Source organism: Mytilus galloprovincialis, chromosome 2 (assembly GCF_965363235.1).
Source record: "Mytilus galloprovincialis chromosome 2, xbMytGall1.hap1.1, whole genome shotgun sequence".
Taxonomy (NCBI): domain Eukaryota; kingdom Metazoa; phylum Mollusca; class Bivalvia; order Mytilida; family Mytilidae; genus Mytilus; species Mytilus galloprovincialis.
The window spans coordinates 102,786,212-102,858,300 of record NC_134839.1 but is presented as its reverse complement, the minus strand read 5'-3'; the positions used below and the strand labels follow the sequence as shown (position 1 = coordinate 102,858,300).

Sequence of the window (72,089 nt, the reverse complement as noted above, 5' to 3'; positions counted from 1 at the left end):
GCCAAAAACTGCATTTTACCCCTATGTTCTATTTTAAGCCATGGCGGCCATCTTGGTTGGTTGGCCAGGTCACCGGACACAGTTTTTAAACTAGATACCCCAATGATGATTGTGGCCAAGTTTGGTTAAATTTGGCCCAGTAGTTTCAGAGGAGAAGATTTTTGTAAAAGTTAACGCAGGACGACGACGGACGCCGGATGCCAAGTGATGAGAAAAGCTCACTTGGCCTTTCGGCCAGGTGAGCTAAAAACAGCAAAATTTCATTAAAATTACCAACTCAGGGCAGCAACCTATCAATGGGTTGTCCAATTCATCTCAAAATTTCAGGGCAGATAGATCTTGACCTGATAAACAATTTTACCCGATGTCAGATTTGCTCTAAATGGGGCAATATGCCCAATTGTTTCTCCATAGGCCGTAATGGTAACGTTTTCTTCTGTTGCTCAGCCCATATCGTAAACTTGTATATGTATGATGGCTTGTTTCGAAGCTGAGACATTTTTACATATGTGGTTAAATTTTCGGGGTACGAAGTGTGATTCATTTTCCAGTAATTTAGCAAACCCCGAGTATCCGTTTGCGATGTCGCTCCTCATGGTAAAAAATCCCAATTTTAACACAATAAGTTCTTTGAAATTTTAATACTTTGAACACATTTCATAGCTCCATGGTTTTTACACATTTATTCTGTGTTCCCTTATTTTCTAAATTAACACTAATGGTTCAGCTCAGTCATTTGTTTATCATAGAAATGTGTCAAATATCACTACACAGAGATTTTTTGTTTACACGTGACTTTTGTGTTCCTCATTTCAAGGCGCATTAGGGGTATTGTCCCAAATGCTTTGGTTTTTGAGTGATAAGCCAAAAACTGCATTTTACCCCTATGTTCTATTTTTAGCCATGGCGGCCATCTTGGTTGGTTGGCCGGGTCACCGGACACAATTTTTAAACTAGATACCCTAATAATGATTTTGGCCATGTTTGGTTAAATTTGGCCCAGCAGTTTCAGAGGAGAAGATTTTTGTAAAAGTTAACGCCGGACGCCGGACAACAAGTGATGAGAAAAGCTCACTTGGCCCTTCTGGCCAGGTGAGCTAAAAAAGATGTAGTTTAAATGAAATTTAAAAATAATTTATTAATATACTAACCCAAGTTCTGTGGAATCCAATGGTTCTTTAGATAACAGTATGCTAATAGCTGGTATATCTCTATTCACTTTTAATCTAAATAAAAGACAAAATGTATGAATTCAAAACATAACAAAGTATTTATTGTACTAAACAAGATACATGTTTCATAAAATATTGTCTCCTATAGGCACTTGCAATTGAGACCAAAATATTTGTAAATCAAAAACCGAATACAAATGTTGGAGAGCTGATCAATATCTGTATAACATGTACTGTTGCTCATGGCATTTGTAACAGTAGAAGGGAGACAAATCTTAATCAATTGTATATCTGGGCATGGTGAGCTCAAATAATTCTTTAAACTTTTAGGTGAAGCATTTTACTCCATATGTATTAGCATATTTATATATTTAAACTTTCAAATGAATCATTTAACTCTGAGTCTTAGTGTATTCTGAAATGAATTTGTGAGGAAATGTCCACATGCAGTATACAAGTAGTATAAATTCCTAGAGAGTGTTGATAATTCACTCAGAGGTATCTCTCTTATGATTCACTAGATATATGATAACTGTTGTTATCGCTATTTTACAAAATTTCCCTTTGATCTTACTGACTGATAATTGCCTTTCTCAGCACAGTAGTGTTTTATGAATAATTATCGCTAGAAACTAAGGGTGCATTTGCCGTTGTCAATGTAAACATCATAGGCAAAATAGCGATAAACAGATTATCATTGGTCATATCAAATCGATTGCTTTTATCACTTTGGCCATACCAATTCAAGTGAGAAAATCGATCTCGTTGAGATCACCAACCATAATCTCTAATTATTTGCCTTGAGTCAACAGAAATCCCACTGATTCCCTCAACATCAGTAAGAGTAATGAATGCCATTGCCTGTCCCCAGTGCATGTCATACATTTTGAAATTAATCTAGTCATTAGTATAATCAAAGTGATGGAAATCACTCATGGAAAGATTAGAAGAGTAGTTTGAATTATTTCATATTAAGGTATGGTGGGGAAAAATGAACATTAATAAAGCACTATTGCTCAAAATTGCATTGACAGCAGGTCTTTAGAAGGAAACATGCTTTTCCAGTATGAGGATAAAATGAGCTCACATTAAATAATATGGGTCTCTTAATTTGCACAATTTTATCTAAACTGCAGTTTATATCTTATTGAAATAATGTTGCCTGTTATGAACATGTTTCAAAAAAACCAAAAAATTGCAAATCAAAAATTCTTCTGGTAAATGTTACCAACTATCCCTGTAAGACATAAAATCTAGATCAACAGCTAAAAACTTTAAAGTGTCAACAAAAATAATCTAAAAATATTGTTTTGGGGCATTTTGTAAGTTGAAACAGAGTTTATATGACACTGAAGATTAAAAGTTGCAGATGGCCTTTTGATCAATTTTTAAAGTATTTTTCAACACAGGGCATTGAAAATGTACTTTTTCAATGTAAACAAATTAAAAAAAAATATTTTATTGAAATGTGGATTCTTTCTTGATTGCAAAAATATACATTCACTTCTAATAAAAATTCAAATGACTAAAATGACATAATAATTGATGGGGAATAAACTAATAAACAATGGTTTGTTATAATCAAAAGTTTTAATATTTCAAAACTGTTTCAAGCCAATTCCTTATAAAAAAGTGAACTAATCTAAATTGTTGATTAATTACAGATGATTATTGAAATTTATCAAGTTAATTATAGGCCTTACTTGAATACCTTTTATCATGTTTATATATTTATATTTATATGCATATTTCATTTTTTTTTAAAGATCTTGTTAATCAATTAATCATTTATCTTTCAGATATAGTTTACAGAATCACTTTATGTAATGTAGATCAAAGTAATTGGCAATAAATAAATCTATCATCCTTATATATGCTAGCGGCAATAAGTGAAATTAGGCATTAAGCTTAAATCCTAGGCAATAAGCTAACGCCTAGGCAGTAAGTCTATTGCCTAAATGATGTTAGGCATTAGTCTTAAATCCTAGGATTTAAGCTTAAATCCTGAAAAATATGTGCAGGCATTAAGCTTAATGCCTAAAGTATAAATGTGACTAAATAAAAGACATGTATTTATTTAAATAAAAATATATTTGTTACATAATAACATTATGAGAACTAGGTTTATCGAAATTAAACTGTTCTGTGATTGGTCCTGTAAAATTATATTCTTAGGACAGAAATTAGGATAAAGTAAGGACCGACTTACGACATGTCTCAGCATGCACATCGAAGCTATCTGAGCTTTACCTTTGAGGATTATCTTAGCTAGGATCTAACCGCTGTCCTTTGTTTTGGCGTAAAAGAAAATAGCAAATGAAAAAATTGAAATATTGTATCAAATTTAACCAAGAACTTAAATTTAAAAAGCGATTTATTATTAGAAAATACTTATTTAAAATTTTAAATTTAAGGGTAATAAATAATTTTGATATTATAATTGTACATTTAAACTCTTTGAAACAAAAAAATAAGTAAAAAAAAAATATATAACTACGTTTTATATTAGAATTGAATTGTAAATAGTTAATATAATGATATAATCGTACATCTTTCATATAGATACTGAGTACTTCAAATATTTTATTTTATTACTGCAAAAGAAAAAAATTAATATTGTACTGATCCCAAACTACAGGGCCCAATTTCATCCTAAATATATAAAAAAGAAGATGTGGTATGATTGCCAATGAGACAACTGTCCACAAGAGACCGCAAATAGAAACACTAATGAAATATGTTATTTGTATTTAAACGCTTCAAATAATAATCGAAAAATATGAAAACTTAATAGAAATTTATGTCGAATTCATTTTGATAAGTTCTGGAACTGTGAACAAAGAAAACTTACTTATCCAATAAAAAATTGGAAAATGGTGTGAGCAAACAATCATATCTTAATGTTGCCTACTTTTGTGCAGTTCTAACCAGCTCGACTAGTGAAGTGTACAAATTTTCAAATAAATATTATAATTATTCTATAGAATCTCCCCCCTTTTTTTAATTGGATACAATAGCTTTTTTTTTCATTTTAAATCTTTTTAATATTTTGTTAAACTGTAAAAATAACTAATTAAACAAACTTTTGAAGATCTGTCAAATGAATGTATATTAATACATGTAATATTAGAAATATTATTAAGAAATGACTTTATATCAAGAATAAATCACTAAATATGCATACATTCCAGAGTTTACTTATTGCCTAAAATTATGTTCGGCAATAGGCTGAATAATCATCATCAAATTTCAGGAAATAAGCTTAACCCTTTAACCTGCAATCCCGCCTGTAGGCGTGATGGCGACAACCATTATTTGATGGCCCGTATGACCCTCCATACTTTTTTTGAACTGCCCCAACTGAACTGTCATGATAGCAGGGACTTCAACCAAGCAGTTCATGGTCCATCAACTCTTCTCAGATGTCTGTTCATGAAAATTTTGCACTTTGAAAGCCGTTTGAGAGTTCAAAATCGGAAAAACATGAAAAGTAGCCAAAATCAGGTGGGGGTGGGCATCTTTTGATGGCCACTACGTAACTGGAAGTGACTGTTGGTAAAAACTATTATCATATATGCATGCATAGGTGGTATAGGAACACAACGAGGTATAATATGGCCAATAGGAATCTAGTCTGTAAAATTTAGGTCACCGTTTTGTCAAAAATCCATAAAAACGGACATTTAGGCAGACCTGACTTGACAATAATAATTCCTAAGCAAGACACTGAAGTCCAATATACTCCCAGCTATCATGAATGGACTACTGTAACTATAGGGTAATACTTGAATGACAAAAAAACAGTCTTGTCAGTGTTCACCTCTCAAGGTCGTTTTGAAATCCGATAGACGGAAAATTACCATTTTTCAATGGGGGTGGGTTCAAACCCACGAGAAAATATTCCACCTCCCACCCCACTCCCCCCCCCCCCCCACCCATGCCATCCGCCCCCAAATCCCAATAAGTAGTTTAATAGATGAGCATCAGTTACAGCATCAGGAGTTTGCTCATTTGCATATAATTTGCATATGTTTGCAAATTTTCGAAAATGCCTGATTTTCCAAAAATGTCTTGGGGGCGAATGAGTTAAAGTAAAAATATTTTTTTTCATGATTTTCAACCTCTAAAGAGTGTTTTAGTCAGTTTTACACCCCAAAACGACCCTCAAACCCAACAAAAGCTAAATTAAACAAGAGGCTCTCAAGAGCCTGAATCGCTCACCTTAATTCTTTTGGTTAAATCTCTCATCAATGATTATTTTGGCTATTCAATTTATTTAAATGTTTTTTGGATCGTCCTATTTTCTTCAAAAGCCAAAAAAAATAATCATTTTCTCCTATGTTCTATTTTAGCCATAGGAGCTATGTTTCTTGACATACAAGGAAATAAAATATAAAATTTATACTAGATACTCTGAAACTCATTTAGCCTAAGTTTGGCTGAAATTGATACAGCAGTTTCAAAGGAGAAGATTTTTTAAAGTAAGTCAACATGATGAACAAATTGTGAAAAAAGTCTTTAAAGGGCAATAACTCCTTAAGGGGTCAATTGACAATTTTGGTCAAATTGACTTAATTGAAGATCTTACTTTGCTGAACATTATTGCTGTTTACAGTTTATTTCTATCTATAATTATATTCAAGATAATAAACAAAAACAGCAAAATTTCCTTAAAATTATCAATTCAGGGGCAGCAACCCAACAACAGGTTGTCCGATTCATCTGAAAATTTCAGGGCAGATAGATCTTGACCTGATAAACAATATTACCCACGTCAGATTTGCTCTAAATGCTTTGGTTTTTGAGTTATAAGCCAAAAACTGCATTTGACCCCTATGTTCTATTTTTAGCAATGGCGACCATGTTTGTTGATAGACCATAACTTCGGATACAATTTACAAACTAGATACCCTAAGGAACATTCATTTAAAGTTTGGAAGTATTTGGCCCAGTAGTTTCAGAGGAGAAAATTTTTGTAAAAGATTACTAAGATTTACGAAAAATGGTTAAAAATTGACTATAAAGGGCTATAACTCCTAAAGGGGTCAACTGACCATTTCCGTCATGTTGACTTATTTGTAAATCTTACTTTGCTGAACATTATTGCTGTTTACAGTTTATCTCTATCTATAATAATATTCAAGATAATAACCAAAAACAGCAAAATGTCTTTAAAATTACCAATTCAGGGGCAGTAACCCAACAACAGGTTGTCTGATTCATCTGAAAATTTCAGGGCAGATAGATCTTGACCTGATAAACAATATTATCCACGTCAGATTTGCTCTAAATGCTTTGGTTTTTGAGTTATAAGCCAAAAACTGCATTTGACCCCTATGTTCTATTTTTAGCAATGGCGACCATGTTTGTTGATAGATCACAACTTCTGATACAATTTACAAACTAGATACCCTAAGGAACATTCAGTTAAAGTTTGGAAGTATTTGGCCCAGTAGTTTCAGAGGAGAAGATTTTTGTAAAAGATTACTAAGATTTACGAAAAATGGTTAAAAATTGACTATAAAGGGCAATAACTCCTAAAGGGGTCAACTGACCATTTCCGTCATGTTGACTTATTTGTAAATCTTACTTTGCTGAACATTATTCCTGTTTACAGTTTATCTCTATCTATAATAATATTCAAGATAATAACCAAAAACAGCAAAATTTCCTTAAAATTACCAATTCAGGGGCAGCAACCCAACAACAGGTTGTCTGATTCATCTGAAAATTTCAGGGCAGATAGATCTTGACCTGATAAACAATATTACCCCATGTCAGATTTGCTCTAAATGCTTTGGTTTTTGAGTTATAAGCCAAAAACTGCATTTGACCCCTATGTTCTATTTTTAGCAATGGCGACCATGTTTGTTGATAGATCATAACTTCGGATACAATTTACAAACTAGATACCCTAAGGAACATTCCATTAAAGTTTGGAAGTATTTGGCCCAGTAGTTTCAGAGAAGAAGATTTTTGTAAAAGATTACTAAGATTTACGAAAAATGGTTAAAAATTGACTATAAAGGGCAATAACTCCTAAAGGGGTCAACTGACCATTTCCGTCATGTTGACTTATTTGTAAATCTTACTTTGCTGAACATTATTCCTGTTTACAGTTTATCTCTATCTATAATAATATTCAAGATAATAACCAAAAACAGCTAAATTTCCTTAAAATTACCAATTCAGGGGCAGCAACCCAACAACGGGTTGTCTGATTCATCTGAAAATTTCAGGGCAGATAGATCTTGACCTGATAAACAATATTACCCCCATGTCAGATTTGCTCTAAATGCTTTGGTTTTTGAGTTATAAGCCAAAAACTGCATTTGACCCCTATGTTCTATTTTTAGCAATGGCGACCATGTTTGTTGATAGATCAAAACTTCGGATACAATTTATAAATAAGATACCCTAAGGAACATTCAGTTAAAGTTTGAAAGTATTTGGCCCTGTAGTTTCAGAGGAGAAGATTCTTGAAATAGTTTACGACGACAGACGACGACAGACGACGGACGACAGACGACGGACGACGACGGACGCCAAGTGATGGCATAAGCTCACTTGTCCCTTCGGGACAGGTGAGCTAAAAATTTCGATGAAATAATTTAACCCTTTAACCCCAATCCCGCCTGTAGGCGTGATGGCGACAACCATTATTTGATGGCCCGTATGACCCTCCATACTTTTTTTGAACTGCCCCAACTGAACTGTCATGATAGCAGGGACTTCAACCAAGCAGTTCATGGTCCATCAACTCTTCTCAGATGTCTGTTCATGAAAATTTTGCACTTTGAAAGCCGTTTGAGAGTTCAAAATCGGAAAAACATGAAAAGTAGCCAAAATCAGGTGGGGGTGGGCATCTTTTGATGGCCACTACGTAACTGGAAGTGACTGTTGGTAAAAACTATTATCATATATGCATGCATAGGTGGTATAGGAACACAACGAGGTATAATATGGCCAATAGGAATCTAGTCTGTAAAATCTAGGTCACCGTTTTGTCAAAAATCCATAAAAACGGACATTTAGGCAGACCTGACTTGACAATAATAATTCCTAAGCAAGACACTGAAGTCCAATATACTCCCAGCTAGCATGAATGGACTACTGTAACTATAGGGTAATACTTGAATGACAAAAAAAACACAGTCTTGTCAGTGTTCACCTCTCAAGGTCGTTTTGAAATCGGAAAATAGACGGAAAATTACCATTTTTCAATGGGGGTGGGTTCAAACCCACGAGAAAATATTGCCTAGGATTTAAGCTTAATGCCTAATTTCACTTATTGCCGCTAACATATATATCAAACATCTAATATATATATTTGTGTATTCAATTATGAGGTCAAATATTTGTATATTAAAAGTCTTACATAATTATACAGACCCTGCAATATACAAGACTGAGGTTTATAAGTAATGTGGTCAATTTGATTGACAGTTTAGGAGGTGGGGCATTGTAATTAAAGGTCTACCTTGTCTCTGATTGTTTAGTGATAATGACAGTTGTCAATCATATTAGTAATGTATCAATACCCAATTACCTAATCAAAATGTTTTTTAAAAAAGCCTGCACATCAACACACCTTAATGACATACATTCTTAAATGAACTAATCAAATAATATACCAATTTCTTTCAGTTTGTATGTGTATTATGTGCACATACATGAGAACCATAGGGAACTATATTTCAGTGTGAATACATTTAGTAACAGTAGCTAACCTGTCGTGTTGTTAGGCAGGCTGGTGTCTTAGTAAAGATTTAGAACAAGTTCTAATCTTTCCAAAAAAGTATAAAAAAATAATAAAATAGAGAAATCTCTAAAACCTTTTTATAACTGCTTAGTTCTCAAGATTTTAGCATGGAAATAATTTAATGTTTATACCTTTCAAGTCCTTCTATTTTAGGTTCCCAGTATTCTTCAATCCTGAAAATAACAAGGTGGTTTAACAAAAAACAGATATGTATAAATTGTACTAGAAGTACAAAAACATCTTTATCAATATATCAATATACAATAACAGAAGGAAGTTTCTTAATCAATCGGGGACAATTTGCTCGTTTATGATACGTAATTTCTGAATGACCAAACGCTTAGCAACTGTGTAATGTTATGTGTGTTCGTTTTATAGCTGAAAACACCAGAAGAGGAATGTGCAACCCATCATAAATTATTGTAAATATTGTAATGGATAAGTATTATGAGATCCTGATCATAAGTAACTACGACATTGAAAGAAATTAAAAGTGGCTCATTATTCATCCGTATAAAAGCGGCACAGTATTTTTATTTTATCCTTATATTTTCCATAATGCGGTACAAGATAATTGTGTTGCTGCAGTATAATATACTGACACAACTATTTGAAATTCACAAAACATCTATATAATTCTTTTGACTAAAGATTTGTAAACCAAACAAATCCTTGTTTTTACGTTCGTAGTAACATAGAACATTCCATTGTCAGTCACCTGTGTCAATTCACGTGCACACTACTGTTAATGTTTTTGAATCTTTCGGCCAAGGAAATGAGACGTTACAAGTTGTTTGTTTGTGATACGCCAGAATGTTATCAATAAACTATCAATTGCTAAACTTGACTGCATTTCAGTGTAATCAATGGTATTGTTTTCACCGATTGTTTAAAGTTATGTCAGGTTAACATGTATTTACAGTTATAAATCCAGTTGATATATCTAAATTGTTTGCATGTACAGAAAACTGCATTTGTATTAGCAAAGATATACCTCCTGCGAAATACATGAAAATATATACACTGTGAATAAAGTGCATATACAGCTATAAGCGTATACCAACCTTCTGTAGTAAACCTTGGAAATCTGATGAAGCCCCTTAATGAAAAAAAATATACCAAAATGTAATTAAAATACTTTAATAAAACAGTCAACAATGATATCATAATGTGTTCTACAAATACTTATTTTTATACAATAAGATGGGAGGTAAATTTAAACATTCTGAGCATTTTTTTCCTGCAACAGTTTTAAGATATTTCATGAGTGGTTACATTTAACAGTATTTTCTATTTTTAGCCATGACAGACATATTTTTTTATTTCTATTCGTAATTGACTTCTAAAAGCAAAGTTTGGTCCAGATGATTTCATGTGAAAATTTTAAAAGCTTACAATGACAATGAAGATGGAAGCCAAGAAGCGGTGTTAACTCTTGAACAATAGGTGAGCTAAAAAGTTTAATCAAAGAGCAGATTGCTCTGAGGGATACGATTGCCATTGTTTGCATTGATACATGTATTAGTATTATTTTCAAAAATAATTCATCTGCACGTGTAAAATACTCGTAAAATGTAATTAACGTAATCTGAAAAGTTATTCAACTTTAAAAATAGCCAATCCTCGATACAAGTGTATGGACAATGTACTTATTGTTTTATTTTTGTACTATCAATTCCAAGTTGACTTTCCACAGCAGTAACTGAAATCGAGAGAAGGTATTTCACTTCGTACCTTATCACCTATTTTCCTACTTGAAGTCTAGGTGGAACCCCATTCCTAACTCTTTAAATATTTAATTTCCTTTGGGTCAGTGGGCATGACTCCTTTCCGTACACATTCCTCTGTTTAAATTGCGATCGGTTATAATATAATACGAGGTCTATCTACAGAAAGAGTTAATTTTTCTCGACGTATCGTCGTTTGACGAAAGTTACGTACGGAAGGGAGACAACTCGAAGCAATAATATGGAAGACTCCAATTTGGCTGAAGGGGTGTTCTAGTTACACCTTTATGTTGTAGACTACATCTATTTTTATTTAAATAATGCATATGATTTAAAATTATGCAACAACAATAACCCTCAATAGCAGACAGACATAGAAAGGATCTCTTGAGTTTCAAATTAATCAATGGAGTGGGGAATCCAGAGCAACCATTCAATCTGATACCCCTTCAAGTCAAGAAAACTATATGCATGCGCACAATTACCTTAACAAACCCTAGACTTGTGATTTGTAGCAAGGACGTATATTAAATGTAAATTAAAAGACCTCCATTTCTTTATGGAAGTACAATATCAAATATCAGTTTCATAATGGTGACATATAAGAAAACTCCACTTCAGTTCTTATATGACAGAAATAGATTTTCATTTATTGATCGGAATTCAGAGAACTCTTACATGTTATCAAAACTGGGGAATTCCCTCTGACGTGTTTCTAAATTTATAAAAACACTAAATATAAATACTGCTTAATTCTGATTTTCCGTGTTGTTTAAAACATGCATACAAGTCAAGGGAAATATCGAAACATGAAGATTATGAGAAGAACATTATAAGACAGTTGTTTAAATTCAATCCTTTTGTTTTTATACCATTTAAAGCAAGACAATCTCAAGAATCTGAGATGTTCCTTGATGTTTAGAATAAAACACTTGACGTGAGTGCATGGCCCTGAGTCAATGGTATAAGTCTACAGATTGCTTAAAAACAGTTGTATCCCAAAAACTCTGTATCAACAATTAAAAAGATATCAGATTTCAGAGTCCTTATAAGATTCAAAATTTATGTAATAATTGAAAAAGGTAAATAAAGTTATCTCAAACAATAAATCAAATTGTTGAACTTTTAATGACCAAGTTAAATGCACAAAATATGATTGCTAATCTGTAAATTATCAATACCAAAAGGGATCTTGCCTATTACCTTATTGTTCTTTTCTGGTATAATTATGTTTAATGTCACATTGAAACTCACACATCATTACATTGTACGTACATGATTAATCCTAAATTTATTCTGACCTTTATTTTTCTCTTCATAATTTCTGCACAAGATATAGCTTTATTCATAGCATTCCCAGATCCATTCCAAGTCATCTGTTTTATTGTTGGTTCCTTCAAAAAAGCAAAACAAAACTTAACATGAATAAATCAAATATCAATACATATATTTTAGACTAGTAGTACCAAACACAACACTATTTGTAGGGTCCATTGTACATGTTAACAATTTGACAGGCTGCTTGAAGGATTTAAAATTTGCAATTCTTGATAAAACCACCAGCAGGTTTTCTTTGTCATGTAATACACTAGACAAAATGAATCATCTAATACAGGCTTGATAAACCTTATTGTTTTTTTTAATGTGTGCATCTATTTTTTTGTTAAACTTTTAAATATAAAAAAGAAGATGTGGTATGATTGCCAATAAGACAACTATCCACAAAAGACCAAAATGACACAGACATTAACAACTAAAGGTCACCTTATGGCCTTCAACAATGAGCAAAGCCCATACCGCATAGTCAGCTAAAAAAGGCCCCGATAAGACAATGTAAAACAATTCAAACGAGAAAACTAAAGGCCTTATTTATGTAAAAAAAAATGAACGAAAAACAAATATGTAACACATAAACAAACAACAACCACTGAATTACAGGCTCCTGACTTGGGACAGGCACATACATAAATAATGTGGCGGGGTTAAGACATATACACCATTTTGTTCATCAAAACTAAGTTTACTAACTGTGTTATCATGGAGTACCTTATATTAAATTACCTGTATTTAGAAAATGTTGTATAAATGTAAATAGACTGACACAAACCTTCATTTTTTTCATAGCGAATCCCATGAGATTACGTATTTTACTTCCTGCATTAACTTTCATTTCAATACCAGTTTCATTCAGACTAAAGATAGGAGGTGCTTCCACCATCCTGACTTCTCCTTTATCATACTGTTCCATTTTACATCCCTGAAACATAATGGAATAAAAATAAAGTGGAAAGGTTTTTCACATACAATCTTTAAAATTGCCTTAAAATGTGATTCTTGTATCATTTTATGTTTAGTTCATTTATATGTTTTGGAGTTTAGTATGACAGGGGTTTATCTGGGTATTTTGGGAAAAAGGACCCTGGCCAGTTTTGGGAATTTTTTAGCGCAGTTTTCAATGAAATTGGGAAAAACAACCAATATACCAGATGTTAGTTTTAGTGTGTTTACATTTTTTTTGTAGTTCATTAAATTTTTTTTTATCCATTTTCATTCCAGTAGAACACATTTTTATTTGAGATCCAGTTGAACTTGAAGCCTGCTTCCTAATACAGATTTTTCTTACAGTACTACGTTATAGATGCATGGTGGCCTTTGGTGGTTGTTCACCTCTTTGTTTGGGTTGTTGTCTCTATGACACATTCCCCATTTCCAAGCTCAATTTTATTTTGGGTATATTTTTACTGTATTTTTATTTTGAGTGAAAATGCATGCCAAAATGCAGATAACTTATATTATTATTTCTTAAATAACTGAATGTAGACTAGAAAGGCATCCCCAATGCCCATCAAATTATCATTCATGAAATTGGAAACAATTGGTTTTCACTTGACTGTAACTGTGTTTGTTAACATTTTCATAGAAAAACTGCATGAAAGTACAGCTATAATCAATATCAGAAATGTTTTAACCTTTTTTTACAAAAAGAGTGCACACACCGAAATGTCTCTCCTTCTTTACTTTACCATGATTGAATTTATTTTGAAAGATTTTACAATGTACTACAACTTAGTACAAGTTTCAAATTAACTAAACATTATTAATGATCTATGCAAATGAGGTTAAGGTCAGATGAACCCTGCTGGACAGACATGAACACACTACAATTAATCAATTACACCAATTGTAGTTACCATTGTGCTTATAGTATCTCAGAAACAGACCTATTTATGAATATTGATAATTGCCCAATGGACCATAAAAATGAGATCACGATCAGATGTTCGAACCAAGCCAGACAACAAGTACACCATACAACTACACCAAATGTAGTTGACCTATTACTTATAGCATCTGTCAGATAAACTGACAAGCAATAAAAACTTAACACTGACCAATGAAGCAGGAAATGGTCAGGTAAAAATTGCACGACAGACACACAAGGTCAAGTATTACAGTCAGAGCTATGACATAAGCAAGTTAGAATCTTCTAAGAATAGTGAAAGTCAGACTATGCTTTTATAGAAAAATTTGCATACAAGTGACAAAGTATAAATATATCTATGCCTATGGTCTTCACAGGTAAAGATGATTTGCTGCTCCCAAAAACATGTTAAATCCTGCTTCATTTTGAATATGCCTGTCCCAAGACAGTGACCTGTACATAGCTGAACAACATACATGTGCATTAATCTTAATTTAGTGCCTTGTTCTTGTAGTAAGCTGGTACCCAAGACTAAAGGCCAGTTCCGGGATATGGTTTTCAGACAAATCTGTCATGTGACTTCCATCACCACGTGACAAAAATGTATGCATAGAAATTTCCAACACATGTTGAGCAAAAGATTGAAAAAGTTTTATCTTCTACTGCACTAAATATTTAAGAAATTAAAATCTAAAAGAATGGTTACCCTCCCTCAGTCATATGACAATCACGATTAAGAACTTATGGAACATTAATTATTTCTATACTACCCTACATAATGACGTTTATGAAAAGTGCTGAAAAGTTTCAATAGAGCAGGGATATAGGAGTGTCTTCTATCTGGTAAATGATGGCATAAAGGCGTGCGAAATTGACGATCTTTTCCGGTGAAAGACATGATTCCAGAAATGACCTATTATACTAACAAAAAGTTAGTTTATAATATTAATACACCTTATCACTATTTGTCCACCATTACTGGACAACATACAGGTTGCTGTAAAATTTTGACGTTATAATACAAAATATTTGACGCCACAATAGAACAGTGATAAAATTTGTTGTGACATGTATAAATGAGATTCTAGGGTTAGCCAGGAATAGCAATAAGGTGTATAGTATACACCTATTGACTGGAGCAATAGTTGGTATCTCAGGGACAACAAACTTGCTATTACCCGCACATCCAGTCATTAGGTGTTTTATTATACTGAACAACACAGTCATTAAGTGTTTTTATATACCAAATTAACTTATTTTCTAAAAGTGTACATATATCATCTGAAAGAAAAGAAAAAAAATGTCACATAACTTGACATGCACAAGATGAACTATGTTTTTTTTTTTTATAGTTCTTCTTGCATGTCTTGCATTTGTAAATATTTCATTAACTGCAATCAAGACTAGAAATACTTGTGTTAAATTTTCCGTGCGTATGATAAATTTAAGCTAAAGTACACCAAATGCAAATTCACTTTTAGAATACGACGACCGAACCCATATTATGAATAAGGTACTATATTTTAGATCATTATTGTCCTATGAAAAATAAGCATGAGAATGTACGGGAAAGATGATTATGAAACTATTAACCGGGGTAATAGTCTTTGAAACTATTGACTGGAAAATAGTCTGTGCAATGAAATAGCACAACCATTTCATTATTTTTTAAGTGAGAAAACATGCTGAGGTACAATAATTCTTGATATTATAGTCGGTCATTCCCATGGCCCAATCTTGTCTGGCAAAACAGCCGTTGGATATTACAGTAATCTTGGACTCCAAGGCCCCAGCTTGTCTGGCAGAACAGCCATAGGACATTACAGTTATCTCGGACTCCCAAGGCCCCAGCTTGTCTGGCAAAACAACCATTGCATTGCCATTGGGCGTCAGAGTAGATAAATCAGACATTTCATTGTCCATATTGTCCGTTCAAATTATTTTTTTTGTTACTATGCCATTTTTGAGGTAGGTGAGTTATAACTGCTTGTTCTTTTTTTTTTTTTGTTGTTCACCTTTTAAATCTCTATAATCTTATATTTCATTTTCAATCTTTCCTTCATGCCAAATTATATTTTCGGTGTCAAAATATATCTTAACTGAATGAGGTGTATTTCACAATTCGGCAAACGTTTGAAAGAATTAGATGATATTCGGATCCCAATCCGTTCCACAAAAAAATTTATAGCCTAAGTAAATCTAAGAACCAGAAATTTATCATTATAGCATCGACACGAAAGTACCACAATACAACTGTACCCAACTTGATAGTTATTCATTAAACCATCACTAAATAAGATTTTTTAAATTATCCAGTTATCAAGTTATGGTCACTCTTTTAAGTATTTTCTTTGTGTGGATAAGTTTTTGCCCCTCACTATCATAACAAAAATTGTTATGAAAGGGATGCAAAAATAAATTTGTGTTTCAAACTAGTGCAAAAAAAAAAACATTGTTGGAGCAAATCCCAAAATGAAACACCTGTGAGTGCATCCTCAATGATTTAAGTATATACTATATAGAAGTTAGTAACATTTATACAAAAAAAAAAAAAAAGAGTCCATCTGTAATTTCCGTATGCACTTTCCCAGTGCGTTCATAAAATCTTGTAAGAACTGAAAGGTAAAGAATGCTTTAATTTATCAGAAGGAAGTAGCATTGTATGCATTGGTTGTAGTTGATTAAACTACAATTATGGACAGAGGAAGATAACTCCAATTTTGAAGATTAAATTAACAATAACATCATTGATATTTTTAAAACAGATATTTGATTTCCTGCACCTTGTATAAGTTGTGTACTTTTCTTGAAAAAAACCCATTGCTTGCATTAATATTCAAGACAATGACCAAAAACGGCAAAATTTCCTTAAAATTATCAATTTAGGGGCAGCAACCCCGATTTTCTCTGATTTATCTGAAAATTTCAGAGCAGATAGATCTTGACCTGATAAACAAATTTCCCCTCGTCAGATTTGCTCTTAATGTTTTGGTTTCAGAGATATAAGCCAAAATCTACATTTTACCCCTATGTTCTATTTTTAGCCATGGTGGCCATCTTGGCTGGTTGGCCGGGTCACCAGGCACATTTTAAAAACTAGATACCATAGTGATGATTTTGGCCAAGTTTGGTTAAATTTGGTCAAGTAGTTTCAGAGGAGAAGATTTTTGTAAAAGTTAACGACAACGGACCCCAAGTGATGAGAAAAGCTCACTTTGCCATTTGGGCAAGGTGAGCTAAAAAAGGTTTTCCCTTCAAAAATCATTCAGAAATTTATATTTAAAAAAGAATGTGTCCATAGTACATGGATGCCCTACTGTCACTATCATTTTCTAATTTCAATGGACCGTAAAATTGGGATAAAAAATCTACTTTGGCATTTAAATTAGAAGGATCATATCATAGGGAACATGTGTACTAAGTTTCAAGTTGATTGGAATTCAACTTTATCAAAAACTACCTTGATCAAAAACTTTAATCTGAAAGGGGGCAGACAGACAAACAAAAGGATGGACACATAGACAAGAAAAATTAATGCCCCTATACTATCCTAGGAGGGGCATAAAAAACTTTGTTTCCTTTATGACTCCAAAAAATCCAAGTTTCTCTTTTTAAAGTATAACATCTAAAACAAAAATCTGTTCAATTATTTCATTGTTTCTCTTAATGGTAATTTAGTAGACCTACCGTAGATTGAAGCAAATATTTCCTGATGCTCTGGAGTCAAATGCTCTTTTATATTATAGATAAGAGGAGACTGTTCCACTCTGAGGAGACGGAATGAAGAAAAGGGCTGAGTTATCTGCCTACAGCAACTTGTTGAGCAACAAATTAGATGTTTATGGAAACATGTTTTGCATAGAGAATGTATAGAATCCCGATGCCTGTCTCTCTTACATATTTGAATTGAGTGAAAGGGATGGGATTATACAGATGACCAATAATATTTCTCAAGGTCAACAACAGAAAAATATCATGTAATGAATCTTACCCAAACAAAATAAGGAGAATCTAATTTTCTATGAATTCAAAAACTTTTTAGCACATATAATGTCCACAATGAAAGGTAATCAAAGATACTTTGAGAGCAACATACATGTTATTTGTGATATTTCATTAAATAAGACAGAATTAAAATGGTTGTTTTTTCTTCATTCAGGAATAGTTATCATAATTTTTTACTTCATCCTTTTAAAAGAAAATCAGTGAAAAAAATAACACAGTTTTACATTTATTCTGTTTTCAACATACTAAACAACATCTTCATGAATTCTTAAAGAATGCATTTGATTTATGAAATTGAATATTTAACAATTTTCTTACATTGACAAATATGCTTTTAATTAACGTTAACAAAGCTTTTACAGTAAATGATGATTTGAATTATATGTCGTTTTATAGCACTATGATTTCAGAATGAGGCTTTGACAGTTCACTGACATTGACAAAAGAAACTGTTCACATTGTCAACTCTACATGTTCATCACAAGTGATTATACAATCAAAAGTTATCAACTGATAAATGTTTTGTTTCAGTTTCTGAATTTCTTAAACAATGGATGGTTATGTTCCCTGTTCTTTTTAGATCTGTATTCCATATATAGCCTGTCATCTGCTCCTGACATAGAACTCATACTGCCAGGCCTCCTCATCATCTACAAAACAAACCATATGGTTATGTCAATACAATTATCATATGTTATTGATAAAAAGTTGTACCTAAACCTGTGCAAAAAGGAAGGATTGTATTACACCAGTTAGCAAACAAGAGTGCACACACTGAAATGTCTCGCCTTCTTTACTAATCATTGATATTATGTTGATAGTCCTAAGTATAAAGCTTTATTACAACGGTCACATAAACTTAACATTAACCAAGATAGCTAAACAAAGACCAATGAACCATGAAAATGAGGTCAAGGTCAGATGGACCATGCCAGGCAGAAATGTACAGCTAACAAAGCTTCCATACAACAAATATAGTTGACCTATTACTTATAGTTTAAGAAAAATAGACCGAAACACAAAAACTTAACACTGTGCAATGAACCGTGCAATTGAGGTCATGGTCAAATAAAACCTGCGGGACTGACATATAGATCATAATATATTTCCATACACCAAAATTAGTTGACCTTTGGCATATAATATTAAATAAAAAGACCAAAACTTAAAAACTTAACTTTGACCACTGAACGATGAAAATGAGGTCAAGGTCAGATGACACCTGCCCGCTTGACATGTACACCTTACAATCATTCCATACAACAAATATAGTAGACCTATTGCTTATAGTATCTGAGATATGGACTTGACCACCAAAACTTAACCTTGTTCACTGATCCATGAAATGAGGTCGAGGTCAAGTGAAAACTGTCTGACGTGCATGAGGACCTTGCAAGGTACGCACATACCAAATATAGTTATCCTGTTACTTATAATAAGAGAGAATTCAACATTACAAACATTCTGAACTTTTTTTTCAAGTGGTCACTGAACCATGAAAATGAGGTCAAGGACATTGGACATGTGACTGACGGAAACTTCGTAACATGAGGCATCTTTATACAAAGTATGAAGCATCCAGGTCTTTCACCTTCTAAAATATAAACCTTTTAAGAAGTTAGCTAACGCCGACGTGGCCGTAGCCGCCGCCGGAGGATCACTATCCCTATGTCGAGCTTTCTGCAACAAAAGTAGCAGGCTCGACAATAAAGCATTAAATTTGAACTAAATTTCAGTAATTTTGAGCATTTAGCTAATCATTGTAAAATATATTATATAAAGTTAATTGTCAAATCCATTTTTTTGTTTTAGGCCAAGAATTAAGACCATTTCAATTTAAACCAGGTGCTCCACAGGGCACAGCTTTACACAACCGAAGAAGTCGAAACCCTGAACAGTTGGGGCAAGTATGGACACAACATTCAAGCTTGATACAGCTCTGAATTTAGATTGAGATCAAATTTTTGACATAAAATGTGTTTCTGACACAAAACAAATGTTCAGATCTTACAAATTTATTACACAATATTGTGCAATTGAAGATGTCTTCTTTTAATTTTTCAAAAATTTAGAATTTGAGAAATTGGAAAAAAAAATTGAAAACAACTACCCCAACCCTTTTTTTGCAATTAGTCCAAAACCTGACATTTCTTTATACATAATATACAAGTAGTGTAAGGGAGGTTATTGTCTGTAAACTAGAAAAATGCTTCTTTTTGGCCCCTTTTTTGGCCCCTTATTCCTACATATTCGGTAAAATTAACCCAAAATTGATATCCAGCATTCACTGTGTTATATGGAAACTTGAGGTACGATGTCAGAGTGTACAATGTCAGAGAGATCCATACAGTTACACACAATTTATTGTCTTGAAACTAGAAAAATGCTTGTTTTTGGCCCTTAATTCAAGGACTGTCTACCCAATAACCCCTTAAAATAAATCCCAACCTTCTATTCATGGTATTGAACATTGTGGTACAATATCAGTACAATTGAAATACTAATACACAACTTTTTGTCTTGAAATTAGATAAATGCTGTTTTTGGCCTCTTGGACCCCTAATTCCTAAAACTTTGGGACCATAACCCCCAAAATCAATCCAAAGCTTTCTTTTGTGGTTATAAACATTGTGTTTAAATTTTATTGATTTATTTCACTTATTTAAAAGTTATTATCCGGAAACAATCTGTCTTCAGACGATGATGACTACGACATGATACCAATATACGACCAAATTTTTTTTAATTTTTGCGGTCGTATAAAAATAAAATGAACATGTGAAATTTTCAGAAATCATTGTATTGCAGTTCCTGAGAAAGATGCAACGAAAATTTTCAACTTGGCTATCATGTGTGAAATGATACAAGTGTTCTGTAAACAGGAAGTTGTTGAGTGATGAATCTGAAAATGTATCACAATGTATAGCTGACTATAACCCAGAAACCAAATTTCAAAAATGCTTATGATGTACTTCCTTAGAAAGATGCAAAGAAAAATATTTATAGGACAGATGGATGGACAGGCAGAGGCAGGGATCTCCATGGATTAAAATTGAACGATGGAGGAACTTTCACATTACAAACCGTGTCTACGCTGTACAGTGTAGCACGATCAGAAGTATTTTATCCCTCTATACAAGGAACGGTGAACATGCTAACTCATTGCTTATTTAAATTATATTTATTTGAATTTTCATTATAGAATTAGAAGTATCAATATTTTCATTTATTGCCGTTTTTAACCATTCAAATGCCAAGTCTTCATGGTCTCCCTTTAGTCGAGAATGACCAAAAGCTGTCATGAAGGTCCCCATGTAGATTTCTTGTATTTTTGGTAATTGTTATGGGGGTTAATAATCATATGATGTGGAGATTATTTTTCATGGACAGTTGTCAAATTCAGAACCCATTACCGGTATGGCTGATTTGCAGCAACAACAAAACGATTCGTACGGGTTATGTAAAAGCTTAAAGAGATTTGTAAAGCAAACATTGACAAATGAAAACATTTTTAATGACTTTATCTGTCAAACTGATGCTGTGCAACATGTATCTTTCGAGTCTGAATAGAAACCGGAAACGCGGATGTATCAATTTGATTGTAATATACGAAATGAATTCGGAATTACGATACGATATTTCTTTACAGGAAATATTTAAGTTTTTACTTTTAAACTTTTAAAGTAATTCTAAATTATCGTTACAGCAGTATTCAAGTTATTTGCAATGAAATAATATTTAGTGTTTTGCGTCTTATTTTGTACTTCTTAAAAAGGGGGATGCTGATTGCGTAAGTCAAAATAAAGCACGTGTTCGACTTGTTAAACTGTTTTCTTTATAACTGGATTATTAATTTTTTTATTTAATCTAAATTATCATAATCATTTGCTGAAACTTAATTGATTAATTCGACAAATGGATCGTCTATCCTCAGATAGTATTCTTCTGTGTGGTTTGTTGATCTACCTGTATAAGCTCAGGTACAATTAAGTGATTAGCGATCTTAATCCGGATATCCCTCAGGCGTTAGAACTGTATTGGGTTATAACATAAAAAGCCTAAGGGTTATGCAATTACATGCATTTGATTATAATTGATAAAAAAAATGGCGTCGGCCTGCAAAAAACGATGAAGTTTTGAACGATGGCGGAAGACAATTTAACGATGGCGCAAGACAATTTTACGATGGTGCAAGTCATTTGACGATGGCGCAAAACATTTGAACGATGGCGGGGCGCCATCATTAAACAGGCCATGGAGATCCCTGCAGAGGTAAACTAGTATACCCACACTTTTTTAAAGCCTCACTTTTTTAAGGCGGGGGTATAATCAGATCAACTTTAAATGTTTTATGGTGAATATACCTGCTACTTTAATGACACACCTGAGATTCAAGTCACAGAAAAAAGGACAGTGTACAAATATGTTTGAGTCCTAAAATACCAGGGATCCTTGAATGTACAAATATTCTACACATCTAACATTATGATATGGGTTATTCTTATTGAAGGCTGTACAGTGACCTTTGATTGCTTTTGTTCAGATCCTTTGGTCCATGGTGGATAGTTGTCTCATAGGCAATCATACCACATCTCCTTATTTCTTAGTGAATGAAAATGTACATGTATGTTACTCCCCTATTAGATCTACACCCAAGTTTCTGCAAAACATACAGTGAAAATGTGTGTAACATCCTTGACACACCTTCACCAACATTTCCCTAAAACACAGTGTACATGTGTTTTACACCCTGACATACCTGAGAGCCAGGTTCTCCACCCTTCTCCTCCTCTGCATCCTGTTCTGTGGCAGCTAGAACTTTCTGTAACAACTGTACCTGCTCATCTTTAGTACCGTAGTATAAATTTTCCTGTAAAAAAACATCCAAGTTATTTATTACATCATTTTTATTAATCAGAAATAAGACTTTGAACAACCTATACGTTCCCATGTTTTAAAATTATCAACATTGTTTTGAAATAACTGCTTCCAAGTTATGTTTTTTTAAACAATAATGCATTTATTGATCCTACTTGCATTATATTGTATTTCACCTTTTCCTGTGTTTATGCACAATTAGTTTTTTTAAGTGACTGTCTTTAAATTTATAGCAAAAGAACAAATGAACTCAATTGCAAATATTTAAGAGGCTGTCCAAGTAAATATCAGGCAAGTCCTATGATATGGGTGGCACAACATAATTTTTTTCCTACTGAATTTTTGGTTCCAATGCAATGTTTATATCATACAAAGGATATATATGTCAAAGATTTTTTTAAATCAACAGTGGATGGCTCAGAAAATGTTTTTAAAGTTCACTAACAATGCAAAAAAATTTTGTACAAAATGAAGAGTTATCTCCCCTTTTCAATGAATTTTCAGTGCTTTCTATGTATTTTTTTTCTCGTTATTTGTTGCAGTTAATAAAAAAAACAAAATTTGACTTTGAGAAAGAATGACTTTGTGATATGAAATAGATGAAAAAATTTTGAAAACAAAATATGTCATGTGCCATCCACTGCCTGGATTTTCCATGGACACCCTCTTAAATAAACTATCCCTAAGATATTTGGTGTAATTAAACAGATTTTTCATGTTTAAGAGACTAGGGGTATGAGAATATCTGTAGTACCAATCTTGAGAAGACATTTTTTTGTATTTTTAACACAAAAACCCCTCTTGAACTTAAAATATCTGTTCTAAAACCACATACACTGCACATTTAATTTACCGTTTCCATGCCAGCTAGTTTAGTGATGACTTTGTAACTGTATCCCTGATTGACCAGAAATCTTTGTCTCTTTAGGGAGTAATGCACTTCTAGTGTATCCTGGGATACCAGTGTATAGAAAAAAGCATTGTATTCTTCAGCTATAGCACCTGGTAAAAGTAAAATTAAAAATATGACTAGTGTATCAAACAATCAATTACATCATTTTTGGAACTGCATTCTATAAATAGTATTATACAAATATAGTTCTGTTATTAGAAAATTCAGAAAAGTTCTTTCAATAAAGAAATCAAAATTCATTAAAACCTAAAGACCCCTCCCACACTTTTTTAAATGCCACCAAAAACATTGAAAATGTCTTTAAAAAATCACTATTTTGTCATGTTTGGGCCTTTTATAGCGGACTATACAATAGGGATTTTGTTCATTGTTGAGGGTTGAACGGTGACCTACTACTGCTAAAATTCATTTTATTTGGATTCTGTTGGGTGATTGTCAATTTATATACAACATCTCCTTATTTAATATTCTTCAATTAAATGTTAAAACCAACCTTTTTTGGCTCTGAGAATTCTGCCCATTCTCTGAGCTTCTTGTCGACGTGAACCACCATGTGCTGAAATCTGTATCAATACATTGGCTTCTGGTAAATCAAATGATGTGTCGGCTACCTATCAACAAAAACACACTTGGATATAGCTACTTAATACAACAATTTAAGAAATCAACTATCCATCTCGATAACACTTTTCCCCAATTATATTGAAGCTTACATTTTGTCTTGTATCAAAATATGTTACAATTTGGAGATGAAGTTTTTTAATATCTAATAATATAATTAACTTAGATACAGAGTATGTAATTATCAATTATGTTCTGTTTTGAAAAAGCAATATGTTTCAACCATGTACCAACATAGAAAATTTAAGACATGAGTAGTTTACAATTTGTAAATGAAAACAGGAAGTATACTGTATACCTAAATGTTATTGAATGAACATACCTTTGATACAAATATTGTGTTCACTTTGGGATTATGTACAAAATTCTGTAAAACCTGCATTCTCTCCCCTTGGGATGTAGGTCCATATAAATAAGGTCTGAAATCATAAAAAAAAATATATATATATAAAAAGGAGTAGATTCAGTAACACCACTTTTTGGCCCCAAAATATAGCAGTTTTACAAAATTGTGAAATTGTAATCTTTTAGCTATTTATTGGAAAGTAGAATGCTTCTGCTACATAAATATAGGCTGTTTTTGAGAATACAATGTACATGTATCAGGTACTAGCATCATTAAGTCAAGCTAAATTACTGAAATCTTAACAATTTTTGCATTTTAGTTAAATTTTAGACGGTTTCCGTCTTAAATGAAAGTGGCCGCATTCGTGTTCATTCATAATATTGAAATGTAAGTTGTATTTGATGATAATACATAACATATATAAAGGTTGGGGATGAACACAGATGCGGACACTTTCATTTTTGACAAAAACCATCTGAAAAATGACGTTTTTTGGCATATTTGATAGATTTTTCATATTTAAGCTTGAATTTTAGCATTTTTAATGACTAAATCATTTAAAATCTTTCACAAAAACTAATCAAATCAATTGAAATAGACAATTAAGTGTTTAAAAAGTGTCCAAAATCTTTCATTAGATGAACCTGAAATTTGAGGCCAAAATAGGCCCTTACCGGATCTACTCCTTTAAAGAGAGGAGAAGGATACCAAAGGGACATTCAAACTCACAAGTTGAAAATAAACTGACAACAGTTCAAAAAACAACAACACGAGTACCACATGTGGCACTCGTCATGTTGCTTATGAATTTACAATCCCAGTGGTATGTCTCAATCAGTAGGTCACATTCAAGGAAAAAGGACAAGATTGTAGTTTCAACAATGTTAAACAGATATTCTATAATGGTCAACCAACTCATGATGGTGTCTCTAAAATTTTGATGGGATGATTTCACCACTTGGAACTCTTGGTTTAATAACTTCCTTGTGAGCAACAAGCCCTTGAATATTGTATCAACTTGGAGATATAAACTTTGTACACAGGCGCTGCTGCACTGTTGCTACAAAGAAATTGAAAGTTCCGAATGGGGAGCAGATATCATCTCTTTTGTTGTAAAGTTTGTTTTATTTGTAAACGACCCTCATTGCCAATGTATGTAATGAGAGATATTTTCAGAGATACTACCACTGCATTGAGAAGGTGTAAGTTCAACTTTTTTAATTAGGTGCTTTTAAATACTGTGGAATCATAATTTGTTGGATATGAATTTTCACGGATACAAGTGAACCAATTGATTAAATCTTCAATGAATAACTAATTTTCTATATTCTCGTATGCAGACTTTGAAATCATGAAATCAATTATCCATGAACATGTAAGTTTTCCTTAATTCACCTAAATTGGTACCTAAAAAAATAAATGAATCCACTGTACTTACTTTGAGATCCACTTTTATTTTGGTGTTAAATTATTTTCAACATATTTAAATGTCATTTCATCCCTGGAGACATTACTGTAGATACTCGAGTATAAGTCGGAAGTTTGGGAGTAAAATTCAGAATCCAGAGAGGGGTACCGACTTATAAGCGAGATTCCGAGACCAGAGGAAAAATCCAAGCTCAAGAAAGGTGGTCAGATGTGAATTTCCTGACCAAAACTACGTTTGTGATATCCAAACCTACATAAATCTCTAAATAATTAGCCTTTGTTGAAAATAAATGACTACAATACTGTCTTTGTGTTTTATTTGTTCTCTGTTAACATTTGTATTGAACTTCCCAGTTTCCGTTTTGTGTATTGATTTTTCATGGTCACATGGTTTTTGTATCATCCCAAAGGAAGAGCCAAGAACCAGAAATCAGAAGAAGATAATAATGTTCTAAATATATAAAAAGAATGTATCTAACCGACTAATTGTGTTATTATTGTTTTATTAAAAATTACAACACTGATTGACAAGCCAGTATAATCCATGAATAACCCCTAATTAAGTGACAAAGTGTTGTATTCACTATAGGTGTGAAAAATATCAGTGACAGGTAAATAGGTTAATTAGTTAGTGTCCCTTGATTTCTATAATCCATTAATTGATGTTGTCTATCCTATGTCTGAATATATTTATTACTATGACTGGTCAGTTATGAATGATTTACTGGAATAATTTATTTTTTTCGTTTGACTTTTATTTTGTTCAGGTTCATGTTGGTTTATACTCGTTTTTCTCAAACAATAGGTGTTTGGTAATACACTACAAAATCATTGATGCATTACGTAAACAACATGAGGCAAAACAGTGAATAAAAACAAGAAACAAGAAATGAATACATCTTTATTATTATCAACAGAATAAATTATTAGGATGAACATCAATTCTATGTATTTATTTAAAGAAACAAACATTCATTCAATACACGAAACTCAATTTAATTTCTTGATTTTGCCGATGATTAGTTACTTTCTGCTGCAAAAAAAAGGTCTCAATTTAAACCGACTTATAGGCGGGTCAAGACTGAATCCTTAGATTTTAAAGTTGAAAAGGGCATCCGACTTATAAGCGGATCGACTTATACTCGAGTATCTACGGTATCTAAACATAAAATGTTGAGTTTGATTAAACATAACTTAAAACTTACTTGTTGAGTTTAATTGCATAACTTTTCAGTGCAAACACATTGTCAGAAAACACAATGATTTTATCGTTCCTTCTTTCATGGTATTTGATCAAGAACTGACAATTTCGAAACTTGTTAGGATTATTCACAGCCAACAACTGAAAAACAATAACATCAAATATTAGAACCTAAAAGGTTTTTCAATGAATAATCATTATAAACAGGACCAAAACAAAACAATAACAATTCCTTTTTAAGAAGAGATGTAGAGAGGAAGGTACCCTTTGATATAAAAGACTTTTAAAACAAAATCTGGTCTCATAGAGGTTTGTGAGCAGAGGTTTAGAACAGCCTTCCTTGTTGACCACTTGGCTATATTATATTTGTCTCTAAATTTGTTTCTAAAATATATTTAAACAATTGTTTAAGGTGGTACCTAACACTACAGGGAGATAACTCTGTAAAGTCAGCTTAACGTTTTAATTATGTTGTGTTGTAAAGGGAATATTAAGCTTCTCGATGATCAAAATTAGTGTTTGTCAAACTGCTTTAAAACCAGTGTAATTTTTCTGACAAAACAGTTGGTTCAAAATTTTTGAAATTTTTATATTTTTGTTAAAGGGTCATAGATACTTTGTCAAATTTTATGAAAATTAAACGAGCCAAATTAATTTTAGTGAAAGTGTTGGGTACCACCTTAATACAATGAAAACTTCCAAATGATATACATCAGTAAAAAAAAATTGCGTATAGTTTTAGGACTGTATTTTAATTGGAATGTAAACTAGAGGCTATCAAGAGCCTGTGTCGCTCACCTGTGTCGCTCGCCTGTGTCGCTCACCTGTATCTGCTCTGTGTTTACAAAGCATGTAAAATGAGGTTAAATTCATAATAAATTTATAATAAATAGTATTAGATACTTTCACTTCATAATTCTAAATTTTATATGAAATATATTTAAAATTGTTTCCCCCTTTATTCTTTTTACTGAGGTACTTACTAGTTTCTTCATTGACTTTGTGTTGAGGTATTCCCTGTAAAACTCAGGATTCATTGGGCACCATACCTATGTATGAAAATAATGTGTGCAATTTTACTAATAGCTTATTTATATAACGAAGACCAGTAGATATCAATAAAAATGTTATTACAAAAATTGTAAAAGATCAATGGAACTCAAGAGTGAATACATTTAACAGTCAAATGTAGATTTTTCTTAATAACCATTTTCTTTGTCAAATACCTGATCTTGAAAAACTTTATGCCCAAGTTTCATTACATTCTATGAAGGTTTAAGTTTTTTAATGTTATCCCTGACTGTATGTTAATGTTAACTGTGAAAAACCTCAGTAAAATACTGAACAAAATTGCACATGATAAAATGTCTCGCTTGCTTTATTATGAAGAAGCACATAAACTTAACATTATCAATGATCCATGTAAATGAGGTCAAGATATGACAAACAAAAATGTACACCATACAATCATTCAATACACCAAATATAAAACCCTGCCAGACAGTTAAGCACACATTGCAATCATTCCATGCCTCCACAACTATAGGTGACATATTGGTTATAGCGTCTGAGAAACTGACTTGACCGCAAAAAATTATGCTTGATCACTGTTTCATGAAAGAAGGCCAAGGTTAGATGAACCTTGTCTCCTTTTCTGCAACTTTTGTTGACAAAAATCATATCTCTCAGATCTGTACTTTCTTTTGGAATTTTGTCAAAAGTATTTTATGTTTTATAACAATCTGATGAGTTAAACGACTTAAATCCTTTTCAAATCATTTCTATAGATTATTTTTATGTTGCAAAAATGTTTACCTTGCCACATTCAGTATTCGTCTTGTCCCTAGTCTGAATCTTGTTATTCAGTGGTTGTTGATGTTTATCATATTTATTGTTTGTTTATTATTTTGTACATAAATCAGGCAGTTAGTTTTTCAGTTTAATTACTTTATATTTGTCATTTTATTGCTTACTATGCAGTATGGGTTTTGCTTATTGTTCATTAAGGCCAAACTGGGACCTCTAGTTGTAAACTTCTGTGTTATTTGGTCTCTGGCGGAGAGTCGTCTCATTAGCAATCTACCCACATCTTCCTATTTTTATATATAAAATGTAATATATACAAAATTCTGTCTTACAGAAACATGTTAATATAATATACCTCTGCACACTGAACTCTTGCAATATATCCCTTATTTTGTAATTCCATCCAGTTAGCCTCATATAACTTTGGTCCAATTAAGAAGTTAAGGTCAGCTATCTTGTCATCTTCTCGGACCAGTGTGGCGGTCAGACCTAGCTTTGTATGGGCATTCACTATTGTCAGCACCCTCCTGAACATTTTAGCTGGAATGGTTTGTACCTCTGTAAAGACATATAAATATTTAGTCAGTTGTATTTTAGAGCTTAGTTGTTATACATTGTATTTGTACTAAATGTAAAATAAAGAAAATATTTTTTCTTTTACCATTACAGTTACAAAGATTATCTGTGCTTTCTTTTCCTTAATTGAAGTCAGAAGAAAACTTTGACAAAATGTTTAGTTAGATTTCATTTATGATATAAATACAAACCATCCAGAAGCATAATTCCCCATTCTTGACTTTGCATCCATTCCATGACACGTTCAGCCTCCCAGGATCTCTTCATTGAATGAGCCAACATAGAATATGTACTGATACATATAGAACATCCTGAAAAAAATAGCACAAAGGAGATTTATTGCACCTATTATTTGGTCCCATAATTAGCAAAAAGCATCAATCCTTGAGGCAGCAGGAAGGTTATGATAATAATTTTGCCACATTATTTACAAAAGAAGGCAATCTTATAAGTAATAGGATATTTCTAGAACAAGACATCAATAAAAGATAAAATTCTTCTATGGAGAGTGTTTTGTATTCTAAACTGCATGTATGTGATGGACACATGTATTTACACAAAATGGTTCATTAGGTCTTGTTATTTGTAACAAAAAAATTCTTTCAAAATCTTTTCAAGGGATTATTTTCAGACTACCAGTATATTCTGGTCTTCCATTCAAGTATTCAGAACAATTATTACAAGAATAGACCTGGATTTCTAAGCAAAGTAAACATCATGAATTTGGTAAACATGGAAAAATTTGAGAAACTTCAGTTAATAATTGCTTTTAAATATTCACAAAGCTTCTTCCTGTTTTTATGTTTGAGAAACATTATGTTGTCCAAATAATTTTACCAAAATAACTTTCTTATATGCTTTGATCTATTTTATCAATAACTATAAAAATTTGGCTGTTCTTTTTATTTTACTCCAGATACCTTACTTTTACTAATACAGATGCTAATTCCCTTCTTTTTTTTTTATCTTGTTTTCAGTTACCTATTGGTTTGTCTTTAGCATCAGAGGTAAATCTACATATTATACTGTCATCAGCTGTTGACCACATCTTAAACTGAAAATGACAGATAAACAAAATCATATATTACACGGTAAAATATACTGCAAATTCAGAAATTATTGCCAATAATGCCACATGGTAGGTATCATAACAATAAGAACACGCTTTGGGATATCTATAAATCTGTAAGTGGCTTTTCCAAGGATATCTATAAATCTGTAAGTGGCTTTGGGATATCTATAAATCTGTAAGTGGCTTTTCCAAGGATATCTATAAATCTGTAAGTGGCTTTGGGATATCTATAAATCTGTAAGTGGCTTTGGGATATCTATAAATCTGTAAGTGGCTTTTCCAAGGATATCTATAAATCTGTAAGTGGCTTTGGGATATCTATAAATCTGTAAGTGGCTTTGGGATATCTATAAATCTGTGAATGGCTTTTCCAAGGATATCTATAAATCTGTAAGTGGCTTTGGGATATCTATAAATCTGTAAGTGGCTTTGGGATATCTATAAATCTGTAAGTGGCTTTTCCAAGGATATCTATAAATCTGTAAGTGGCTTTGGGATATCTATAAATCTGTAAGTGGCTTTGGGATATCTATAAATCTGTAAGTGGCTTTGGGATATCTATAAATCTGTGAGTGGCTTTGGGATATCTATAAATCTGTAAGTGGCTTTGGGATATCTATAAATCTGTAAGTGGCTTTGGGATATCTATAAATCTGTAAGTGGCTTTTCCAAAAATCACAATAATTAATCTCACAATTTTGTCCATTTTTCAAAAATTGCAATAATATTTGCATGCAATAAATTCTAAATTCTGAATTCATACGATATTCATAATTTCCCTGAGATCTCCATTGTTCTGCAGGAACTAAAAAAAATGATATTACTAGACAACTGCACTTACCCAATATTTCCAATGCCCTAAACTACATTGCTCTTCAGAAATCTTCAGATAATGCAAGAACTGAACATGTGTATCTACATTAAATCTCAACTTATCTACAAAAATAACTTAACACTGGCCAGGCTATGTACCTACCTGAGATCTCCACTGTTCTACAGAGACACCAGATGTTGCCAGAACAAGACACCTTTTTCTCACTGTACAGGCTGCTGTAACTCCTACTAAAGTTTTCCCAGCACCTGTATAGAGATATAGGTAGACATCAAATATGACACAGAACTATAATATAGCCACAAAATTACATAATATCCTAAAATAAAACACCTATCACAGAAAAAATATTATTTGTATCATTAAATCAAACTTACCACATGGCAAGACAATGACCCCTGACCTAGCTCGTCCATTTCCAAACATCTTTCTCAAACTTTTTTCTTGATATGGCCTCAACACTGTAGACGGCTTCAGATCAATACTGAAATTTTTTTATAATTTGGAAAATGAGGTTATTGATTCTAAAAGCATTTAAAAATACAGCTGCATAAGAATTAATGCATTAGAGCTTGAAAAAAAATTAAAATAAAACCAACCCCATGAAGGATCCAGGTTCAATGATGTTAAGTCAAAACATAGTTGTCATACAAATGAAACTCTGAAGCTGGAGATTATTCCTTTAAAGAGAAAATCCCACTGAAATAATGTTTTGATCTTCCTGATACGGGGTAAATTAGAACAGCCACATAAACAGCATACATTCCTTGATTTAGTTTTTAATAATTACTGCAATTGTCCTATTAGAATCATATTTCATGCAAGTAGTAAATTTTAGTTGTATTCATTTATTTAAACAAATAAGAGACATTTCCACTACATGTAACAGCATATCTGACCTATATGAAATGAACCACTACAAAAAAAATACCATTATTTTTTTTGCCATGGGAAAACCTAGATTTACCCAGCAAATTTCATTTATGCATAAATGTTTTTCAAAAAGGTCGTCCAGAATTTTTTGTGCTGTTGGGATTCTGTCTCACTGACATATACCCTAAAACTGCTTTTAGTGGTGCTTATTCTTGTTACTTATTTCTATTCAATCCAATTCTTTTAATAAATCCTACATTAAACCAATTCTTTTAATAAATCCTACATTAAACCAATCCTTACATCCGACCTTGATAAATTGGTGTGACTACTTACTTGATATCAGGATTTATGGTGTCATTTTTAAAGTCATATTCTGCCAGCAGAGGGAACTCCAGCTCTATACATCTGTTGACAAACACAAATTTCAACTAAATCAATTAAAGTCTAAGAAAACTTTATTTATCTGTAGAATAAAACAAATTTTACTAAAATCCACCATAATATTCAATGAAGAACTGTTACTCAAATAAATTTCCATGTTACAATTTATGAATTAATGCAGTAAAATTAATTTTCAGTTGAAACTCTTATTGAGTAATCATTAATTTTCTCTGCTTCTTTGTTCATCTTAAATAAATATTTTGATAACAAATAAATATACATACAAAATAAGGTCTTAAAAACTGTGAAAGGGTGATTTTTTTCCATGATATTTACTTTGTACAAAATATTCACATTGTTACTTTATTTAGGAAATGAAGACAACAGAAAGTGTAATATATACAATTGAAATCTAAATCAACAATGACCTTTTTTGCATAGTTTCTATGTGTTCAGCCTTAACTTCAAATGACACAGTCTTCAAATCTTCTGTTTCATCTTCATCCTCTCTGTCCATCTTGTCGTAATAATCAAATATGTCTGATGGTACTGTCGGCTGTTCAGCACCATCTGTGGTTCCATCAGCAGACGTACCTGGCTGGTCAGGGTTTCCATTGGCTGGTTTATTTAACTACAGATATAATTTATATTATAAAAATAAAAACACATACAACATATTCAAGAAATGCACTTACTGTAAATATACACATTTATCTTGAACTCTATATTCTATTATAAATCATTTTTGTAAACAAGGACTTGAATATTATAAACTTAAAAAGAATATTTGATAAATTTTTTAACACATTTCACATCAATCATTGGCTTTCATGTGGCCCCCATTTTAAAAATCCTGGATCCCAACCTGATGCACTACATGTTACATTTATAAATAGCTAAAGTTGGCATATAAGATGTTGACACTTGACCAATGTACACTGTAAAACCGATTTATTGGACACTTGACCACTTACCTGTAAGGCAGATTTATTGGACACCTGACCTTCTACAATGCCCCCTTCACTTTCCTCAGCTGACAACCTGAATCTACATTCTTGTATTACAGGATCCTTCAGTAACTGTTGAATTACTTCCTGTTTAAACAATATCAAATACAATGTACAATAACTGCATTATATATTCAGGTTAAAAAAGACAGAATGTATGTATACAAGAAAATACTAGAAAGTTAAAATATGATAAAACTTTATCACATTAAACGAAAGATCAGAAAGTTTTTCGAGAATGAAAACAATAAAACTGTGAGTTAAAAGCTGGAATACTGTGGATATATCAACATGGGAATGTGTTTTTATTGTTGTACATCATCTAGAGAGTTGCTTGAATGTCTTCAACCATGAACTTTAGAGCTCATACCTTACTGCAAGACCAAACAATTCTTAGCATTGACTTAAGCAAAACTTTATTATATTCACTGCCAACTGATATATACATATAAATATATACATGTCTTTGAAGGAACAAATATGTATTGCACATAAAACGTTCAGAAATATATATGCGTTATAGCAATGCTTATCAAACATGTTTTAAATAAGACAAACAGATTTATCCATTCTATACTTACAGGGTGCATGCTTTCCACATAATATTTGTTATGTTTCAGTACTAACTTCACTTTACCATAACTTAATGTACAAAGCTGAAAAAATAAAAGGTATCTTTTACTTGGATATATATCTAAGGTCTGAAATTCACATATAGAAAATTATGTATCACTACTAACACAAATATTGCTTTTGTACTTGGATACTCTTACTGCTAATTCAGATATCAATGTGTGCTTTTATTATTTCAATTGTCGATCAAAAGACAAAGATTTGGAATTAATTGACAAATTTCAAGAAATATTGTATGCAATAAGAATAAATAGTTATTGAAAGTCAATTCAATACTTACCAAATTGCAATTTTTGCAATTATCAAAACAGTGTTGAAAATTATGAAGTTACATAACCTCATCTGAAGGATTTAAAGTTTTTTTCTTTTTAATTAATTTAAATCTTTAGATATGCAATTTTTCAACTGTTATATCTTACATAGTAACTCAAGAAGTAGTATATATATTTCAAAAGTTATCTTCTTTTTCTGTGAGTGCACTTATAAACTTAACATAAAAGTACTTCAGAAACTTTTAATTTATACATGCAAATGCCATAGTTTATTTATCATGATGTACAGCTATTTTGTTTGCCTTTTAACTTTGTATTATCATTATTATAGGATTAAACACCTTTTTTCTCTCCAGGTTATTGATGTTATACTACAGAGTTAACATTGCACATTTAACTGTTGTATAAAGTTTTTTATAACCTACATTAGGTTAACTAACATCATGATGTCATACACACAGTATTACCTTAATGAATTCTTCAATTCCATTAGGTAGAGAAGTTTTACATAATCGACGTAGATATTCTATAATATCATTTGTTTCAAGTCCTACAGATACTGCTGCATACAAAGAATAAGCTGTCAACTTGTATTCATGAACAAACTGAGGACGACAGACAGGCTGCAAAACAAAAAAGTTATCATTTAGTTTTCAACAGAAATATTGGTGTTTTTTTCAGTAAATATGTTTCACTGCTTTCATTTCACAGTGGACAACATTTAAACACACCTCATCTAGACAAAATGTTACTTTTTCTTTTGAAAATTTGAACGAAAAGTAGCATAAATTTTTTTAAGGAAACAAAAATTTCTCTTTAATTTGCCATCCAGCATACTAACACAATAAAAAGCATTATATACAATATGCACCAGCTGTGACTTTGAAGTCCAACATATTAACTTGGGCCATGGGCAAAAAGTGGGTACAGTCTGTGCTTAAAAGAAGTAACAGAAAAGTTAACTCTATTCTAAAATAATGGTACTTGTGTTAAGATTTTCTGGGTTGACCTTGATATCTTCTTCTACAACAAGAGGCTCTCAAGAGCCTGAATCGCTCACCTTAATTCTTTTGGTTAAATCTCTCATCAATGATTATTTTGGCTTTTCAATTTATTTAAATGTTTTTTGGATCGTCCTATTTTCTTCAAAAGCCAAAAAAAATAATCATTTTCTCCTATGTTCTATTTTAGCCATAGGAGCTATGTTTCTTGACATACAAGGAAATAAAATATAAAATTTATACTAGATACTCTGAAACTCATTTAGCCTAAGTTTGGCTGAAATTGATACAGCAGTTTCAAAGGGGAAGATTTTTTAAAGTAAGTCAACATGATGAACAAATTGTGAAAAAAGTCTTTAAAGGGCAATAACTCCTTAAGGGGTCAATTGACAATTTTGGTCAAATTTACTTAATTGAAGATCTTACTTTGCTGAACATTATTGCTGTTTACAGTTTATTTCTATCTATAATTATATTCAAGATAATAAACAAAAACAGCAAAATTTCCTTAAAATTATCAATTCAGGGGCAGCAACCCAACAACAGGTTGTCTGATTCATCTGAAAATTTCAGGGCAGATAGATCTTGACCTGATAAACAATATTACCCAACGTCAGATTTGCTCTAAATGCTTTGGTTTTTGAGTTATAAGCCAAAAACTGCATTTGACCCCTATGTTCTATTTTTAGCAATGGCGACCATGTTTGTTGATAGATCATAACTTCGGATACAATTTACAAACTAGATACCCTAAGGAACATTCAGTTAAAGTTTGGAAGTATTTGGCCCAGTAGTTTCAGAGGAGAAGATATTTGTAAAAGATTACTAAGATTTACGAAAAATGGTTAAAAATTGACTATAAAGGGCAATAACTCCTAAAGGGGTCAACTGACCATTTCCGTCATGTTGACTTATTTGTAAATCTTACTTTGCTGAACATTATTGCTGTTTACAGTTTATCTCTATCTATAATAATATTCAAGATAATAACCAAAAACAGCAAAATTTCTTTAAAATTACCAATTCAGGGGCAGTAACCCAACAACAGGTTGTCTGATTCATCTGAAAATTTCAGGGCAGATAGATCTTGACCTGATAAACAATATTATCCCATGTCAGATTTGCTCTAAATGCTTTGGTTTTTGAGTTATAAGCCAAAAACTGCATTTGACCCCTATGTTCTATTTTTAGCAATGGCGACCATGTTTGTTGATAGATCACAACTTCGGATACACTTTACAAACTAGATACCCTAAGGAACATTCAGTTAAAGTTTGGAAGTATTTGGCCCAGTAGTTTCAGAGGAGAAGATTTTTGTAAAAGATTACTAAGATTTACGAAAAATGGTTAAAAATTGACTATAAAGGGCAATAACTCCTAAAGGGGTCAACTGACCATTTCCGTCATGTTGACTTATTTGTAAATCTTACTTTGCTGAACATTATTCCTGTTTACAGTTTATCTCTATCTATAATAATATTCAAGATAATAACCAACCAGATGCTCCGCAGGGCGTAGCTTTATACGACCACAGAGGTTGAACCCTGAACGGTTGGGGCAAGTATGGACACAACATTCAAGCTGGATTCAGCTCTAAATTTGGATTGTGATTAAATAGTTGACACAGCATAGGTTTCTGACACAGAATGAATGTGTTCTAATGAACTTAAAATTTTTGTTTTCTCTTAGAGCAATTCACTATGCTGTTGAATATTAATCCTCTCAAAAAAATGTTTGAAGAAATTTTCTTTTTTATTTATGAAATTTCAAATGAGAAAAATTGAACCCAATTTTTTTAATCACATCCCCCTTTCCCTTATTCCAAAACTAATCTCAATTAAAATTTCTAATGGAGTTTGCAACAATAACTACTCATTTAAATACATCATAAAATATTAAGATGTAAAAAAACTGCTTGTTATCACTGAATGGTAAAGATTATTTTAATTTATCAGTTGGTAGTAAAAAGTGAATATACATTGTATATTGTATATAACAAAGATTTAAGTTGATTCTGGACAAAGAAAGATAACTCCAATTAAAAAAAAATCTTGCTATTGCACAATATTTGCAATTAGATATTTCTTGCTTACTATTCTGGACAAAGAAAGATAACTCTAATTAAAAAAAAATTTGCTATTTCACAATATTGTGCAATTAGATATTTCTTGCCATTGCACAATACTGTGCAATTGAAAAGACTTGCTATTGCACAATACTTAATATAATAATTTTAGATCCTGATTTGGACCAACTTGAAAACTGGGCCCATAATAAAAAATCTAAGTACATTTTTGGATTCAGCATATCAAAGAACCCCAAGATTTCAATTTTTGTTAAAATCAGACTAAGTTTAATTTTGGACCCTTTGGACTTTAGTGTAGACCAATTTGAAAACAGGACCAAAAATGAAGAATCTACATACACAGTTAGATTTGGTATATCAAAGAACCCCATTTATTCAATTTTTGATGAAATCAAACAAAGTTTAATTTTGGACCCCGATTTGGACCAACTTGAAAACTGGGCCAATAATCAAGAATCTAAGTACATTTTTAGATTCAGCATATCAAAGAACCTAACTGATTCATTTTTTGTCAAAATCAAACTAAGTTTAATTTTGGACCTTAATGTAGACCAATTTGAAAACGGGACCAAAAGTTAAGAATCTACATACACAGTCATGACAGTTAGATTCGGCATATCAAAGAACCCCAATTATTCAATTTTGATGAAATCAAACAAAGTTTAATTTTGGACCCTTTGGGCCCCTTATTCTGTTGGGACCAAAACTCCCAAAATCAATACCAACCTTCCTTTTATGGTCATAAACCTTGTGTTTAAATTTTATAGATTTCTATTTACTTATACTAACATTATGGTGCAAAAACCAAGAAAAATGCTTATTTGGGTCCCTTTTTGGCCCCTAATTCCTAAACTGTTGGGACCTAAACTCCCAAAATCAATACCAACCTTCCTTTTGTAGTCATTAACATTGTGTTTAAATTTCATTGATTTCTATTTACTTAAACTAAAGTTATTGTGCGAAAACCAAGAATAATGCTTATTTGGGCCCTTTTTTGGCCCCTAATTCCTAAACTGTTGAAACCAAAACTCCCAAAATCAATCCCAACCGTTCTTTTGTGGTCATAAACCTTGTGTCAAAATTTCATAGATTTCTATTAACTTAAACTAAACTTATAGTGCGAAAACCAAGAAAATGCTTATTTGGGCCCTTTTTGGCCCCTAATTCCTAAAATGTTGGGACCAAAACTCCCAAAATCAATACCAACCTTCCTTTTGTGGTCATAAACCTTTTGTTAAAATTTCATAGATTTCCATTCACTTTTACTAAAGTTAGAGTGCGAAAACTAAAAGTATTCGGACGACGACGACGACGACGACGACGACGCCGACGACGCCAACGTGATAGCAATATCCGACGAAAAATTTTTCAAATTTTGCGGTCGTATAAAAACAGCAAAATCTCCTTAAAATTATCAATTCAGGGGCAGCATCCCAACAACAGGTTGTCTGATTCATCTGAAAATTTCAGGGCAGATAGATCTTGACCTGATAAACAATATTACCCCACGTCAGATTTGCTCTAAATGCTTTGGTTTTTGAGTTATAAGCCAAAAACTGCATTTGACCCCTATGTTCTATTTTTAGCAATGGCGACCATGTTTGTTGATAGATCATAACTTCGGATACAATTTACAAACTAGATACCCTAAGGAACATTCAGTTAAAGTTTGGAAGTATTTGGCCCAGTAGTTTCAGAGGAGAAGATTTTTGTAAAAGATTACTAAGATTTACGAAAAATGGTTAAAAATTGACTATAAAGGGCAATAACTCCTAAAGGGGTCAACTGACCATTTCCGTCATGTTGACTTATTTGTAAATCTTACTTTGCTGAACATTATTCCTGTTTACAGTTTATCTCTATCTATAATAATATTCAAGATAATAACCAAAAACAGCAAAATTTCCTTAAAATTACCAATTCAGGGGCAGCAACCCAACAAAGGGTTGTCTGATTCATCTGAAAATTTCAGGGCAGATAGATCTTGACCTGATAAACAATATTACCCCGTCAGATTTGCTCTAAATGCTTCTGGTTTTTGAGTTATAAGCCAAAAACTTCGGGACAGGTGAGCTAAAAAAAGAAAAATTAAATCTTACTTCAGATATGGCAATCAAAAAATCATGTGCATGTTTGTAGACTGGAGAAAATGATTCCAGAAATATGTGTCCATTTGGAGCCTAAAAAAATAAAGATATAAATACAGTTAACTCTCGTTGTCTCGAACTCGGTTGACTCAAAATTTCGCTTGAGTCGAAGTTTTCACGTGGTCCCGAACTTTGTTCCATATAAATGTATGTAATTCGACTCCTGATGAGTCGAAATTGGATGAGTCGAAATTTCGGTTGAGTCAAACTAAATTTACGATCCCAAGGTTAACAACAGCATTCAAAATTCATTATTTATCTCGAACTAATACACATATGTCAAAACATGACCTCCGGCATTTAAATAGATTGACGAGTTAATCTGACAATACACATGTAATTAAATTTCCAGTCACTGACCACTGTATTGATTTAATGACATGCTATTTAAACGAGTGTTTACCTAAGAATATCTTTTATAGAATTTTTATAAATGATTAGTGATACGTTGTTAATGTTCATGAAAATGTATTTAAAATGTTTACAAAACAATTAATTGTGATTTACACTAATGAGCTTGGGTGTGTATAAAGTAAGGATTATGACTTCCGTTGATGATCACCTAAAAACTACTCAATCGGCGTCTTTAATCTTGTTGTATTTTCTTTTGAAAAGAAAGAGTGAGATAAAACAAAATGAAGAGAGATCTTTATTTTCTAAAATCTCTTGTATCCGAGAATAAACATTTTTTTTCAACTGTAAACAACCTGAATAACAAAACTATCGATTGGAAACTACTCTCTGTGATAAAAGCCATAGGAAAAAAATGTAACTGAAACAATTGAATAAGTAAAAATAATGTTATTATAATAATGAAAGACCATAACATACAAATACATGGATCTGATACCAGAGTATCGATCCCCTTCCCATATTCACCCGGATTTATTTTAGCTTTACCAAAGTAAGCAAGAGTTGTTTCTCTTGTTCTGTCAAACTTCCGGTTTTCGTTTGAGTCGAACTATGTGTATCTCGAAATATTTCTCTGGTCCAGCTGACTTCGAGATAATGAGTCGACTGTACTTTAATAAAACGTATAGATATATCTTGTTGCAGTGCCAACAAAACTTTAATAACTATGACTGGATTCTACAATGTATGTCATCACTTTGTGTAAGCCGTCTATTTACACACAGCAAACCATTCTGTAGCATTATAAAGATATTAAAATTTCTCTAATTCTTTATCAATGTATCCCTTTCTGCACCCATTGTAAAAAAAAATTAATCAACAAGTGGTTCGTTTGATCTCTGTTCTTCATTGGTTTAAATCCTATTATGATGTCAAATTTTCTTGCTTTCCTCTGAATTTCCTATTGTGACATAATGAAAAAAAGGCCACCATGTCTGATGACGTAACATAGAAAGAACACATCTTTTTGCAGATCATTCAAAAAGAAGGAATAAGTTTGCCTGCATATTGATTGAAAATCAAAAAAGGGAAACAGTTTCCACCACCAAATCTCGTGTAATACAATATTTATCCAATCTTAACAGTTAAATATTTAAAACGCAGGCCGAGCCTCACGTTTTAAATTTTTAAATTCAAGTGTCTCAAGCAGATAATTATCATACCACACTCGATGCAGTGGTAAAATCTATATTTATCAAAACTCTGATTACTGGCTATAATTTCAATTTATGTTTTATCTTTTTGCTTTAAAATTAGATTTTTCATCTCTGAAATTTTTTTGTTTAAGACAACAGGTCATACATGTACAGAGCATTTTGCCTTTCTTTTATTTGTGTTCAATTTTGACAGACAATTTTTTGTTCCATTGAGACAAGGCACTTGCATGCTTTAACTATCATTCAGACAATGATTAATTGTGAATTTGTCTTTCAAATAGTGTTCCTTCCTTCAGCAAGCTTACACATAAATAGATTTCAAGCTGTTTATAACTTGTATTTACTACCTAATTTAAAAAAAATAATCAAAATAAACCCATTATAATGCTCATATAAAATCTTTAAATATTCATTTACACAAGTTACAAAAAACATGTGCCTACATTTGTAGAACTATGATCATTCTTAAGTTCATTACTTACAACAAACAATGGCCTAGAATTATGATCATTCTTCAGGTCCAGTGTAGTTCTGTAATCTTTAGCACCAAATTCATCCTCCTTTGCTGAATCATCAACCTGTCGTGTGGCAGATTCTGGTACAGCTTTATACAAAATAGAAATATTTGTATAGTTAAATAATCATGAACATAATATTAATATATCTCAATAAGTTTTGATGAACAGGTTGTGAAAGTTTCAAAACAATGAACTAGAATGAAAACTGTGTGTAGTACTTATGAATTCCTACAACTAAGTCATTTGAAAGTTCCATCAATGAAGTATGGAGTATGTGATGTTTACCTGATTTTACATCAATGAAGTAGGTCATGTTTACCTGATTTTACATCAATGAAGTACAAAAATGTAGGTCATGTTTACCTGATTTTACATCAATGAAGTACAAAAATGTAGGTCATGTTTACCTGATTTTACATCTTGTGGAGACTCTTCCTCAAAGTCATCATACTCTTCTGCTGCCTCTAATTCTACCTTCTGTCTTTTCTTTGCCTTTCTTTCTTCTGAAAAAGAGAGCAGTATGCAACTCTATCTAAAGATGGATATTACAATGTATGAACATCATCATACATGTACATGTATTAATTATTCTATTTTATTCTTAAATAATTTAGTGAAGAATTTCTCTTATTACATTATATAAATTGGATTTCTCTGCATACAAATATTGAACTCTCTCAAGCTCAATTTGTCTGCCAAGACAGGTCAGTCAAACTTGTATCAAACATTTTTTTATCATTATAAGAACATCATAACATGTATGTTTGGTTTTCCTGTTTGAATGGTTTTACACTAGTAGTTTCTTTGGACCCTTTATAGCTTGCTGTTCACAGTGAGCCATAGCTCACTGTTGAAGACCGCACCTTGACCTATAATGGTTTACTTTTATAAATTGTGACTTAGATGGAAAGTTGTCTCATTGGCACTCATACCACATCTTCCTATATCTGTGGCATGTATGGTCATTATTAGTATGATAGTGCATGTATGATCCCTACAACTAATCATATGATTTAAATATTACAATAGGCTTAGTAATGTATTAGCATATTGTCACATTATAAAGGGTTGGATATTTTTGAAAAGTCAGAAGGTCCTTACTTTAGCAATAATTTTGACAATGTTATTGACAATATCATAGTGTACACAATTTCTTTCAAACAGAAGTACCGTTTTTTCTAATAGCTAGCACAAAAAATTCAGAATGGGAATGGGGAACATGCCAAAGAGAAAACAACCTGACCAAAGAGCAGACAACAGCTGCAGGCTGTCAATGAGTTTTCAACACAGCCAGAAAATCCCAAACCCAGAGGTGGGTTTCAGCTGGACCCTAAACAAAATTAAGTACTAATTCAGTGAAGATGAAGTCACACTAAAATAAAATAATTTATATGTTATCAAGGTTTCAAAAGCAATGCATATATCAATGTATATTTTTTTTATGGTGAGTCTGCAGTGGTACAAGTTCCCAATGATTGCAGTTGTTCCACTTGGTAGTTAACCTTGGTTTTATTTGACTGCTAGAAGTTCAAGTTGACTTAGTATGAAGATGTAATAGTATGAATGGACTGGTTTCCCTGGAAAGAAAACTGAGTTTGTGTTCTATAGTACAAAAGTTATTAGACACAAATCAGACAAATGTTCACTACAACAGGGATCAAAGGTGAGGTCTGACTGACCTGCCCATAGTAAATGTAAATGATTTGTTATTTTGTCCCATACATATGAATATATATAATTTAGGGGTGGGGATCTCAACGGTTTTCAAGTTCTCAAACAGGTAAGGGTAGGCCGAGGATTTAGGGGGGGCAGGGGGCCCCGCCCCCCCTGTTAGGAAAAAATTGGTTGCTTATATAGGGAATCACTGAAGCGTGACTTAAGCGGGCCCCCACTTATGAAAATTTCTGGATCCGCCACTGGGGGTAGGGTGACCCTAGGGACTTCCCCTACATTTCATTTTATTTGTTATATTGTCCCATACATGAATATATATGGTTTAGGGGTGGGGATCTCATTGGTTTCCAAGTTCTCAAACAGGAGGGGTAGGTTGACCCCAGGGACTCCACCTATATTTTATTTAATTAGTTATATTGGCCCATACATGAATATATATTGTTTTGGTGTGGGGATCTCAACCGTTTCCAAGTTCTCAAACAGGAGGGTTGGGGTGACCACAGGCACTTCCCCTATATTTCATTTGATTTGTTATATTGTCCAATACATGAGTATATATGGTTTAGGGGTAAGGATCTTGACCATTTCCAAGTTCTCAAACAGAAGGGTGTACAGTGACCTCAGGGACTCCCCCTATCTTTCATTTGAAATGTTATATTGTCCCGTACATGAACATATGGTTAAGAGGTGGCGATCTCAACGGGTGTCAAATTCTCAAACAGGAGAGGTGGGGTGACACAAGGGACTCCCCCTATATTTCATCTGATTTGTTATATTGTCCCATACATGAATATATATGGTTTAGGGTGGAGATCTGGACCATTTTCAAATTCTAAAACAGGAAGGGTGGGGTGACCCCCAGCGACTCTTCCTATATTTCATTTGATTTTTCATATAGTCACAAACATGAATATATATGGTTAAGGGGTGTGGATCTCTACCGTTTCCAAGTTCTCAAACAGGAGGGGGTGGGGTAACTCCAGGGACTCCCCCTATATTTCATTTTATTTATAATATTGTCCTATACTTGAATATATGCAGGGGCGGATTCAGGCGGGGGGTTGCGGGCTTGCACCCCCCTTAAATTTGCAAAGCATGGGTTGTTCTCAGCTTAATAAAGAATATTCCGATAACTTTACCTCAAATTTTTTTTAGCCTCGCTCTGCTCAGCGAAAATTTAAGTTTGCGCCCCTCCTAACCTAAAATCCTGGATCTGCCCCTCATATGGTTTAGGGGTGGGGAGCTCGACCGTTTCCAAGTTATCAAACAGGAGGGGGTAGAGTGGCCCAAAGAATGCCACCTTTATATCATATGATTTACTTACATTTAGGTATATATAATATAGTTGCATTATTTGTGAAAATAAAGAAAGAAACTTTCAGCTACTTTAATTGACCCCTCAAAAATGTAGAAAAACAAATAACCCTTCGAAATTGCAGTAATATGTTTACACTTTAAAATCATCTCACATGCATTATCATCATTTATCACTGATAAAGAAAATTTAGACTGTGACCATGAACATGTATATTTTTAGATATACTGTTCCCAGCTGTCACGTTGTATTGGATTTTTAAATTAAAATTTGTCAAAAAGTAATTTTGAGTTTCTGTTTAAAATATTTTCTGCTTTTTCTTTCTTTTACATATATCTTTTGGTTTACAATTCTAGTGTTTATATTCATTTACCATGCATAGATTTATTTTTTCACCTACTTTGATTTATTTTGTAATTGATCGCCGAACCCGGAATTATCCTTATCCGCTTCCGGAATCAGATCCGATATTGTAAAATTTTGTCTTCAAGGCCGCCATTTTTATGTGTTTACATAACCCGAATAATGTCAGTTGTTATATTCCGCTGATCTCTGTCTATTCTCCGATTGCTACATTGCTCGATAGGCTATAGGCCGCTAGAGGGCGCAGAATTATTCGAGAGTTTACAATGTTGTTTTTGTCAATCAGATACGATTTTACTCGAATTTATACAACATTTGTCGGCGATTTTCTGTATAAAGCTAGCGGTTGAACAAAATGAACATCGCTGTCATGAATAATAATGATAAAAATAAGTTTTTAGCTCGTTTAATTGGAGACTTTGGTGACTTGCATGGAAGGTTTGCAAAGTAATTTAAAGTGGAAGGTGACTACGTCGGGCGTAGCTAGAAACCAACTATCCTGGTCGAAATTCCGCTTGCAAAAGTGGAAGGTCGCGGACCTCGGACCACTGCTAATTTGCACACCTGCCTCCAAATTCAAAAGCTACGAAAATTTATTTTTCTAATTTGAAATTGCCGCCAACAGCATGAACAGTTGAACTTATTATATAATAGACTACTGACGTAGTTTTACTATGTATTGATGACAAACAATATCCCTACGACTTTTGCCATTTGGGAAATCTAAACTACTTGTCTTAAGAGATTTTCGGCGATTAAATATTTCATACAATTGTTCTTTGACATCTTAGCTAAAAGCACAAGTCATAATGAACTACACAAGGATTCTTAATAAGCACTACTTCCTATGTGTAACTTCAAAACTTTTGGATAAATCGATGATCATTTAAGGTTTTTCTGGTCATATTTTATGTAATCCAGAATAAAAAGTATTAAAAAAGTGTTCAATTAGTTATATATAACATAGTAGCGATCTAGATAATAACAATGGCAAGTATTTCAGCATTTATTGGGTAGAACACAAATCTAGGGTGCTCGCATAATGCAGCTTAACTGCATAAAAATCAGCTTTAATAAAAGAAATCCTATTCTGGTGTCAGATTGAGAAAAAAACTGAAAAAACTTAGCAAAATGACAATGATATAAGTTTGCATATGATTAGTTTCCAAATTTTTCAAATGTTTCTATTACAGACAGATGCTTCTGATAGAGGAAGATACAGACTTGACAATGTGGATGTGTTTCTATTTCAGACAGATGCTTCTGATAGAGTAAGATACAGACTTGACAATGTGGACGTGTTTCTATTTCAGACAGATGCTTCTGATAGAGGAAGATACAGACTTGACAATGTGGACGTGTTTCTATTTCAGACAGATGCTTCTGATAGAGGAAGATACAGACTTGACAATGTGGACGTGTTTCTATTTCAGACAGATGCTTCTGATAGAGGAAGATACAGACTTGACAATGTGGACGTGTTACTACTTCAGACAGATGCTTCTGATAGAGGAAGATACAGACTTGACAATGTGGACGTGTTTCTACTTCAGACAGATGCTTCTGATAGAGGAAGATACAGACTTGACAATGTGGACGTGTTTCTACTTCAGACAGATGCTTCTGCTAGAGGAAGATACAGACTTGACAATGTGGACGTGTTTCTATTTCAGACAGATGCTTCTGATAGAGGAAGATACAGACTTGACAATGTGGACGTGTTTCTATTTCAGACAGATGCTTCTGATAGAGGAAGATACAGACTTGACAATGTGGACGTGTTTCTATTTCAGACAGATGCTTCTGATAGAGGAAGATACAGACTTGACAATGTGGATGTGTTTCTATTTCAGACAGATGCTTCTGATAGAGTAAGACACAGACTTGACAATGTGGACGTGTTTCTATTTCAGACAGATGGTTCTGATAGAGGAAGATACAGACTTGACAAGGTGGACGTGTTTCTATTTCAGACAGATGCTTCTGATAGAGGAAGATACAGACTTGACAATGTGGATGTGTTCTCTATTACAGACAGATGCTTCTGCTAGAGGAAGATACAGACTTGACAATGTGGACGTGTTTCTATTTCAGACAGATGCTTCTGATAGAGGAAGATACAGACTTGACAATGTGGACGTGTTTCTATTTCAGACAGATGCTTCTGATAGAGGAAGATACAGACTTGACAATGTGGACGTGTTTCTATTTCAGACAGATGCTTCTGATAGAGGAAGATACAGACTTGGACAATGTGGACGTGTTTCTATTTCAGACAGATGCTTCTGATAGAGGAAGATACAGACTTGACAATGTGGACGTGTTTCTACTTCAGACAGATGCTTCTGACAGAGGAAGATACAGACTTGACAATGTGGACGTGTTTCTATTTCAGACAGATGCTTCTGATAGAGGAAGATACAGACTTGACAATGTGGACGTGTTTCTATTTCAGACAGATGCTTCTGATAAAGGAAGATACAGACTTGACAATGTGGACATGTTTCTATTTCAGACAGATGCTCCTAATAGAGGAAGAATCAAAATACAGATTTGACAATGTGGACCACAAAAAGTTAACCTTGATCACTAATCCATAAAATGACAAAGACATGCAAGATCTAATAAACCAAATAAAGTAGTCATGATTGTTAATGATAAATTCAAGCAATTGCAAAAGATGTAAGATGAATGAATGAATGATTAGCCTCCAATTGCAATTTAAATTCATATTCAGGATGAGCACTTAAGTTAATGTGATATAAATAATACTGGAACGAAAAACTGAGCTAGATTTTCATATGATAGCATTTCTCTTTGACATCGCGTCTTCCAGAGAAAGACAGGCTAAGAAAATGAAGTTCTGACTACTTAGGGTGTAGCTAAACAAAAGAAGTCAGACAAAGAAGCACTGAAAGTTTAAACAATGATAAAATAATTAAAGATATGATCATTATGACAGTGAGAAACGTCCGCGAAAATTTCAGTCTCATTGGCAGAAATATCGCCCTTGGCTCAAAATTTACAGGGCATCAACATGATCAAGTTAAAATTTATCCAGATCCTTTGTAGAAGTTCCAGAATCATGAGCTTTCATGTCGATCCGGCCTGTCAATCCGGGTGACGGTGTAACGTAAAAGAAGAATATTTTCATTAGATGAGTTTATAACAACTATGTTGTTTATGTTTTCATTACAAGTCTTCAAGATTATTGAGTATAATTATAATAGAAAAAAATTGGCAAGTAACACACTGCCCACACTAAGGACTATATTCGTGGACAACGAAAATCGGACAACAAAAATCAAAGGACAATAACTGTGTACTCGGACCATTAGATAGATGATATTTTAATTGTTAAAGATAGAATAACATATTGTAGATTTAGAACAGGAAACCACAAGTTACTCATAGAAACTTGTAGATGGAATAACATTGAACGTAACTAAAGATATCATTGTATTTGTAATGTATTTCATTGTAACAAGATTAGAGATGAATTTCATTACATTTTGCATTGTACTTCTATTGAATATTTTCAAGCACAATATTTGAATATTATGCACAGAACTAATAAACTGAGGAACATATACTGTTAGATATATTGTTCCCAGATATACTAAAGTTTTAAAATACAAATAGAAAGATACCTTTTCAAAACTGTACTTTGTGCAAATTGATTCTGCCCATATAGATTATTCATAATTTTATCATGGGGCCAGAACAACCTGATACCACCTGTAAATATCGTATTAAATACAATGTACTAAACCCACTCTGTCTCTGATAGGCATGGTGCTTTAGGGAGAGAAACGCAAAATCTTAAATTGATCCAATCAAAAGTCAATGTCTGGACCTTTTATCATAAGGCGTGGACCTTCCACTTTACTGTTGTAAAGGTTCAGGAATTTTCAGTGAAATAGTTCATTTTCAACACCTGTCTGCCATCATAATTTTATCAACAACAAAAAATAAAACTTAAAAGAAATAACCTTTATCTTTCTTGTCCCGTTTACCCATAGCTAAAGCTACAGAACGGCGATGATTTTGTGTTTACAAGGTCACATGGCTACTATAGAAAATAATCTCTCATGCAGTTACAAAACTGAAAATGTGAAAAAAGAACAGACTGCTTTTACGTCTCGCTTTAACAGCAAAAATTTTGCGGGTAAATTTACGGCAAATATTGCACGACACCTCATTTTAGGCTACTTTTTTTTCATTAGTGAAAAAAACATGTATGATTTGCTTAAAAAAGCACTTGGAATGAAAAAAACTTTTATTTTACTAACTAAATGTAAATTCCGTTTATATTAAAAAAAATAATCCTTTTTTCATATTTTACGACATATGTCAAATTCACTTCCTGTCATTCTCCGGCTTGTGCCATAATTTTTTAATTTTGCATTTTAAGGTAAAAAAAGAAGCCTTAGAAGGTTTCCAATAAAATGTAGGGGTTATACTATGCAAATAAATATCCTGAATCATACGTTACAATTTTCTTTGAAAAAATGCCGTTTTTGTCATTGAACACAATACAGATAAATTATTCCGTTTAGAAAAATTAATTTCTAACTTCAGAGCGTATTTTTATTTATGTTATTTTGACAGCTCAGTGTGTGACCAACTCAGAAAACCGTCCAGACTATCGCAAAAGTGTTGACTGGCTGAAATGACATTTAGCTGAACGATTTTAAGGTCAAAACGTCTCTAATAAAGCTTCTATCCTGATCTTGAACCTAAGGTCAATATTTAGTTTGACACAACTCAGTCAGCTGGTCTCAATGTGTTTCTTGTTTCTACTCGGTACTGTAGTTTTTCTGAATAATGTCACATTCTATACTTGAGTTCATTTGTTAAGGCGAAGGAATCAGAATTCTTGCTTTCGGGTCGATCCGGCCCCAAGTCGATCCGTCCCACGTCGAACCGGCCCCACGTCAATCCGGCCCACATGTAAAGTCGATCCGGCCCCAATAAGAAAAAATATTTCTAAGGAATAAAAATAAATATATATATTAATTGTAATTCAGAAATGTTTATTATTTTTATTATAATGTTAAAGATGTACGGTAAAAAAAGTAAAAAAGGCCTTTGAAAAATATGTTCTTTAGATGAGTATAAAACAAATAGGTTGATTATGTCTTTATTACAAGTTTTCAAGATAATTGGGTATAATTATATTAAAACGTATATAAAAGAATTCAGGCATCAACATTAATCAGCAGTAATTAGCATTTTCTTGTTGAAAAACAGATTACGTAACTTTTATTAATCAGCATTGGACTGAATTAAGTGATTACGAGTGGCATTACCTTAGTTCACAATCATCAGACAATTGTTGAATAAACAAACCAATTATAGACTAATGATTTGATTAAATAAGTCATTATTATCCATTGGACTGTAAATATTTATTTAGCTATTCTGTGTGTGAACTTAATAAATTAAAATCGCCATGAAATTCAAAGTAAAAGTTATCAGTGAAAATAACTTCATAATTTAAAAATGTAGAAACTGCGATACAACCAGACACAATAACACTAATTTTCGTATGGATTTAAAATAGTTCGTTAATTGGTACTCCAATACTTCACTGACCTGTTGTCACCATCATCGATCGGACACTTTTTTCAAATTTCATTTATACTGTTAAAGTTTGTGACAAATTCCTCCAAAATCTAGTTAATTCATATTTTATTATGGGGCCGGATCGACTTGGGGACGGATCGACGTGGGCCGGATCGACTTGGGCCGGATCGACTTTGGGTCGGATTGACTTGGGGCCGGATCGGTTTGGGGCCGGAACGACCGGATACCGAATTCTTCAGGGCTTAGTGTTTTTTGGAATCGCCCTGAAGTCTTTAAATATTCTCCATTTATATTCACTGTTCTTTTTTTTTCTTAGTATGGGAAAGGCACTGGTGCTGTAGTCATGGTAGTCTGTCTCTTTCTTTGTGCTAGTAGTGTCTGGACATCCTGTGGGATGTTATGTATCTCCAGATTTTTATTTCTTTTTGTTCTTGGTGGTATCTTGTATGGACTAGTGGAGTTTAAAAGTGTTCTGTTCTTTCTTCTTCACCACATTCGCAATTTGAATGTGAAGGATCTGATAGCTGTATTTATTTAATCTATTTTAGCCTGTTCTAAATTCCTACATGAATGATGATTCTCCCTATACATTTTGTAGCTAGGATTAGGATAATCAACATGATCAAGTGGATGGGTCTTACCTACAACTAGAATAAATGCATAAAGTTGTCTCCCAGTTTCGCTTCTAGTCCATCTATTTTGCCATTTAAGTTTTGTTGACATCTTGACAGCACTTTTCACATCTGACATTGTTATGACATTGTGATGGTCATTTAGACTTGAGGCCTCCTGTGTTGCATATTTTGCTAACTGGTCCGCTGTCTTGTTCCCCAGCTATATAAGCATGGCCTGGAATCCAAGATAGGGGAGTTCGTATGCCGCCTCTCAGAAGGGTTCCAATGTTTTCCTAAATGTCTCCTAAAAAAATTTTGGTTTATAGCCAGTGGGTAGCTTGTCAACATTTGTAGTTTATTTTCGTCAAATGTTTTCAATGAAACATATTATGTTCCTATTTATGTTTGAACTTTTTTTTCCCTCACACAATGATAAATGTATTCATATATCCAAGGCCACACTTAACAATATTTTGGTTTGCCCAAACCCTACCGTAAGGTGGAAACAGTGGGTAGGTAGGTAGGCATTTTCTTTTTTTTTTTATTTCGACAGAGAAATTGAAGTGTTTTTAAGTCATGCTATTCTGATTGATTTAAATAAAAAACTTTTTTAAATCAAGGCAATAAAAGATTTTGAGTAGGCAGCTTTTTTCTGGGTAGGTCAGGATAGGGCAAACAAACCTATTCTTTTATATGGCCCAAGGGTCCAGAACGATCAATTTGCCATATAGTACCAAAACTAAAATCTATATGTCCTAAATGACAGATTGCATTGGGATTTGAGACAAATTAACTTTTTTTACAAAAATAATTTTGGTCATTTCTTTCAGATCAGGTTTCTTAATCGTCATTTTGAACTTTTTTTTGTTTTGTTATCACTTTTCTGTAATAAAACTGCCACTCCAGTATAGTGTTATAATCCTGAGGGCCCTCCTAATAACTATATTAATGCATGTCTCTAGGAAATATTGACTAATGATCGCTAATCTCTTTACCTGTGTTTTTAATTCACATCTGACTATTGATCACAAGCTCAGAACTAATATTATAAAGAAATTCCATTATTTAATTACTTTACAGCTAAGACAATTGTCAATTCTTATTTAAAATTAAAAGAAAAAAGTAATATGTCATTGCTAACACAATGCTTTGTTTACTTTGTAATACACATGTGTAAAATTCTATTCCCTGGAAGAGACATTAAATCGTAAATTCTAAATAAAAGAGAGCAGCGATTATCATTAATATTTAAACACTATCAAAGATAAAAATTAAAAAGCCTATAATTTCCTGTCAATTTGATAAACAAAACTAACCCCGGAAATGAGTCTGGAATTACTCATTTTAGTATTGTCGCAAAACATCTGATTTTAATTTTGTCTTCAAAATCTTAAGAAACATGAATTTTATCATTTTGTGTCCTTAAAATCGTGTCATTTTTAAACTTTTGCCTTCCCTGAACTGCTCTTGAAAGATTTTAGAAAAATGATAAGAAAATTCATGAGGTAAATGCGATGCAACAGTTAAAACAAGTTTGTTGATGCTATGAGTATGAGCATACTCAGTAATGTGATTTTGACAATCTTTTTTTGAAAAAGGACACCAACTTTGAGTTGTCTAAAAATGACTGAAATTAGGTAAAAATTTTCTGGATTCTTGCAATTTTAAATGCTTATTTTGCATAGCCATTTTTAATCTTTTTGTGATGACAATGACAACAATACAGTTCTCCGGTGATATCCATACCTCTAAGGTCTATTTGAATATGTTCAAATGAACTGTACATGTTTGTCCAATTTATATAGATATAAGAATATGTGGTATGAGTGCCAATGAGACAACTCTCCATCCAAGTAACAATTTATAAAAGTAAATGGTCTTCAATATGAAGCCTTTGCTCACACCAAACAGCAAGCTATAAAGGGCCCCAACAATAGTTAGTGTAAAACCATTCAAAAGAGAAAAACAATGGTCTAATCTATATAAAAAACAAGAAACACTTATGAACCACATCAGCAAATGACAACTACTGAATATCAGATTCTTTGTAGTTCATATTACAATCATGAATGTATCTACCAATATATCTGCTTCATGTTTTAGATGGCGATTCCAGCAGGTAAAACGCCCATCAGTTACCTTCAGGAATTATGCACCAGAAGAGGCATCACTCCCCAATATGATCTGATGGCTAATGAAGGTGCTGTGCATGAACCAATATTTATCATGAGTGTAACTGTTGGGGATATAGTCTCCACTGGAAAAGGTAATCACAATCAAATAAATGTTGTTATTGTTTTTAATTTTTGTCTGAAAACCAACTAATCAACCAACTTAGCAGTTGTATCAAAAGTACATCTTGAGGACCTTCAAATGTTCAGAAGAGGCCTTAAGCTCAGAAGCAGTAATGTATGATTGTTTACAATATGACTCTCTGTGGACCTGGATAATGATGATATTCATACATTTATATGAATAAGGATAAATTCCTGAGATTTTTTATCAGATTTGTCCCGTTCACTACAAGTTTTACAATTATATGGTGGTTTTTTTTTTGTAACAAGGGTAATTTATCAGGGTATATTGATCCTTTTTTTTTTTAATAAAATAATAAACTGAGTCATTATTTTTTTTCTTACAATATTTTAAGGCATTGATCAATAATGTTTGTTTCATTAATTGATATTTTTTAAGAAGCAAATGTCAAGGTGCCATGTTGCATCACTCAGTTTGATAGTCATTTATAGCATAAAACAGTTATAATATAATTTATTATTTGTAGTAAAAATTGATGGACTAAACATTTTTAACCAGATTTTTGTGTCAAAAATGTTGGTTATTGATTTGGGGATGTACGGCGGGCGGGTGGGCTTCAACCAAATGTTGTCCATGCATTTACTCATGAAGCATTCAACAAACCTTTCAAAATTTTAATATGTTGTTAATGACAACAAAATGGAGGTCAAGTTCAATAATGACGATTTTGACTTTTACCGTTCAGGAGTTACGGTTCTTCAAAGTTTAAAAAATGTTGTGTCCGTGCATTTACTCATGAACCGTACAACCAAACCTTTTAAAATTTTAATATGTTGTTACTGACAACATAACGGAGGTCAAGTTCAATAATGATGATTTTTACTTTAACCTTTCAGGAGTTACGGTTCTTGAAAGTTTAAAAAAATGTCGTGTCCGTGCATTCACTCATGAACCAGTCAACCAAATCTTTTAAAATTTTAATATGTTGTTACTGACAACAAAATGGAGGTCAAGTTCAATAATGACGATTTTGACTTTTACCGTTCAGGAGTTACGGTTCTTGAAAGTTTAAAAAATGTTGTGTCTGTGCATTTACTCATGAACCGTTCAACCAAACCTTTTAAAATTTCCTATTAGGAGTTTTGGTCCTTGTAATGTTGATAAATGCCAGAACACAAATAAATGTTAAAGAATACGGTTTACTGTCATTTTGACAGCTCTTGTTATATGTAAGTTAGTTTGTGTTTGTTTTTATTTACCAAATAATATCTGTTAATTTTCAGGATCAAGCAAAAAGAAGGCTAAGCATGCAGCAGCCCAAGCAGCATTAAACAGAATACTGGGATTACCTAACAATGAAACACCTGAAGTTGTTCCTGAAAAGTCAGTGTACCTAGAAGACAATATTTGAAAGAAATTCACAAATTTGAAATAAGTTGATAAAAGTTTATAAAAAGGCCCTGTAATTTGACTTCAAATTAACATTTTACCCTACACAATGTCTGTTCATCTTTCCAGAACTTCAAATTAACATTTTGCTCTAAACTATATATGTCTTTTCGTCTAATGTTACTATGTCTACCAAGAGAACATTTCATCCTACACAATGTTTCAGAATGCTATTGAAAATGAATTTTCAGACATTAAGAGATCTATTTATGTATATTTTTGTTTTAATTGATTTGGGTATTTTGGTCAGTAATTGATTTACAGATGTAAGGCTTGATAAGAAATGTTTTCTTAGAATTCCTGTCAATCATCTACATTGTCTACATCAGGGTTTCGGCTGGCGGTCGCCATTTTCGCAATTTGCGAAAAAATAATAATTGTGGCGATAAAAATTCGTCATTTGCGAAGGAATTTGGCGAAAGAAATATATAACGATTTATTTTTCTCCATCTACTACTTTACTTTTTTCGATTTTCTCGGACTTTACCCGATCAGACAATACTCGGAATTCACCTTGACCTCATTAAGATTTGGACAGAAAATCAATAATCAGCTGATTGCATTTATAGCTATAGACAACAAAGGACTAATTAATAAAGGTGTTGATTGAATTGTTTGTAAAAATGATATGGTTAAATGGTTTCCGATAAATGTCACATTCAGAATTGTTTTACCACTTTGCGACGCACGTGTTTGGAGCAAACTTTTGACGTCTCCTCTCCTTTTAAAGATAGTTTAAAAAAGAAAGCTGTTGCTGTGACGAAAAATGTTCAAAATCAGAATTAATCTCCGATTTAAAACTATAATTATCCTTTGACTTTAATACAGGTAATTGAGTAGGTAGACTACTTTAAAGTCGTTTGAGTGACACGCGTGTTTCAAGCATAGTTTAACGGATCAACCTTTTCATTTACGATGGTCAAGAAAAAAAACCAGTCGTTATGAAGAAATCTATCCAAAAGGTTGCGAACAACCCCTCGAATGAGAGTAACCCTTCAATGTAATGACTACACATGAAATGAGGGATCAATTTCATGTGATAAAATCTTTTGTCTTGTTGTACAAACCACTTCTTTACTATAGTACAAAAGGGCACATCCTGCATTTTTTTCTTTTAAAGAAACTTTCCTTACGAACTATACTGGTATTATATAATCAAAACATATCCATTAATTTTGTTATATTCCAGGACTTATACCTTCTTTATTATTAAAATTATAGTGGCCCCTCATTTAGAAAAGTTTTAAGTTAAAAAAAAAATTGTTGTTTTAAAGTAAATGTTTAGTGTATATTCATTAAAATGTTCACTCTAAAATAAGTTTGAGAGAAAAATCATAGACACAATAGGGCAAAATCATCTTATTTAAGGGAGGGGGGGGGGGGGTTAAAAAAAGTTAAATTCTAAATGAAAAATATAGTTTTGTTACTTGGCGAAAAAAATAATAAAGTGGCGAAAAATATATTATTTTGGCGAAAGAGGTGGCGAAAAAAATAATTGACCCAGGGGAAACCCTGTCTACATCAAACAATAATTCATCAAATCAGCATATCGATGTCGTCATTTATCAGTTGTGCTAAAATTTGTTTCAGGTAAAAAAAAATGTGGAAAGCAAACTGTAATATGAATTTAAAGATTTTGAAAAGTAAATAAGATAACTCAACATTTTTCCATAAAATTTTGTTTTTTGTTTTTTTCAGTGACACTAGCAAAAATGACGAAGATGGTCCAGGGAACCCAGTAGGTGAACTACAGGAGTTTACTCAGAAACGTCTCCTGAAACCACCTGTGTATGAGTTCTCCAGTGATATGGGACCACCACATGCAAGGGAGTTTTCGTGCTCAGTTAAACTTGGAAAATACTCTGAGAAAGGTAAGAGTTTAGTGCAAAAATACTCAACTAAGAATATCCCTTTTGCCCCTTTTTTTTTGTTGAGCCTGCGACTTTTGTTGCAGAAAGCTTGACATAGGAATAGTGATCTGGCGGCGGCATTAGCTAACTTCTTATAAGCTTTATATTTTAGAAGGTGGAAGACCTTGATGCTGCATACTTTGTATATAGATGCCTCATGTTACGAAGTTTCCGTTAGTCACATGTCCAATGTCCTGGACCTTATTTACATGGTTCAATGACTACTTGAAAAAAAGTTAAGATTTTTTGTAATGTTAAATTCTCTCTTATTATAAGTAGTAGGATAACTAAATTTGATATGTGCGTACCTTGCAAGGTCCTCTTGCCCGTCAAGACAGTTTTCACTTGACCTCAACCTTTTTTCATGGATCAGTGAACAAGGTTTAGTTTTGGTGGTCAAGTCCATATCTCAGATACTATAAGCAATAGGTCTAGTATATTGGGTGTATGGAAGGACTGTAAGGTGTACATGTCCAACTGGCATGTGTCAACTGACCTTGACCTGCAATTGGTCTACTATAATTGGTGTATGGAATTAATGATTGCAAGGTGTACATATCTAGATGGCAGGTGTCATCTGATCTTGACATCATTTTCATGGTTCAGTGGTCAAAATTAAGTTTTGTCGAGCCTGCGACTTGTCATAGAAAGCTCGACATAGGGATAGTGATCTGGTGGCGGCGGCGTTAGCTAACTTTTTAAAAACTTTATATTTAAGAAGGTGAAAGACCTGGATGCTTCATACTTTGTATATGGATGCCTCATGTTATGAAGTTTCCATCAGTCACATGTCCCATGTTCTTGACCTCATTTTCATGGTTCAGTGACTACTTGAAAAAAAGTTCTGATTTTTTGTAATGTTGAAATCTCTCTTATTATAAGTAATCAGTGACTACTTGAAAAAAGTTCTGATTTTTTGTAATGTTGAAATCTCTCTTATTATAAGTAATCAATAACTATGTTTGGTATGTGCATATCTTGTAAGGTACTCATGCCCATCAGACAGTTTTCACTTGACCTCGACCTCATTTCATGGATCAGTGAACAAGGTTAAGTTTTGGTGGTCAAGTCCATATCTGAGATACTATAAGCAATAGGTCTGGTATATTCAGTGTATGGAAGCACTGTAAGGTGTACATGTCCATCTGGCAGGTGTCATCTGACCTTGGTCTGTTTTTCTTATACTGTATGCAATGATTGTAAGGTGTACATGTCTAGCTGGCAGGTGTTATCTGACCTTGACCTCATTTTCATGGTTCAGTGGTCAAAGTTAAGTTTTTTGTCGAGCCTGCAACTTTTGTTGCAGAAAGCTCGACATAGGGATAGTGATCCGGGGGCGGTGGCTGCGGCGGCGGCGGTGTTAGCTAACTTCTTAAAAGCTTTATATTTTAGAAGGTAGAAGACTTGGATGCTTCATACTTTGTATATACATATGTAGATACCTCATGTTACGAAGTTTCCGTCAGTCAAATGTCCAATGTCCTTGACCTCATTTTCATGGTTCAGTGACCACTTGAAAAAAATGTTCAGATTTTTTGTAATGTTGAAATCTCTCTTATTATAAGTAATAGGATAACTATATTTGATATGTGCGTACCTTGCAAGGTCCTCATGTCTGTCAGACAGTTTTCACTTGACCTTGACCTCATTTCATGGATCAGTGAACAAGGTTAAGTTTTGGTGGTCAAGTCCATATCTCAGATACTATAAGCAATAGGGCTAGTATATTCGGTGTATGGAAGGACTGTAATGTGTACATGTCCAACTGGCAGGTGTCATCTGACCTTGACCTCATTTTCATGGTTCAGTGGTTATAGTTAAATTTTTGTGTTTTGGTCTGTTTTTCTCATACTGTATGCAATAGGTCTACTATATTTGTTGTATGGAATGATTGTCAGGTGTACATGTCTAGCGGGCAGATGTCATGTGACCTTGACCTCATTTTCATGGTTCAGTGGTCAAAGTTAAGTTTTTGAGTTTTGGTCTTTTTATCTAATACTATATTCCATAGGTCAACTATATTTGGTGTATGGAAATATTTTATGATCATTATGTCAGTCGTGCAGGTTTTATTTGACCGTGACCTCATTTTCACGGTTCATTGCACAGTGTTAAGTTTTTGTGGTTTGGTCTATTTTTCTTAAACTATAAGTAATAGGTCAACTATATATATGTTGTATAGAAGCATTGTTAGCTGTACATGTCTGCCTGGCATGGTTCATCTGACCTTGACCTCATTTTCAAGGTTCATTGGTCTTTGTTTTGTTATCTTGGTTAATGTTAAGTTTATGTGACAGTTGTAATAAAGCTTAACTTTATACTTAGGACTATCAACATAATATCAATAATTAGTATAGAAGGCGAGACATTTCAGCGTGTGCACTCTTGTTGAGGTTTAGTCTTTCTTTCTAATACTATATGCAATAGGTCAACTATATTTGGTGCTTGGAAATATTTTATTATCTACATGTCAGTCACGCAGGTTTTATTTGACCTTGACCTCTTTTCATGGTTCATTGCTCAGTGTTAAGTTTTTGTGTTTTGGTCAGTTTTTCTTAATCTATAAGCAATAGGTCAACTAAATTTGTTGTATGGAAGAATTGTTAGCTGTAAATGCCTAACTGGCATGGTTCATCTAACCTTGATATCATTTTTATGGTTCAAAGGTCAATGTTTAGATTTCTTGGTTTATATCAAGTTAATGTGACAGTTGTAATAAAGCTTTATATTTAGGACTATCATCATAATATGAATGATTAGTGAAGAAGGCGAGACATTTCAGTGTGTGCACTCTTGTTGAGTTTTAGTCTTTTTTTCTTATACTATATGCAATAGATCTACTATATTAAATTGGTGTATGGAAAAAGTTTTATGATCTATATGTCAATCACACAGGTTTTATTTGACCTTGACCTCATTTTCACGGTTCATTGCTCAGTGTTAAGTTTTTGTGTTTTTGGTCTGTTTTTTCTTAAACTATAGGCAATAGGTCAACTATATATGTTGCAAGAAGAATTGTTAGCTATACATGTCTGCCTGGCATGGTTCATCTAACCTTGACCTCATGTTCATGGTTCATTGGTCAATGTTTATTTTTTTTTGTTTATGTTAAATTTGTGTGACAGTTGTAATAAAGATTTATATTTAGGACTATCAACATAATATCATTGATTAGTAAAGAAGGTGAGACATTTCAGTGTGTGCACTCTTGTTTATATGTTATATGATCTCTCCAGATTCCAAGTTATTTTTTTTTTATATATAAAGGTATAGAAGGGAAAATTAGTAATGTACAATATAGTGTTTACATGGTATATGACTTGCGGAAAGAACAATGTATAAAACACCACCTTAACCATTTACCACCAAGTTTTCACATGTAATTTGGTCATATATGGTAAAAAGTGGAACCAAACAGCCCAAATTTTAAATTAATACATTGGCATAAATAATTTAAATTTTACTCCAAATCTATATGATAATGCTCTTTTAAATATTTAAAAAATTAAATAAAAATGCAAAATATCATTTTGAAAAAGGTGATAGGAAATTATGATTGCATTTTATCATCAGCTTATACTGTTTGAAGCAGTAATCAGAAGTTGATTAAATTTCAGTACAAGGTGTACATGTTGTTTTATTGTGACTTCTGCTCTCAACCTATTGCAACTTTTTCAAAATTCTAACCAAATTGCAATTTGTTTTATTAAACCTAACTGTTCAACTGGACAGAAAGAAATTTGAACAAACTGCTCAGTTAGTTTTCCAAAAGAAAAAATTAAATTCAGCTTAGTTTGGAAATTTTTATAGCAATTCAAAATTACTACCTATCACCTTTAGTATGGTAATGACTATATTATATCTATACAAACTGTTAGACTAATTTTTTCACATCAACATATAAGTGGAATTAAATATCTTACAGGATTGCAAGTATACTTTATTATATCACCTTGCACTTTCACAACTTGACAGGGTTTCTACAGCAGTTTGGTCAAACTTCTGACCAGTTGAACAGTTTGATTTTATAAAACAAATTGCAATTTAGTCAGAATTTTGAGAGAAATTCAAACAGTCAAGTCACAGTAATATACAAAAAACTTATAACCCTCCATCAGAGATCAAATGACATACAAGTTAACAAGTCACTGTACAGCCTTAAACAATGAGCAAAAACCACACCACAAAGTCAACTATATAAGGCCCCAAAATGACAAATATAAACAATTAAAAAGGGATACGTAACAGCCTTCATTTGTGAAGATAGCTGATCAAATGAAACACATGCCAGCATTGATGATGCTTAAGAAAAGTACACACATCTAGAAGTTTTAAAACACTGCAGTTTAATTTTTTTTTAAATGCAGTGAAAAAAGTTTGAAAAGTTTGTGAAATTAAAATTTTTTATGAAAAGGGTTTTGACAAGTTGGAAAATGGCTTTTGATGACATTTGGCTTTGATTATTTTTAAGCACTTTTGTAATGACAAATTTAATAATTAGAATAATGATAACAATAGTGTTTACATTTTCTCTGCAGGAACAGGACGATCTAAAAAGGAAGCTAAAAGGGCAGCTGCTTTGGCCATGTTGACACATATAAGATCATTGACACAGGACGGAGAAGAACAGGCAGTAATTGAAGAGGAGGAGGAGGAAGACGACATCCTCCTGGTAAATCTTAAATCCTAAGAAGACCTTTATCAGGACTTAAGGATCCGGTGTTTTTCAGTTTTTAAGTTTGGGATTTTCGGGATTGACCCTTTCTGAATGTCGGGATTTTAATTTAATCAAATTCTGGACCTTGGGATTTCGTGTTTTTAAGCCTAGGATTTTGGGATCGTGACCCCTTCTACACCCCCCCCCCCCCCCCAAATGCTCTTGCTTCTTGTAATGAAAATAAAACAGATTAGGGGGTGGTTAGACAACAGTTATTCCAACTATGATTAGCGATTAGGGGGTGGTTAGACAACAGTTATTCCAACTTTGATTAGCATATATATGACAATCAACAGCTATAAGCATGGGTAGTACATGTACGTTAATTCTTTGACAATTAGCAGATGACCATTTATTTTTCATCAAAGAAATATGTTAGCAATTCTTTGAAAACTTATAAGTTGATAAGATGATGGATGACAAAATGATATTTAACAGAATTCCAACATCATGAACATAAGATGAATTCTTGTTGAAAAAAAATTATAAGATAACTCTTACATTTTTGAAGATCTAAGTTTGTTTCGAAAATTGTTTAATTTGAACCATGAAATCAACCTATTTTTTGTATCCTCAATACTCATAAAAAATGTATATCCATGAATACAATCGAAAATCATGGCATTTAAATGAAATTAGCTCATCAGTTATAGCTTACAGTGGTATGTTATGAAAAATTATATTAATTTTATTTCATAAATTATTTATAGAGATTTCAGTGGTATGAAATGAAATATAATATTACTTTTATTTCATAAATTATTTAACATCAACATTAATTGATCCTGTCTATCATATTGAATATGATATACCAGATAGAATTATGTTGGGGTTATATTTGTTTATACATATGCCTAATACACCTTCATAACATGTACTTTCCATTGAATGAAGTTTTAATGAGTTAAAATTTATATCTTAATATAAAGTGTACTCTTAAGAGCCTATTGTTTGACAAGTTTGTTATTTTTCCACCAGAGTGCCACAGAACTGAGGCAGTCATACACAGCTCTGAAAGAGGGGAAGAAACGTGTTCCTATTCCAGCTGCCAAACAAAACAAAGAAATACAACAGTTTTACAACAAGATTGCCAAAGTTGACAAGAAAAATGGCAAAATAAAAAATGCTTCGCTCACTGCCCCTTCAACAAACTACTGTCAGATGTTACAGGAGATTGCTGAAGCTCAAAGATTTGAAGTCAATTATTTAGACATAGAGGAAACTAGTCATTCAGGTAGGCTGTGAAGGATTTCTGAACATAACTTTAGTTACAAATGGGAAAAGTTGGACAATGAAATAAATGTCCGTGCAATAATGTAAACTGAAATTTAAGAAAACAAAACTACTCAATTTCACAAAGTCTTGAAAGTCAATATGGGATTGTCTATGAAAAAATCCAGCATATCAAGATGACCCCAATAATAAAAAGTGACTTCACCTTTATTATTTCTTCAATAATAAATACTTACAAAAGAGATCAGAAGTAGATATAACAGACCTTAAATTGCTGTCCTTGCTATTATTTACATGGCTTATTGTGTCACAGTAATGTACTGGTTTCATTCTTTTATTATCCTTTTGAAATGTATAAATAAACATATGAAGATGTATGATTGCCAATGAGACAATTCTCCACCGAGACCAAATGACAAAAAAGTTAAGATAACTTTCTAATAAATCTACCAGTACCCATTTTCCTAGAACCTTTGAGTAAAGTTTTATAATAAGGTGATTAAATATTGAAAGTTGTCACATTAACCCTTTAACCCCCAATCCCGCCTGTAGGCGTGATGGCAACAACCATTCTTTGATGGCCCGTATGAACCCTCCATACTTTTTTTTAACTGCCCTACCTGAACTCTCATGATAGCAGGGACTACAACCAAGCAGTTCATGGTCCATAAACTCTTCTCAGACGTCTGTTTATGAAAATATGGCACTTTAAAGCCGTTTAAAAGTTCAAAATTGGAAAAACGTGAAAAGTATCCAAAATCAGGTGGGGGTGGGCATCTTTTGATGGCCACTACGTAACTTGTAGTCATTGTAGGTATAAACTATTATCGTAAATGCATGCATAGGTGGTATAGGAACACAAAGAGGTATAATATGGCCAATAAGAATCTAGTCTGTAAAATATGTCACCGTTTTGTCAAAAATTCTTAAAAACGGACATTTAGGCAGACCTGACTTGACAATAATAATTCGCCAGCAAGACACTTAAGTCCCATATACTCCCAGTTAGCATGAATAGACTGCTGTAACTATAGGGTAATACTTGAATGACAACACAGTCTGGTCAATGTTCACCTCTCAAGGTCGTTTTAAAATTGGAAAATAGACGGAAAATGACCATTTTTCAGTGGGGGTGGGTTCAAACCCACGAGAAAATCTTACACCTCCCACCCTACCCCCCACCCATGCCATCTGCCCCCAAATTTCAATACATAGTTAAATAGATGAGCATCAGTTACAGCATCAAGAGTCTGCTGATTTGCATATAATTTGCATATGATTGCAAATTTTCGAAAATTGCCTGATTTTCCAGAAATCACTTGGGGGCGAATGAGTTAAAAAGAATTTTGTGAAAATGGAGATGAGAATTTTAAAATATGGGGGAAAAAATTGTGTTACATGTAATAAAGTATATACACTAGAGACAGTTTATACAATTACTATAGATAAGTGTAGTCCTCAGCAGTAGAAAAATATGTCAAATTCTAAGTCAGTCTGAAAAATTGTGTAAATTTTAATTGAGATTACCAAAGGTCTGCTATGAATACCAAGTACATGACAATAATAAACAAAACTGTATCAAAGTGTACATGAAATAATTAATTCAAAATACTTTCCCTGTTGGTATGAAATCATCCCATCCTAAACTATACAGTTTTGAGATATTTTATAGAGATGGCAAAAAGAAGTTGAAAGATAACATATAGGTGTATGTGTGTATTCTATTTATTTGCCATTATTCCGTGTGTTGTAGATATATTATTTTGTTGTATTATTTTAGGATTAAGACAGTGTCTTGTCCAGTTATCAACATTGCCAGTAGCTGTTCTACACGGGTCAGGCCAGAATATTTATGATGCTCATGCTCATGCAGCCCACAATGCATTGCAATATCTCAAACTTATGATCAAATCATAGCGATGAAACCCAGGTTGTCCCATAGCCTCACTGTGGATAAATAATGTCTTTTGTTATTGCTGTGCTTATTTACCTTGTTACTGCTTTATGAAAGAATTTTGTGTTGATATTTTATCTTTTATAATGCATGCCATGAAATGACTTATGAACTTATGGAGAAGGTGAAAGATATGTATAGGAAAACAATCTTTTAGCTCCCACAACTACATGCAAAAAGTTGAAACATATTGTTGTAAAACATTATTGGGTAGAAAGTAGTGTTTCAACTAGGATATATCAACTCAAAAACATACATTATGTATATATAAATTAAATTATTATAAATTTCATTATTTTTTATGTGCTATACATTTCTTGGCTTGAAAAGAAAACAGAAAATTTCAATCTTTTGAAAGTTTGGCTATTGTGTCCTTTGAAAAAATAAAGGAAACTGTTTTTGAATTGTAGTTGAATTATTTCAGAATATCCTATTTCAAATTTTTTATGCTATTTGTACTCAAGTTTTAATACATAGACTTAATATTTCTTAGGTTGTGTTTAGAATTGCTTTTTAGCATAAATATTTTTTACATTTCATATTTTTTTAGGTATTTTGTCAGAAAATAATTCATGTATATACATGTATATGCAAAAAAGTTTGTTATTGTTTCTTGTGCATTTTAAAGTTTGTACATTCTTTGCTAGCCTTTAATACATTGTATCATTCTTATTCTTGTAGATATGTTTCTCTAATTCTTTGGAAAAATATCCCTTTCCGAACCCATTGTATAAAAAAAATTTAATCAACGTGTGGTTGCCGGTGATCTCAGAAGATGATTGGCTGAGTCAAAGGGTTATAACCTTTCTCAGCTCCCTGAAATGATCAAAATGTTCTAACAGGTGTTAATGAAATTGACAACTTCGTGGAAAGTGGAAGGCACTCGAAGGGGATTTTGGTTTAGAAAAAAGGAAATTTATCTTTTAATCATTAGAGAAACAGATTATTACATAGTAACGCGTGGATTATTAGATTTATCCAATCTTGATAGTTAAATTATAAATTTTAAAGTCCTCGCCGAGGCTCGGACTTTAAAATTGATAACTTAACTATCTCGATTGGATAAATTCGATAATCCACTTGTATCAATGTAATAATCTATATGTATCTATATAATCAGGCGAGTTTATTTACATATTACAGTAGACATTTCATTGACCATCAATTTTTGCTCAAGTATGTTGAGATAATGAAGAAATCAAATGTTTACAGTACTTATAAATGGAGGGATTGAATATCGTTTGTATTGCTTTATTAAGTTCATGTGGAAGAATTTAAATTAAAACTTATTTATTGTGTAGTATAGAAAAGTCTCATGGTGCTGAATTCATGATAAAATAAATTTAGATCATTTTATCATCAACTGGCCATATTTACAAATATGCAGTTCATTCATTGTATAAATTTTACAAATATTTCAAGTTGTTTTTTTAAAAGGGCATTTTAATTTTGTGTAATAAATTGTTTTGATTAAATGTCATATTAGAGCTCAGGTAAAGAGACATGTTTAAATGATAAACCAATATGATTAAAAGGAGTTGTGGTATATATATCAATGAGACAACAACTTACAACTCAAATAATTAATTATGCATCCATTGATATTTTTTATCACAACTAGTCTTTAATTTGTCCTCTATTTTTAGAGCATATGCATAAATACTTATCTTTTATATTACACTGATTTTTGTCTGTCTCCATTTAGGTCCAAAAACTCTATGACTGAAATTTCACACTTTTACCTAGACAGACTTTTTCAAAGTTTTGCATTTATTTAGTTCCTAATTAAGAAGTCAAACGCAACTTTTAAAGGGAGGGCATTAATTATGTTTTACACACTAACCATTTAGTTTGAAGACATTCATAACTTTCTCAAATTTAACATTTGGGTTAACATTAGAGCCAAACCCTTACTTAAACATTTATGCAAAAGTAAAAATCTGTTTTTCGCTATATGCTACATAATGAATTGTTATTAATTCAGTTAGTAATAACAAAAAATCCCCTTCTCTATTGCAGTGTCTGTTTTTTAAACTATCTTTGTCAATAAGTCATTTAGTAGCCAAAACATTTTAATTTATTTCTTGAAAAGACTTGGTTTAGATACATTGAGTAATTAAAAAAGTTTTTTACAGGAGCATTTTATTTTTGAAAATATATGTATCTCCCATCATTTAGAATTTAGAAAATGGTCTCAAAATGATTTTTTTTTAGAACACATGCATATATAACTGAAAACAATCTCCTCTGAATGAATCGAGTATTTTTTTATCTTGTTGCTTGTAGATTGCTACCAGCATTGCTGATCCATTGTTTTGTATTATTATATATTAATGTAAATTATTTGTACTTTATGCTATTAAGCAGTATTTACATAGTAACTACTTGATGTAATATTCTGAGTCTTAGATCTTTGTAGTATATCTGGTATATGGGTACCAGTGTTAACAATGATCCAAGGTTCAGTGCTTTACACATAAACATGTTTGTTGTATATTTAACATGAGTGAGGTTATGTCATATCCTGGGAAGAAGGAGATTTTTTTCTATGTTGTTATGTAATAAATGTTAAAAAAATTTAGCCTGTTTTATATTTATATATTTTCCTTACACCCATATTATAGGATCAATGCAGGGGCAACACAACACAAGTGTGAACCAAATTTAGCGATGACATACGTTTTGACCTAATTGAGAAGTCAAGATGAAATTAATTAACATTGTTATTAAGGAAGCCCTAGGGTGGATCCAGTGATTTTTAGAAAGGGGGGAGGGGGGGTTTCCAACCATATGTCCCAATTCAAAAGCATTGATCATTAAAGAGTTCCAAACCTCAGAACCCCTCCCCAATCTGTCAATGAGCCCATGTACAGTTACTTGTAACCTTCCTTTACTAGGATATAGTTTGTGCAGTTCTGGATCTATTAATGAGCTTATGTATAGTTACACGGAACCTTCCTTTACTATGATAGTGTTCAGATAATCATCAATAATCTGTTTTTCAGTGAAATCAGTAAAAATGAAAATAAGAAGGTCAGATTTGGTGCCAAATTAGCCTCCACATGAATTATACATCCAATAAAATGTGTAAAGTTACTGTTAGATCTATGAACTACAATAAAACATCCATATACTGGTTTGAAACATTGGTTCAGGGAAAATACAGCTTTGTAGAGATGATGAATTGGATTAAAATTGAGATCCTACGGATGCAATTGCAATAATAAAGAGCATAGCATTAGCCCAACAGTAGACTAGAAACTATATAATATGTCAAGTTCACCAGAGTCTTTTCAAATTTTGTTTTGCCAGCTTCTTTTAATACTACAAAACAGATTACAATCTAGGGAGGGCATACAGTATTTGTATAAAGATTTATAATTCAGTTAGAAGAGCTTGTATGCAATGCCTTGTGTTCCTTAAGAAAATTCCAACATTGATATGTCCATACTTGACATCATTTTCATTGTTCAGCGACTGTTTGAAATAAAATAAGAGACTCGCTTATATGAGTAGTAGAATAACTACATGTATATTTGGTTTATGGGTTCATTGTCCTTTAGACAAGATTTACCTGACCTTGACCTCATTTCATATACTAGTATTAACAAGCATGTTGTTTATGTGGTTGTCAATATATGGAATATTGAAGCAATAGGTCAACTGTATTTATTTTCTAGAATGATTCATTGTAAGGTCTGTGTATGTGTTAGAAGAACTGGGCTGCTCTGACCTTGACCTCATTTTCATGGTTCATTGGTCAATGTTAAGTTTTGAGTTGTGTGGGTTGTAAATGATTGTACGGTGTATATGTCTGTCTAACAGATTTTATTTGACATTTACCTCACTTTCATGGTTGGTTGGTCCATGTTCCATTTTCTTGGTTTTTGTTAATCAGATTCTACAATCACAGCCAGGTCAACTATTATTGGCTTATGGAATGATTGATATTTGAACAATGCTATCTGTCCTGGATCGTCTCATCTTTACATCAGTTTCATGGTTCATTAGTCAATGTTCAATTTTCTTGGTCATTTCCGTTTCTTAAATGATCTCAGATACTATAAGCAATTATAGGTCAACTATAATCGGTGTACGAATGATTTCAGGGTGTTCATGTTGGTCTCATTTGTGTGGTTCATTGGTCATTTTCCTAATTGGGTCTGTTTGTCAGATACTATAAGCAATAGTCTTAACTATATTTAGTGTATGTTATGTAACTCAATCATAAGTACAGAAGCAAGTCGAACCGCTTTTAGTTTGAATTGTTTACATTTTGTCATTTTTGGGCCTGTTATACCTGACTGCACTAAATCTGTTGTGCTCTTCGTCAAAAATCGTACGGTGAGTTTTAGTTGTTAATGTCATTTAATGTCATATGGTCTCAAATGAATAGTTGTCTAATTGGCAAATATACACATCTTTGTGTTAATATATGGATACACTAGCCCTTGAATAATCCTTCCTGATCCTATGGTCAATATTATTCAGTTGACACGACTGGTCTCTAAGTGCTACCTTTTTTCATCTTGGTACTATAAACTGGACGTGTTAGGTTATAAAAAAGAAAATGTGGTATGATTGTCATTTAGACAACTATCCACAAGAACCAAAATGACACAGACATTAACAACTATAGGCCACCGTACGGCCGTCAACAATGAGCAAAGCCCATACCGCATAGCCAGCTATAAAAGGCCGTGATATGACAATGTAAAACAATTCAAACGAGAAAACTAACGGTATAGGCGCAAGATCTGAATTCTTTAGGGCTAAGTGAATCTTGAAATCTCATTGAACTCTTTAAATATTCTCTTATTATATATATCTGCTGTTCTTTCGTATGTCTCTTTCTTTGTTGGTGTTAGTATTGTTTGAAGATCTATCTGATGAAAGTGTTTATATTGTATATTGTTCTAAATTCCGACATGATTCGCCCTATAACTGGATTCGGATAATCAAGTGGATGGGTCTTACCTACAATAGGAACTAATTCGTGTAGTTTTCTCCTAGTTTAACTAGTCCGTCTGTGCCATTTAAGTTTTAATTGTTAACATCTAAACTGGACTTTTCACATCTGACATTGTAATTACGTTGAACTGGTGATTTATTAGACTTGATACGCTCCTGTGCTGCATCGTTTTCTAACTGGTTTGTTTTCTCGTTCCCGGCTATATTATAATGGCCTGGAATCCAAGATAGGGTATTTTGTATGCCACCTCTCAGGAGGTTCCAAATACTTTCTTTGGTGTCTGTGATAGTGTCGATGTAGTTATTTGACTTCTAGTTAAGAGTCAGCCAAAAGGCTACCTGGTTATTTGATAGGTTCCAAATACTTTCTTTGGTGTCTGTGATAGTGTCGATGTAGTTATTTGAATTCTAGTTAGGAGTCAGTCAAAAACTACCTGGCTATCTGATAGAATCTTTACTTCAATGGACGGTTCTCTAAGTGGGTAAATGCACTGTTCCAAAACCATAAAGATAGCTACTAGTGACTGTTCTTCTAAGATTATGGAACCTCTGTTAGCTACTGGTCCCTTTAAACTAGATCTTTTGTGGTTCTCAGTAGATATTACTGCTCCTGCTCCATATGTCTTATGGTCCTGGACAAAGTCGATTTCCCTGAGAGGAGCCATCTGTAAATGCAATAGCTGTTGATTCTGAGCAATCTCCTATCAGTTGTGTACGGTGTGTTTGCATTGAACAGTTTGTTTTGCGGTTCTGTCTTTCGAGCTTCCTAGTCGGTCCTAATAGTTTGGTGCTCTCATCAGCATAAAATCTGCTCCTGTCTTCTAGGTAAACTCTGGTTTTATAAGTTTGTGTTTGCTTTTGCTGTTTTTGGCATGTTTATGGCCTGAAATATAGCATTATCAAATGGAGATTCTTGTCGCTCATATGTATAATTGGTTGTAAGATAGTCCTCCATCTATTGTTTGATTGGTTCTGTCATGGGTTTTTTTATTGGATTTTTGCTATTTATGGGATTGATATTTCTTCCTATCAGAGGTCGATTGTTGGCATATTGGCCTCCACTTCCATTGCTTCTCTAGCTGCTGTTCCTTGTAGTCCAAGGTAGACTGTTAATCCGTTTCTTTGTATAGCTTCCAGTTTTTTTCATATTGTCCGTTGATGTTATCTGCCAAACTGGACATGCATATTCAATGATCTTACCATGGCTGCTGTGTAGGATTATAATTATATTTGAAGTAGTTTTAACGAAAACATTAATATTTCACAACAAAACGGTAATAGCCGAGTAAACGTGACATTTAATCCTATCATTCTTTTGTTAACTGAGTATTGCCTGCGACGAAAGTCGTATTATGCGATATATATATATATATATATATATATATATATATATATATATATATATATATATATATATATATATATATATATATATATACAGTTGTTCGACCTGTTAGTCAAATGCGTTTTGTTTAAATATACTTTTTCACTCTTTTTGGTCTTTTGGAAAATGTTGTTTGTGCTATATTTAGTCCCTTCTACAACGAAATTTGTTTCACATGCACACGTATAAAAATTGCGGTTTTTATCCAACGCAATCATAGGTTTGAACGTAGTTTTCAATTTAGACTTGTTTATATTTTTTCGTTTGGACTTGTATCATATTTTCCCTCCGCTTTATATGATCCGTTCATCCTATATTGACTCTTAAAATTCAAGAGTCTATCTAAAATTGAGCGTAAATTATATGGCCTTCCAAATACCATTTCGATCCCTTCCATCACTGAAGAGACATTTATTGTCGAAATCCGGATCTGGTGTACAAAAAAGATATTGACACCTTATGTTTGTGGCATAACATCTGGGCCACAAGTTTATATTTTTCTGTTTAGTATTAAATTTAAATTAAGATCCATTTTGTTACATCTTGTGATCAATTTTATTTGGCAATCGCCAATGGCAGTCAGCAGGATTAAAGAACATCAGTTGTTCAACATATTAGTCAAATGCGTTT

General features: G+C 32.7%; 3 protein-coding genes across 3 annotated transcripts in view; 1 reads left to right on the top strand and 2 right to left on the bottom strand.

Annotated features, from left to right (window-relative positions):
- Positions 1-15,998, bottom strand: part of LOC143065191 (ribonuclease P protein subunit p25-like protein) — a 24,880-nt gene extending 8,882 nt beyond the window's left edge. Inside the window, exons 1-6 of the mRNA XM_076238608.1 lie at positions 15,879-15,998; positions 12,769-12,918; positions 11,963-12,055; positions 9,999-10,033; positions 9,066-9,107; positions 1,152-1,226 (exon numbers count right to left, since the gene is read on the bottom strand). Of these exons, the coding sequence (XP_076094723.1) occupies positions 1,152-1,226; positions 9,066-9,107; positions 9,999-10,033; positions 11,963-12,055; positions 12,769-12,909 (386 nt within the window). The 5' untranslated portion in view covers positions 12,910-12,918; positions 15,879-15,998. The remainder of the gene's footprint in view (positions 1-1,151; positions 1,227-9,065; positions 9,108-9,998; positions 10,034-11,962; positions 12,056-12,768; positions 12,919-15,878) is intronic.
- A 2,083-nt stretch (positions 15,999-18,081) lies between these two features.
- Positions 18,082-49,559, bottom strand: LOC143065189 (general transcription and DNA repair factor IIH helicase/translocase subunit XPB-like). Its single transcript, XM_076238607.1, has 21 exons — positions 49,375-49,559; positions 42,438-42,533; positions 41,995-42,116; positions 39,897-39,977; positions 35,178-35,333; positions 34,387-34,461; positions 33,773-33,892; positions 33,227-33,429; positions 32,751-32,822; positions 31,919-32,025; positions 31,686-31,789; positions 30,619-30,691; positions 29,829-29,948; positions 29,417-29,619; positions 28,239-28,304; positions 27,260-27,396; positions 24,603-24,699; positions 24,153-24,270; positions 23,600-23,748; positions 22,628-22,738; positions 18,082-18,518 (listed from the first exon to the last, which is right to left on the bottom strand). The coding sequence occupies exons 1-21, from the start codon at positions 49,400-49,402 to the stop codon at positions 18,396-18,398; spliced, it is 2,361 nt and encodes a 786-aa protein (XP_076094722.1). The 5' UTR covers positions 49,403-49,559; the 3' UTR covers positions 18,082-18,395.
- A 181-nt stretch (positions 49,560-49,740) lies between these two features.
- Positions 49,741-67,685, top strand: LOC143065184 (protein Loquacious-like). Its single transcript, XM_076238604.1, has 7 exons — positions 49,741-49,796; positions 53,689-53,851; positions 55,125-55,224; positions 56,989-57,161; positions 61,739-61,872; positions 62,896-63,151; positions 64,931-67,685. Exons 2-7 carry the CDS (start codon positions 53,689-53,691, stop codon positions 65,065-65,067), a joined length of 963 nt encoding a protein of 320 aa, XP_076094719.1. The 5' UTR covers positions 49,741-49,796; the 3' UTR covers positions 65,068-67,685.
- Positions 67,686-72,089: the final 4,404 nt, after the last annotated feature.

Bases quoted from the DNA above. Each gene is read 5' to 3' on its own strand.
- LOC143065189 (XM_076238607.1), bottom strand. From the start codon at position 49,402: ATGGGTAAACGGGACAAGAAAGATAAAG. The intron at 39,978-41,994 runs GTAAGTAATGAA...TTATTTTTTTAG, and splicing joins ATTCTAGGCCATTGTTTGTT to GCTCCAAATGGACACATATT. The intron at 29,949-30,618 runs GTAACTGAAAAC...TATTTTTTTCAG, and splicing joins TGCTAAAGACAAACCAATAG to GATGTTCTATATGTATCAGT.
- LOC143065184 (XM_076238604.1), top strand. From the start codon at position 53,689: ATGGCGATTCCAGCAGGTAAAACGCCCATCAGTTACCTTCAGGAATTA. The intron at 55,225-56,988 runs GTCAGTGTACCT...TGTTTTTTTCAG, and splicing joins CCTGAAGTTGTTCCTGAAAA to TGACACTAGCAAAAATGACG. The intron at 57,162-61,738 runs GTAAGAGTTTAG...TTTTCTCTGCAG, and splicing joins TGGAAAATACTCTGAGAAAG to GAACAGGACGATCTAAAAAG.